Source organism: Schistocerca nitens, chromosome 6, assembly GCF_023898315.1.
Source record: "Schistocerca nitens isolate TAMUIC-IGC-003100 chromosome 6, iqSchNite1.1, whole genome shotgun sequence".
Classification (NCBI taxonomy): domain Eukaryota; kingdom Metazoa; phylum Arthropoda; class Insecta; order Orthoptera; family Acrididae; genus Schistocerca; species Schistocerca nitens.
Window position 1 is genome coordinate 504754323 of NC_064619.1, and position 72089 is coordinate 504826411.

Genomic DNA, 72089 nt, shown 5'->3' on the forward strand with positions numbered 1-72089 from the left:
TACCTTTCTATGCTTCCATTTAGTGGCTGTCAGTTACACAAAGTAATAATCTGTCTTGCTGTAGGTATTAACCTACCATCATACCCGTATATATTAATCATAGATATCTGTAATCTTTTCCCCCGAAGCTTCCATACGTACTTGTTTTGTGCTGAGAATCGTATCAGGGTTTACTGCCCTGATAGAACTCCTACCTGTCTGTAGTTTTATTATGTGGCGTGGTTTGAAAAAAAAAAGTCATGTAAATCGATGGATTGTACAATCTTCGAAATAATCGGATACCCATCGTAACCATAGTGCGGTGGAGTCGCCTGGCGACCAAGCATGTAACCACTTAACATGGTATCTAACGTGCATCGGCTCAGCCTCCCTGAGTTGTTGTCGACGAAACATCTTTACTGATGGACCATTTTCTGCCCCTGACTCCTTATTGAAGCTACGTACATTTTATTTAGCATGTTTTATACATTTGACAAACCAGTGGAACTGTATCATCGTAACTGGAGCATGTTCTCAGCATGTCGACGATACTGATGTGTAGTTGTATTTCTGACAGATAGGTAATTTATGTTATTCAGATATTATTGTTCCTTCTGTGTGACTGTTGTTGGATCCTGTACATTACTACACTAACATTAGTCTATCGCTGCATTATAGATCTGAGAAACTGAAGATGACAACTGTTTACTTTCTAAACTAGTCAGGAAATAAATTGTTTCACATCAAGCGATCATGGCTTCTAACGTTACAAATTACAACATTAGATCTCCCCAACATGTGTAAATTCGAGGATTCTCGATCACATTCATTAGAAGTGATGTTGAGGAAATGCTGATAATCGGTTTGTTCCCACCTGACACTTCCACACACGTTACGCTGTCTCTTAGTGACATTTACTTCATGATTGGAATCTCCGACAGGGTCAGCAGCAATCTGCGGCTGTTCGCTGACGATGCTGAGGTGCACCGGAAAGTGTCGGCGTTAAGTGACTGTAGGAGGATACAATCTGACTTAGACTAAATCTCTAATTGGTGTAATGAATAGCAGCCAGCTCTAAATGTAGAAATATGTCAGTAAATTCAGACCAGTAGGAAAAACAATTCCGTAATAAACGAATACAGCATTAGCGGTGTGCTGCATGACACCATCACGTCGATTGTATCCAGGCACCCTCCACCATCCACCGTACTGTGGCCTGAAGACTATGTTCGTAGAAGTGGATGTAGATGAAGGGATGTAAGTGGTTCACAGTGATAGTCACGTAGTCCACAGGTCCCATGGTGACTTCGATTCTCACGGAGGTCCAGGTGAACGTTTGCCGTCCCACCGGCAGTGTTTGTGGCGCGCTACATATTTCGCGCAGTCTTCGTCTGCATGACGGCCTGTCCAGATACAACCATCCATCTGTCTAACAAGAAACGTGAATCATCCTGCCAGGGGACACGCTTCCAGTGATCGTAGTTGGAATAAGAAGCGACCGTCTACCGCGAAGCCCCACGTTCAATAAAGTGATCTGGATGGCGTGCGTGGAGAATCGCTTTGTCTGCACCCGCAGTGTAATCTTTTGTAAGATCTTCCACATGCGCAGATACAACCATCCATCTTTTTGACAAGAAACGTGAATCATCATGCCAGAAGACACGCTTCCAGTGATGGTATTTTGAATAAGAAGGGATCGTTTACCTCGAAGCCCTATGTTCAATAATGTGATCTGAATGGTGCGCGTGGAGAATCGCTTTGTCTGCACCCGCAGTGTAATCTTTTGTAAGATCTACCACATGCACAACGGAGATTGGAAGTTTGTGTAAAGCGGGGCAGGCGGCGATCACAAGTTGTGAATGTGCTGTGGACGTCACAAGCCTACTCGTGGTTGCATCGATGGTCAACCACTTGCCATAAACCCTCGCAACGGTAGCAGGCGAACCGTTGACCAGCTCCGCGGTTTTCGATTTTACAGACGACAGTTTGCGCTTGTAAAAGTCGCCTTTTGTCAACGGATTTCCCCATTTGAGATCCGTACTGTCGCTACTACGGTTCCTCGTTAGTCTCTGGTTCATTTATATTCGAGGGGCATTCAGTAAGTAATGCAACTTTTTTTTCTGAAAGAAGGTTTATTTTATTTCGTTCTCCAGTGCACCATATTGTTACTTTCTGGCAGATTGAAACTATGTGCCAGACCGACATTCACACTCATGATCTTTGCCTTTCGCGAGCAAGCGTTCTACTGTCAGAGCTAGCCGAGCACGACTCACGACCCGTCCTCACAGCTTGCAGTTCTGCCAGTATCTTCCAACTTCACAGAAGCTTTCCTGCGAACCTTGCAGAACCAGCGCTCCTGGAAGAAAGGATATTGTGGAGACATGGCTTAGCCATAGCCTGCGGTATGTTTCCAAAATGAAATTTTCACTCTGCCCTGGAATGTGCGCTTGTATCGTATAGGAGTTGCCCGCTGAAGGCAAAGGTCCCGATTTCGAGTCTCGGTCCGACAGACAGTTTTAATCTGCCAGGAAGTTTCAGATAAGCGCACAATCCGCTGCAGAGTAAAAATTTCATTCACGCACCGTATTTTTGACCGCTATTTTGGCTTCAAAAGCCTATTTTTCAACATTGTCTCTGGTCAACGAAACGGCCTTACGCCACGTAACTGAAAGAAGCTACATGTCGCCTGGTACCACTCTACTGGTCGGCGTCGAAGCCAACCCCTTTCTTCATCAAGAACCTCCGCATCATCCACGCACGATTTTGTGCTGTACTTCCTTCATTGGGCAGTTAGAAGGCATGAGATCTGGGATGTAGAATGGATGAGAAAGAACAGTCTAATGAAGTTTTGTGAGCTCTTCTCCGGTACGCAGACCAGAGTGAGGCCTAGCGTTGTTACGGGAAAGAGAAGTTCGTTTGCACTATTGTGGCGACGAACACGCTGAAGTCTTTTCCTCAATTTCCGGACGGTAGCACAATACGCTTCAAAGTTAATCCTAGCACCATGAGAGAGGAAATCAAACAGAACAACCGCTTAACAGTCCCAAAAGACCATAGCCACGATTTTACTGAGGTGCGACTTTGAACTTTTACTTGGGAGGAGAGGTGGCTCGGTACCACTCTCCGGATTGCTTTTCTTGTTTCCGGTTAGAATTCATGAAACCATACGTCATCGCCTGTGACGATATTCGACAAAAGATTATAACGAACAGCTTCGTAACGCGCATTCAATTCCGCACATATGGTCCTTCGTTTCTTTTTATTGTCTCCTGTTACGCGGCGTGGGACCCAACTGCCACAGAGCTTTGACTATGTCAACTGGTGGACGAGTGTGTCAGTAACACCAAGGGAGAAGTCCAGTTGAGCAGCGACGGTATTGATTACGATCTGTCGATCACTTCGAATGAGAATGTCCGCCTGTTCCCGCATTGCACGAGTCACAGCTGTGTGCTGCGAGCGAACAGGTGGACATCGGACAGGATTGCGCGACCTTGTTGCGATGATGACAGAAGCATCGCCCAACCACTCTGCGAGCTTTTGCTCACTTCCAGGTTTCCGTAGACATTCTTCAAGTGCTTATGAATATTTGTGATGCTCTGCTTTTCCGCCAAAAGAAATTAATGACGGCTATCTGCTTGAAACGCACCCCCGTTACAGACGCCTTTTTGGAGGCTACGTATGGCTCCGTCACCGATCGGAACTTCGTGAAACTATAGGGGCTGGGGTGGGACTATTCCACGATGTCCCACTACAAATACATTTTTTCAACAAAAGTGGCTGAAGAAAAATATGTCTTGCATTAGTTTTTGAACGCCCCTGTGCCAGATACTCGCAACGCTACCAGGCTGCATTCACTCTCGCATATATTTCCACAGTATTGAGGAAAATTAGAAATTTGCAGTGGCAACCACACGTCCGGCACAGAGAAGGCTACGGATGTGGAAGACGTATTACATGCAAGGAGAGACGCTTATGCAATGCCAAGTAGCGAGTGTGCCGTCAGCGATTATGTGCGCTCCGTGGGAGGTTGTACTAACTCACGCGCTTAATGTAACAACTTCGCCGAGTGCACCAGGCAACTGCTGAATGCATTTGCGGGAGAGGAAGAATACGAGGGCCCTCAGGCGCACACACTCAACGGTGAACTAGACAGCGAAAGGCGGTATCTTTGTGAGTGGAATGAGATGAGACTATTCTGACGACGGTTACGGCAACCAGAGAGTAACATACAAAATTACGTCAGTGGAACTGGCGTAGTACAAATGGAAAAGAGGTCAGTACAATCTCCTGACTCTAGGGCTGATGCACCGCAACATACACTGTTGGTAGACGCGGTCCGTGTTTCCCGTGCGAGCACCAGTGTATGCAGCACAGGCTGGCTGTACGGTATCTGGACTGCCACATCGTCGCCCATAAACCCCTGATCTCACGACCGATGCAAGCACACATATTAGAAGAAATTTCAGACCAGCAAGAGCACAAACAAACACCACTCTCGTTCGCTGCTTTTGTAGAGACTTGTATCCTCGAGAATCATAGAACAGATACAAGCTGCACAACCAGGTCGAGTGGAAAAATATGTGTAGCAGAAGCGTTAATGACAGAAAGGGAACCACGCAAAATTTCTAGTTCTCATTACTGACAAAGAGGTGATGAGGGCTGGTTGTAATTCTCAAAAATTTCACACGGCAATATGTCCTATGATGACACACACTGTGACTGCAAAGTGGCTCGCTACAAATTCAATGGCTGCTTAGTTACTGGCAATGAAAATCCGTACATTTTTATTCGATGCTAACACACTTTTTATTTATCACGACAGCTACCCTTTCTAGAATGCGTACCTCTCGTATTCATTACCACTCTGAATAGTAATCTCATACTGGCAAAATAAAACATACTATTTACAAAATGTGTCGCACTTAAAGTATTTCTCCATTCGCTTTCATCCTCACTGGCTTTCCACTCCATTGTATCATTTTGTTCTCGCATCTCTGTTATCGAAAGGTAGCCAATCAGAGGCCAGAATGTACAACGATTCCTTATACGGCAATGCTATTGACAGCCAAAACGGGACGAGAAATTTATTTTCCAGTCGTTTCACGAGTTCAACAAAGCACCCAGTAGGTGATCACGATGCAGCGAGTGTCACCTTGTTGCACGACACAGCAGCTTCCGTTTACCGAAATATTTCGCTGGAATAACTGTCTCCCATTCCACGAACGTCATGGTTTAGAATATTAGAATCTCATTAAAACTGTATTACGGACCAATACTCGAAATCGGGACCTTGCCTTTTGTGAGAAAGTATTCTATCGACTGCGCTACCTGAGCACGACCCGTCCTCACAGCTTTACTTCCACCAGTACCTCACCTCATTGCTTTCAAACTTCACTTAAACTCTCTTGCGAAACTTGCATGACCAGCACTTCTGGAAGAAGGGATACTGAGGGGAGATGATTTAGTCGCAGTCTGGGGGATGTTTCCAGCATGAGACTTAGTCGCGAAAGGCGAAGGTCCTGCGTTCGAGTCTCCATCTAGCGCACAGTTTTCATTTGCCAGGTAGTATCATACCAGCGCATACTTCATTGCAGAGTGGAAGTTTCTTTCTGGATCACGGTTCTGATTCGACAGGTCTCAGCACAGGATCAATCAGTCAAAGGTATTACAAAATCTTAAACTTGGCTGAGAGTCAGCAACTGTGTGAATCTGAAGGGGTGGAAAAATCAGCCAACGAGTTGGAAAACAGAGGTACATTAGCTCTTGACCTACGTTTCGATATGTCTAAAAATATCTTCTTCAGAAGGAGTGGGCCTTGTTATATCACGTGGTGCTACATTAGATGTGATGTAACAAGTCCCACTTCTTCTGAATAAGATATTTTTTGAAATATCTAAAACTAGGTCAAAGGCTAATAAACCTTTGTTCTTCAACTGGTTGGCTGATTGTTTTCAACATTTTCAAAAATATTACACACGGAAACACCAATTTTGAGTAAATTCAATGAGAAATATTGCAGATGTAATAGCCGTTACAACTTAAGGCAAACATGGTGAAAAGTCTTATTTACGAAATGTTCGTACTTTTTTTTAAACTTACAGACTAACCGGATTGAAAACGTCTTTCCTAAAAATCAGGAGTGGTCTTTTGCAACCATCTTCGCTTTCACACGAAATGGTTCAAATGGCTCTGAGCACTATGGGACTTAACTACTGAGGTCACCAGTCCCCTAGAACTTAGAACTACTTAAACCTAACTAACCTAAGAACATAACACACATCCATGCCCAGGCACGATTCGAACCTGCGACCGTAGCGGTCAGACTGAAGCGCCTAGAACCGCATGGCCACACCGGCCGGCTTTCACACAAAATGATGAAGTCATGTCCCCCAAGATCGAAATTTCACACTGTGTGAATCATGCAGTGTATCTCACAATTACCCATATCTAAGTTTTACTTCGAAAGCCAGCCAACGGTATGTGGCAGATGTTAAGTTAACCAGCAATATTTCCTCCTCTTCTTATTAGAGACGCTGCAAGGATAATTATCAAGAGCACACTGCATATAAACGAAAACCTCTGCCTTTAGCGCAGTGGTCATTACAACAGACGTTGGTTTCAGGAAGTAATCTAGTTCTGCATCTACAGCTCTGCTCCGCAGGCTATCTGCGATGTGTGGCGGAGGGTACTTTGCGTACCATTGTCACTTCCCCTCTTTCTGTTCCAGTCGCGAACATTCCGCGTGAAGAAAAATGCCAGTACGCCTCCATGTGGGCTTCAATCGTCTAATTTTATCTTCACAACCTTTTTGCGACGTATATTTGGAGGAAGCAACGTATTTGTAGACTGTTCTACGAACGTAGATTTCGAAACTTTAATAGTAAACCACACCGTGATGCAGAATGCCTATCTTGCAGCTTCTGCTGCTGCCATTGTTTGATCATCTCTGTGACGCTTTCGTCCTTAGTAATTGAACATATAACGAAACGTGCTGCTCTTCTATGGATCTTCACTGTTTCCTGGATCAACTCATCTTGTATAGAGTCCACATTGACGAGCAATACTCCAGTATTGGTCGATTGAGGGTTATGTAAGCTACCTCCATTGATAATGGACTACATTTCCTGAGGATTCTCGCAACGAATCTCGGTCTGGCATCTATGATCCCTGCGATTAGTTCTGTATACTCATTCCACTTCATATCTCTCCACACGTGCACTCCTAGATATTTTATGGAAGTAATTGTTTCCAGTGATTGTTCTGCAATCGTGTAGTCATATAATAATGGGTATTCCTCTCTGTATACATGTAATTCGTGACATTTGTTTATACACAATCAGTTGCCATTAGCTGTACCAATAGTCGTTCCTTCAAAAGTCTTCCTGCATTTCCCTATAATTTTTTAGCGTTGTGACTTTTCTGTGTACAGCAGAATCATCCGCGATGACTCTCACGTATCTCCCTAATTGTCTACGCCCTAAGTCATTCCTACATTTGATGACTTCTCTCTGTTGAAAATTACATGCTGTGTTCTGTTTGCTAGAAACACAGTTGGTCTGATGTTCCGTACATTCGTATTGTATTCATTAGACGGCAGTGCGGAACTGTATCGAATGCCATACGGAAGTCAAGTAACATTTATTTGAGCGCCGATGTCGACCGCCTTCTGTGGCTCGAGGACAAACATAGCGAGATAGCTTTCACACGATCATTCTTGTCAGAACCAATGTTGATTCCTACAGAGTAGATTTTCTGTCTCCAGAAATATCATAATAAGCGAGCAAAGAAAAAATTCCGAAATTTTTCAACTGCCCGACATCAGAGATTTATGTCTATAGTTATATGAGCATGCACGTTGTCTCTTCTATGGAGAATCGTATTGGTATCACGACAGTGCCATTGGCCTTCGGTCTATTCAGGCATTTCAGTTGCATTTCTGTTCCATGGTTTCTTATTTTGATATTAACCATTTTCTCGATCGTGCAACGATTTAGAGGAGGCACTACAATACCATCTTCCTCTGTGAAACGGTTTTTGAAAAGAGCGTTTATTAACATTTCGTATTTTCCTGTGTCCTCCTTCATTTCGATGCCGTTATCGTCTTAGATTTCATAGACTGTCTGGATTGACGGCTTCGATTTTTATTGAATTAACATGATACCAGCACTTCTTGCACTCTTTTGTGAAGTCGGTAGACACAAAATTTTGTTTCGAATTTACTTTAAGCATGCTTCTTCTTTCGGTAGTTTCGGCTTCGTTAAATTTTTGTTTAACTGTGAAGTCCTGGTTACGTTTAAATTGACAGCGAAGCACTCTTTGCTTGCATGGCAGCTTTCTAATATAACTGTCGCTGAACCACCGAGGGGGAGCAGATCTTCTCCATCCCTCACAACTTTGCACAGCACATATCGGTCTGAAGAGTATTGCACAATCCTATTGAAGTTTGTCCATTGGTACTGTGACCTGTGCTCTAGGGGTACGGTCTTTGATTAGTAATCAAAATGTCCACGGTCCCGGGTTCGAAACCCGTCATCGTTTGAATAATCAGTATTGGCGGCCGAAGACTTTCGGCATAAGAAGTTATCCTCTTTCTGCCAACGGCCTTGTCATCGAGGGTGGAGGAGTGGACAGAGGTTCACTACAGTCTCTTCTCCTTGGGGTGGGAAACTGCTCCTATAGGCAGAAGAATCTGCAATGATCAACGGCAAGAGGATCCAGAAGGCAATGGAAACCACTTCATTCAAGACACTGAAAGTGAAGCCGTTTGTGGGCTGTACAAAAATAAGATTGACTGAGAACCTGGCAGGGTCGTACACAATGAAAGTTATCTTGGCAGGGTCGTACACAATGAAAGTTATCATGACAGGATAGTACACAATAAAAGATAACCTGGGATGCTACGCCACAATGAAAGTTAACACTTGGGGTGACTATATAAAAGTGATGATTTGATTGAGAATGTAACCAAAATTTAGTCTACTGACAACATTTCTTTTTCCCAAAAAAAAAAAAAAAAAAAAGACAGCCATAATTAAAGGGAAAAAGGGAAACAAATGCCGGTAGAATATCGTAAGCAACTAACGGGTGGTTTAAGACCACAATGGACAAGGATCCTGGGTGGCAAAAGTGAGTCAAGTTCTCTGGCTCTAAAAATCTGTATAACAGAATCTGTATTGTTCTGATGCTGAATAGACTTTAATCGATGATCTACAGAAGTCTTGATGGGGGCAGCTGAGGGCAAGTGGTGATAGTGATTTGTACGCCCAGACAGGGCCGAAGCAGCAGTACTTTACCTTGTTTGCTTCGTGCAGCGATGTAACCTGCAGCTGGCGAGTCCTGTGTGGCACCTGTGAATCGATCGCAGCCACGAAAGAAATGCAAAATCTCACGATCTAGCGATCAGGCAGACGGATCGCAATTTACTCTCCACTCGAGCCCTGAAATCATGGTACATTTCAGTGTGTGACACACCAGTTCGCTGGTCGTACCAAGGACCAATTTGGCTCACTTATACAACAGAGCGCACAAGTATGCCAAACGTCAAGACTGGTAAACCAAAAACGAGTAAGTGTGCCCTCAGCAAACGAGTAGTCCGAGACGTTTGAAGTCACACTGTCGGTACAGTAAGAATTTCACCACCAGCTCCCCAGTCTAGCTACCTGAAAGTGAAGTCAGTCTTAGGACAGGTCCCAAGTACCAACCACACAAGCCAAAGCTTCGACCAGCAGGTGCTTCCAGACCGAAGTCCAGAGCCCGAGTGCCTCGCACCTCCGCAGTTAAAAAAATTCCGTTTCTCCGCAAGGTGCACGAACGACACCACCTTCACCCCGCATTAAGCCACTCACAGGGCTTTAGAGTCGATAAATCTCCCTCCTGCACGACAGCACAAATTCATGTCCAACCAGCGCAAGAGTTAAGAACCCTGCATCTCTGGAAAAAAAAGAAACTGCCAGTTACTGGCCTTTTTAAGTTTTCGGGGAGGGAGAAGATGTTTTTCTCCGAAGTCGCCTCGCTTCCCGCAGCAACGAGTGAACAGATACAACCTTAAAGATCTTTATCTAATTCTAGCTATCTAACCTAGTTCTAGCTATGAGATGTCATAAAGATTCTATCTGTCAACGTTTCTCAGACGCCGGAGGTTCTTCTACGACCAAGGTGGCCGATGGAAGTGGGTCACAGCCGTATTTGCAGTATTGGCGAACACGAAAATTTATAAATTTTTATTAGGCATTGCAAAGCACACAATGCCCAGTCTAAGACTCCACTGCGTAGATGCGTCCCTTCAGTCGGTCGCCCCCAGCCCAGCCTTCGGCTGGCGACAATGCAGGTATAGCTCGGCATTGTCCTGCTGGAGACCTGTCTCGACTGTCTGTCTGCCCTGTACAGCCGTGGGCCTGTCCAGCAAGATTTACTGAGGGATGGGCTCGCCGCCACTTGCTTTCAACGTCCAACATGTCGTTTGTAGGAACTAAGGATCATAAGAATACCTCTTGCTTTTAGCGCCCTACCAGGCTCCATCAACACCTGCTCAGGCTTTTAACTTTCTAGAGTCTCGCCCAAGTTGCATACCTTGTAACAAAATCTTTATGAAAAATAAGTGATAGATTAACTTGTCCTGTCTTAATTCCCTCTACCTGCCATCGATATCTGCGTGGGTAGTGTCTCACTTTAATATTGGTTAGTGTGACACGAACCAGAGGAAATCGTTCAAAATAGTAGAAGAAACTCATCCTTATAACCGAAATATATGTGTGAGAAAAGCTAACTTTGCCATCAGGATTGCCCATGGGTGAAACACATCCTAGCTTGACCTCATTCCAGGGATAATTAACTCAAATGAAGTTGCAAGCCAGCAAGAGTACATAAGAAGTTTACTGTGAGCAGTATGAATTACGTTAGACCCAGGGGTCATTGCTACATCAGACTTCCGATAAAAATTTGATAGGCGGTTAAAAGGCCTTGTAGCAAAGAAATATACCCGTTCGCACCATATTCTGAGGTCCGAGATGTCTAATGTTCCTAATCATTTACAATGTCCTGGAGTATGACTTGATCTCTGCTCATTGATTTACCCATGCTGTATCACTCATTTGATCTCAGTCATCAGACACATACATTCTCAAATACTCAGTGAACAAGGAAATCACATGTGTAATCTGTTTGCCTTATTACCTAAGTTGTGTAGTTTGTGTATTATTTTCTACGACATGAAAAGAAGTACAGGCACATAATCAGAGCATTAATAAATCTGCAGAACAACATAAAAAACACAATCAAGACAGTTCAATTGATACATACAAAAACATAAAAAGGTGTTACATAATAACATTACAGAAAGGTATCCTATTGCTCCCTCCACAAGGGTCCCTAGGGAGACAAATTTCACAATTGAAAATATCATACTAATTGGAAACATGGTATTTGCGCACTCAAACAAACTGTGACTGGTAGGACTGAAGAACAACAATTTGCGCCTAAGTGAAATGGCCTCTCACTCAGCGCATGACGAGGCAGAAGTGGTGGCAGACGTCTCTGGCATTCCCAGTTGTCTCGCAGCATCTGGTGTCTGGGGAGCAACTGGCATCTTTGCAGATCACGGACTGCAGCTGGACCCTTGGCGTCATCCTGGTCAGGCAGAAGTTAGCCGTCAGTGACTGGTGTGACAGTATTTCAACCCGCCCCCTGGCCTAGAAATCCATTCAGCGTTAGCAGGACGTGGGGCAGCCCTGCTCTCCCAAGTAACCTCAGCATTGGAACGCGCCTGCCAGTGTAGGACATTGGATTAGCTCACCTTTTGTTGACGGGACACGTCCCTCTCGCCACCCCACTGAGTTGGTTAGGCCTGGCACAGGCGTCGATTGTGGTGCAATGTGACTCGCTTGTCCTCCAAATAGCAGTCTCGTGGGACGTTGGCCGTTGTTAGTCGAGCTGCGGTCATGTGTCAAACAGTTTTATCTTGTGACTTCGTTTTTATATATCTGGTGGAACAGAATGACCATGAGAGCAGTTCTTCTAACATCATTGGGGGAAGTTGTAACATAACAACTATTAACGTTGGTGTGTAGAACGTTATACGGAAAATCGGGTAATGTATAATATGTATGAGAGCCAAGAGGGTGCACTACCAGGAACGAAGTGCTCGAATTTTAAAGCGTGTGAGACAGAAATGTAGACTTTCCCCACTTCAATTCAGTCTGTACATCGAAGAAGCAAAGATGTAAATAAAATAAAGATTCAGGAATGGAATTAAAAAATTCTAGGTGAAAGGATATCAATGGTACGATTCGCTAATGACATTGCTATCCTGACTGAAAGTGAGGAAGAATTACATGATATTATGAATGTAATGAACAATCTAATGAGTGCAGAATATGGATTGAGAGTAAATCGAAGAATGACGAAAGTAATGAGAGGTAACAGAAATGAGAATAGGAAGAAAAATCAGAATCGATGGTAACGAAGTAGGCAGCAAAATAACTAATGACGGAGGGACCGAGTAGGACATCAAAAGCAGACAAGCATTGGCTTAAAGGGCACTCCTGGCCAAGAGAAATCTTCCAGTATCAAAAATAAGCGTTAATTTGAGGAAGAAATTTCTGAGAATCCCTGGAGAATCCTTAACGTTAATTTATGGTCCTATTGCAGTATTAGGTTCAGAGTTCAACTTCCCAGCTATAGACTGGGATGCAGACGGTTAGCATGGACGGGGAACTGCGTGAAACTGTTTTAAATGCCCTGTCCGAAAATCAACTATTATATTCGGTTCATAGCGAAGGCTGCACAAATCTCAGCTCCGTTGCATCGCTTGTGTCGAAAGAACGTCTTCTTTGTTTGGACAGATGAGTGCAAAAACGTTTTTCAGTAAATTAAAAATAGATTTCTCGGTGATCGATGCTTGGTTCACTTTGGTCCTCACAAACCAGTTGTGTTGCAAGTTGACGCTTCCTCTTACGGAATCGGTGCAGTGCTTTCACAAAGAATTGGTGATGAAGACATGCCTATTGCTTTCACATCAAAAGTCTTGTCCAAAACTCAGTGTAACTATTCACAAATAGAGGCATTGGCTATCGTGTCTGGTGCCACCAATTTCCACCACTATTTGTGTGGCAGAAAATTCTACTTACTAACGGACCAAAAACCAGTGCAGTACTTGTTTCGTCCGATGAAGCCGGTTACTGTACGAACTGCCCAAAAATTGCAGAGATGGGCTTTGTTGTTGTCTCAGTACCAGTACAAGATTGTTTACCGTCCGACAGCTCAACTAGGCAATGAAACGCACTTTCACGTCTTCCGACAAGCCCTGATACAGACTTTGACGCTTCTTCTGCGCCATGTTGTCACATCGATGCTCAGGATTATGAATAGGCCACGGGAGCTGATTAAGATTTGAACATTTTGTTAAAATACATTCGCACATCTTGGCCTCGCTCATTGCATAGCATCATGACCTCTGTTGTGCGCCGATACTTTGCACGTCGGCATAGCTTCGCTGTACGACAAGGTGTGATTCTTGTTCAAAATGACAGTAAACAGTCACATGTGGTGATCCCTGAAGCTTTGCAAAGAGACGTGTTGCAGTTGCTTGGCCAAGGACACTGTCAGATTGTTCGTAGGAAACAGTTAACACATCGACACTGTACTTGGCATGGTATGGACACCCACAGAGTCACGCTTGGGCGGAAAATCAGTGTGCTCCGTCACAAAAATTCTATGCTTGGCCTAAGTCGCAATCACCATGGCAACGTGTGCACATAGACTTTGCGGGACATTTTCGGAACATTCGTTTATGATTGTGGTTGACTCGTATAACAAGTTTCCTTTTGCTGGGACAATGAACTCGAAGCGTCACGTAGGACAGTTAAGGCGCTGTCTACTTTTTGCCTCGAAGGTTTGCCTGAAGTCATAGTGCTGGACAACGGCCCTCAGTTCAGGGTCAAATGAACTGGATACATAGAGTGAGCGGAACGGCATACAGCATCTAACTAGTGCATCATTCCATCCGCAGTCAAACGGCGAAGCGGAACGTTTTGTCTGAACCTTCAAGCAGCAGATGGCCAAACGTTGCACCGCACACACCAGGGATCAAGCAGTGCAACTGTTCCTCGCCTGCTGTCGTTCGCATTGACGATATGGACCATCGCCGGCGGAATTGCTTTACGGCCGCTGCCACCGGACACTGCTCCACCCTCCTCAGCACCCGGCGCCGAAGGAAAGCCGCAAATATCGCTTCGCATGGCATGATACTGTGTTTTCCAGTGTTTTTAGCGACAGCAGAGGGTGGGCGCGAGGTGAGATTCTTCGTCGACTTGCCGCATGCGTATACGTCATTTCACGCCCAGATGTAGTGCAACGCCGACATCACAATCATATTCGCCACTTTCATGTGCACGGTGTTCCTTCTGTATCTCTTCCCCAGATTCACGGATCCCGAGGATAACGTGGCCACAACAACCGCCAGAGGATGTCATCATGACACAGCAGGAAGACCCCATGGATCCTTCTCCTCCTCCGCCTCCTTTCGTCGTACCGATGGAGCTGGACTCGTCCACCCCCGCAGCAGGTGACGCCTTCTACATCCCAATGGGCCTCCAGAAGTGGATGCGTACCCTTCTGGACGTTCCCCGCGGAAAGCTTTCACCAGAGCGAAGGGCGGATGGCTTGGGAGTCTGACAAACCCTGCTGCCACAGCTTCCGGTCCCTCAGAGCGTCCACGCCCCTGCCTCCCCTCCCGTTCTCATGCCCCTCGTAGGACGACGGTCCATTGCTTTTGTACTCTCTATGTAGCACAGACTTGGGACTGTCTATACTGAAGAAGACTGATTATTTTGTATTTCGCTATATGCATGCGGCACATCTGTGTAATTGCCAAAGTTAAGGATTGTACCTTTTCTTATTGTAATAAAACTCATTAATGCGACTGGTTTGATTGTTTGTCTAGCGATCCGAGTAAGCAGGCTTTCTAGACACTACAATGTCCAAGTCACACGTTGTGCTTTTTCCTTGTAGCTGATACTTCGGTGTACTGCACACCTGACTTACTGAGGGGAATCCTACAATTCTCCACACCATAGCGTCGGTCTACAAATTTGGATCCGATACCTCGCAGAATCGTCTGAGCCTCTAATTTAGACCTTCCACGAGTTCTTGACTCGTTTAGAATTGTAGGCTCTCGAAAGGCATTTCTCAATGACTTTTGTTTAAAATTTTTGGGACAGTCAGACCCTGTGACAAATCGTACAGTTCCTCTGTGAATCACTTCCACTACTTGTTACCGGTTACAGATTTAAGAAGTATACCAATACCGTCCTAATACCTTACTGCCCGCTGTTTGACAGACTTTTAAAATTTCACACAAAGCAAACCCACTGAAAGAATCGTAGTCATTTCTAACTTGAGTACGTTGAAACACCCGCCATACCCGCAGGGCACAACAGGTACTTAGGATTGTGGAAAGGGCCCAATAAGGTGTCGGTCAGGTTCAATCAAAATTGTAATTTATTGTAATTTTATAACACCATTAAACCAAAACTGCACATAGCCGAACCTTCAGAACTACGAGTTTCCGAAAGGCAATTATTTCACATCTGAAGGCCTCCAAACAAGATATCTTAAAAATAAAATAAATATGCAGTTAAAATAACAAATAAAATAATTAAAATATACATGGTATCACAGCTAGGCTGGGAAGTTTCAAGGCTAAAGTAGATAGAACAAACATATGCAAGATGCAGTATAAGTAGCTGAGGGCCACAATTAAATTTGTAAATTTTAAAATCTATTACCATAATCAATTAAAGCAGAAGGCTGCGGTGTTTTTGCTTAAAGGGTAATTTCAATAATAAGGTTTTAAGCGGCTTAAGGCCCACAATTGATTTTTCAAAATTTAAAAGTACGTCAAGTCCAATAAAAACAAAAGTATTTTAAATCGTTGGCTATGATAGATTATAACAGGCAATTAAGCACCGGTGAGAAGGACTATAAAGAAAACGACACTCATAAGCCTCCAGGGAGGTCGGTCTGCCCTCGTTCACTTAGGTGAGACAGGTGGTGAGCCCAACTACACTTGATACGTCGCAACCCAATCAAGGGACAACCACGGAGCGACCGACAAAACGACTTTCTGGCCACCAATCGCTACATGAGAACTCAAACACAAAAGGTTACGAACGTGACTATCCGCAATGAAATATGTATTAGCTGTCAAAACTACACACCATTTAGGACAGCGACAACAGGTGAGGAAGGACGCTGCCTGAAATTACGATAGTGGCAAGGGCAGGTAGCCGGAACACTAACGGCCACAAGGCAGAAAATTCCGCTGGTGCACTCGAATTGTAGTCAACCAATTTAGTTAACAGCACATCTCAGCAGTAGAAACACTCGGTGTTGCTCACAGGAAAACCTCCAACAGCGAACCACCGAAACGAAGCACACAACATGAATGGAAGTGGCTTACGGTAGTTGAAACCAGTACTCAACTTTGACGTCCTGGGTCGGTGAACCACGAAGCTCGTAGCAATCGGACAGCTCCGCACACGTACCGACACTGCGCAGGGACCACCAGCAGACCCAGCCGACTGCACGGCGCGAAAATAACTTCCCTGGTCCGCAGCAACCGACAGACTACCTCAGCCGCCGACAACATCTAAAATAGTTGTCAGTGAAAGTAACGCCAACTACAACACAACCTGACAAACACTTGCACGAAGACCTGAACGATAACCAACAGTAACTAAGCACACACGGGGACAAATCGGGAGTCGATGCACACACATACACAGCCGACTCATAAACGATCCACCAAGACCGTGGCCCGGCTCAAGTGATGCGTGGTGGAAATGGTCGGGCGAGCCAAGCCGACGCAGATCTCACAGCTCCTACCCGACTGCAGTAATGCCGCATTGCAACTCCCGACTAGCAGGTCCGCGTTTCAACTGACTGACAGCCCGAACTCGCGACCCGAACTCTTTATCCGAACTCGCAACCCGGACTCCACTTAACGACAGACAACGACCGGGACGTACACTACTAGCCATTAAAATTGCTACACCAAGAAGAAATGCAGATGATAAACGGGTAATCATTGGACAAATACATTATACTAGAACTGACATGTGATTACATTTTCACGCAATTTGGGTACATAGATGCTGAGAAATCAGTACGCGTAACAACCTCCTCTGGTCATCATAAGGGCCTTGATACGCCTGGGCATTGAGTCAAACAGAGCTTGGATGGCGTGTACAGTTACAGCTGCCCACGCAGCTTCAACACGATACCACAATTCATCAAGAGTAGTGACTGGCGTATTGTGACGATCCAGTTGCTCGGCCACCATTGAGCAGACGTTTTCAATTGGTGAGAGATCTGGAGAAAGTGCTGGCCAGGGCAGCAGTCGACACATTTTCTGTATCCAGAAAGGTCCCTACAGGACATCCAACATGCGGTCGTGCATTATCATACTGAAATGTAGGGTTTCACAGGGATCGAATGAAGGGTAGAGCCGCGGGTCGTAACAGATCTGAAATGTAACGTCCACTGTTCAAAGTGCCGTTAATGCAAACAAGAGGTGACCGAGACGTGTAACCAATGGCGCCCCATACTATGACGCCGGGTGATACGCCAGTATGGCGATGACGAATACACGCTTCCAGTGTCGATGTCGCCAAACACTGATGTGACCATCATGATGCTGTAAACAGAACATGGATTCATCCGAAAAAATGACGTTTTGCTGATAGTCCATGCTGCTGCAAACGTCGTCGAACTGTTCGTGCAATTGGTTGTTGTTTTGCTAACGTCCCCATCTGTTGACTCAGGGATCGAGACGTGGCTGCACGATCCGTTACAGCCATGCGGATAAGAAGCCTGTCATCTCGACTGCTACTGATACGAGGCCGTTGGGATCCAGCACGGCGTTCCGTATTACTCTCCTGAACCCACCGATTCCATATTCTTCTAACAGTAATTGGATCTCGACCAACGCGAGCAGCAATGTCGCGATACGATTAACCGCAATCGCGATAGGCTGCAATCCGACCTTTATCAAAGTCTGAAACGTGATGGTACGCATTTCTCCACCTTACACGAGGCATCACAATAACGTTTCACCAGGCTATGCAGGTCAACTGCTGTGTGTGTGTATGAGAAATCGGTTGGAAACTTTCCTCATGTCAGCACGTTGTAGGTGTCGCCACAGGCGCCAACCTTGTGTGAATGCTCTTGAAAGCTAATCTTTTGCATAGAACAGCATGTTCTCCCTGTCGGTTAAATTTCGCGTCTGTAGGACGTCATCTTCGTGGTGTAGGAATTTTAATGGCCAGTAGTGTAATAGCAGTCGAGCAAAGATACTACAAGAGGGGATATATCGATACCCGCTGCTAGCGCCGGTCACGGTCAGGCAAAGCAGCATCTCACTGACAGCAGTAATTTAAATTAACGTAGTGAGGTGGAAGTTCGTTAAAAACAAGGTGTAAAACACATGATGGCGGGAACATGAGCCATACATGGCTCAAACGTAACTAGTATGGTTTCATTGTAACTGCTCTTAAAATATTCTACTTTTTTTTTACACAAAATTTTGGCGTGAATGACTAACAACGCGATTTCACTCCAATATAAACTGAAACGACAAAGAAGCTAGTATAGGCATGCGTCTTCAATTACAGAGATATGTAAACAGGCAGAGTACGACACTTTGGTCGAAAACGCCCATATAACTCTGCAAGTGTCTGGCGCAGTTGTTGGATCGGTTACTGCTGCTCAAGTAAAAAAAGTGAAAACCCACGTATTATGAATAATGAAGTGGATGCCTTCAAGACGCCGTTCAGTACTGAAGAAATAAAAAGAACGAGCAGCCAAATAAACGAGGATAAGGCTGCTGGCTTGGGTGATATCCGCACTGACCAAATAAAGCGTTTTGGCGCAGTAGCCCAAAAATGGATTGTACAGTAATGGCGGACGCACACGGGAGACTTTTTGTCACTAAACTCTTTCGCCTTTGTTACTTCGCAGTTGCTTCGGTTTATGAGCTCGCACACGATGAGCAACTACTTCCTGAAAGCAGACTCATTTTCACGGGTTCGTGCAGTGGACTTGATATGCGCACATGCTTTTTTCTTTGTTGAGATTACACTGGTTTGTGCTGTCATAATTCGCCACAGGAAAAATCAACGGGAAAGGAAGTATTCGATACACCCACTATGTCTGAAAGACTACATAAAGGGAAACCTCGTACTTTTAATAAATCGAGAGCAAAGGTGTTACCCAGAAAAATTCTTGAGTCAATTACGCCTGAGTGTAACATGGATAACTCTGGTTTCACTACTACTCGTCAGCGTTGTAAAACTTATTTGTTCTACTAGTAATGTTAAAAATACGTCAAGTAAAAAAACTTTTTTTTTTCTTTTTGCCCATAGAGAGTTGTCCCCAGATCATCCTAAAAGCATTTAAACACAGTTATCTTCTCAAATTAGCGTCATAATAATCTTTTAAAGTTTAATTTTAGCAATGCTGACCTCATTTCTACTTCATTTACGATAGATTCGCTGTCGATGCCGTCATCCCTCACAACAGCCATTTCCCTAACTTCAAAGTTTCCAGCTGCAGAGAACTGAGAGATGGTAATTAAAATGAAGTCCGTCTACACACGTTCTATTGAACTGTGGGACGAAGACCGTTTCGTGGCCTTCCGGGCGGGTGTCAGAGCTATTGAAAAGTTGCGTCGCTGCCGGCCGAAGTGGCCGTGCGGTTAAAGGCGCTGCAGTCTGGAACCGCAAGACCGCTACGGTCGCAGGTTCGAATCCTGCCTAGGGCATGGATGTTTGTGATGTCCTTAGGTTAGTTAGGTTTAACTAGTTCTAAGTTCTAGGGGACTAATGACCTCAGCAGTTGAGTCCCATAGTGCTCAGAGCCATTTGAACCAGTTGCGTCGCTGTTGCGTCGGTCCCTGTGCTCACCTGTTAAGGAAATAGTCTCTCGTGTACACTCTCCCTTTCTGAATAGTTGTATCACTACCACACACATTCCGAAAATCTGTAGAAACGCCAAGCTGGTCGTCTTGCTTAAACTATGGAAAGAACGTACAGATCAACAAAACTTCAAGCCTGTGTCTCTTCTGTGACATCTCTGCAAGGCACTTGAAAGAATGATTCCTGAAAAATTTTTTGGCATAGAAGTTGGACTCTCATACCACGAAGGGTAGGTTTTACGCCTGCTAAATCATTTTGTGGCCTAATACCTAGTCTCACTCAATAACTAGGGGATAGCTTCGAATGCAAGCGGATCACTTGAGTCGCTTTAATAGGTGTTGTCACCACACGTAAATGATATTGTCGATGCATATTTTAGTAAGGCGTCCCAATTTAGGTGAGGTTGTAGAATTAATCTTTTATTGTTTGATAATGGGTAGCCTCATATCAACACTTCTATAGAGCTGCGTGCTTGGAAAGCAATTTCGCGCAGGCCCTGGCAGCAGTGCAAAGTCGAGGGCCACAGCGGTCTTTGAAAGAGACGCAGGCTGAGGGAGATAGCGTTGAAGGTAGAGTAGTTTTTATGGCTCTGAAGAGAATAAGACGACGGGAGCGTTTACTGCCGAGGCCCGCCACCACGTCGAGAAGCTGGCAGAGTTGGCACCTGGCGGTGACCCGTGTTATTGCTAACAAGAGTCAGTGGTGAAGCGATAGCTGAAAGCTTATGACCGTACAGATAAAAGCTTACAAGCATAGCGGCCAGCCTTTCAAACACGAAGGAATGTGCAGGTGGCGCTAGCCGCAGATGTGAGCTGACGACCGTAGAAATTCTCACAGAAGACTGCCGCCAAAATGGAGAGAAGCAAATCTGATAGGATCAATTGGCACTCGTAGGAGGAGATATAATGGTCTAGAAGGCTTTAATACAGTGGATATGATTTGAAATCCGTTCACTAACAGATTCATGACTCATAGTGTGGGGACATACCGTCTGAAACGGGCACACTAACAGAGCGAGCTTTGCTATAAACTAGAGCACCGCGCGTCAAAGAACTGTCCGGCTTCTGTCGATAGTACGAGTCGTACACACATCGCTGGAGAGCATTTTGAGACATTGGTGGCAGAGGCCGTCAGTGAACAGTCTGATCATTAGATTGCATAAAGTGCTGATTTCGCCACTAGGAATGGAGTCATTCGTTTCTCTGTGTGCAGAGATAGGAATCTGTGCTTCTTTATGGAGACCGGAGCGTTACAACCCCACACTTGAGTCATATCTCTTCTCCTATATTATGAGCAAGCAAAAGCCTTGATTCGTGTCTGGCTTCGTCCTGAAGTAGTTTTCAGCCCTAGGAGATTGTGGATGCTATTTGACATTTAGTGTGTCGTTGGAATGTACAAGTACGCAACGCATTTCATCTGCCCGATTGCCTGCAGCACCGGTCAGATCGGCACTGCAAGAATTGCTCTTTCGAGCGATGAAATCGGTGATATAAACACCACTTCTCTGGAGGTAGGGAATCCTTAAAAGTGTTAAGTTCCGTTTGGTTGATCTCTGACCTCTTTAGTGTCATGCTAATGAGAATCAACCACTTAGTGTTTCTGTCGAATAAACGGGTGCGCCATTTCGGGTCAAATCATAGACATTTTGCCGATATAACATTTAGGGTAATGGATAGCAGCTAACGGTCAATATTTCTGTATCATTTCTTGTTCAATTTCAAGTTCTGATTTGTTCTTTTATAATAAATACCTTTACAGTGCCCAGTTGTTTTACTTTTCCTAGGATCTGATTCCATGTACCTGTGCTGATTGAGTTAGAATGTTATTACAACTTCGGACTTATTCACATATTATTCCCAGTTTTAGGCTGTCAGTGGCAGGGCTGGTTTAATTAAATTTTGGGAATGTTCATTCCACTGCAAAAACAACATTGACAACTATCAAGCACACACATGCTGTACGTAGTTGTACACCACATGTAGTGGTGGACTATGGTACTGTCAATCACCAAAGGTTGCTAGCAAAATTTTATAACATGACTAAGAAGCTACGAATGACAAAATTAGTGGAATGTATCGTCCAAACAGACGTTTTTATCTGATGCTATAGGGGAGAAGGCAAAAAATGGCCTACTCCCAGGCCATAGTATCTATATAAACGATTGGCCCTAAACGCTGAGTTGAGACAGTTCATACAGGGTGGTCTGAAACCGTCTGAAAATCTTATAAGGATGTTTCAGAATAGGCTGTGCAAGGAAATAATTTTTAAGAAAATTACTCGATACGTTGCGTGGTTTCAAAGTCAATTAGCATTTAAGTTAGTAAGTCCTTTGCGTGCGAAAATCAAGCAGCCCTTCATATAAAATTAGTGTCAGCCGTTCTCAAGGCGTAGATGATAGCGCACGAATCTGGGCAGGCTTTGGCACGGGTTCGATCCCATGACCAGTTCTGATATCGTTCTCTTGTCTGGTTTCAGGAAACCAGGCGAAGAAGACGTTTGGCGACACTGTCTATGGCGAGCTGCTCGAATCTGCGCACGCAGTGGTATGACTGGTTAAATTCAGTGCTAGTGAACTGTGAAACCGCGCAACGTATCGAATATTTTCTTTCTTAAAAATTACTTACTCCAGTCTCTATCTTGCTCTACATTTATACTCTCTACAGCCACGTCAAGTACCACGTAAGTTATTACCTGACGTCGTAAGAGATATCCTGTCATCTTGTTCCTTTTCCATATCACTGTTTTCCGTATATTTCTTTCCTCACCGATTCTTACTTCACCAGTCCACATAATTTCAACATTCTTTTGTAGCATCACATCTCAAATGCTTATGTACTTTTCTGTTTCCGATTTCTCATATCAATACCTAACTATCACACAATGCTGTGCTCCAGAAGTACATTGTCAGAAATTTCCTCCTCAAATTAAGACCTATGTCTGATACTACTAGACTTCTCTTAGCCAGGAATGCCCTTCTTCCTAGTGTTTCTTTACTTTTCATGTTCTCCTTGTTCCGTCCGTCATGCGTTATATTGATGCCTTGGTAGCAGAAAAGCTTAACTTCATCTACTTAGTGATCACCAATACTGATGGTCAGTTTTTCACTGTTCTCATTTCCACTGCTTCTCATTAACTTTATCTTTCTTCGATTTCCTCTCAAAACATATTCTGTACTACTTAGACTATTCATACCATTCAGTAGTTTCTATACTTCTTCTTCACTTTCATTCAGGATACCAGCGTACTCAGCGAATCATATCATCGATATCCTTTCACCCTGAATTTTATTCCCATTCTTGGACCTTCCTTTCTTCGATGTGTAGAAGTAGAGGCGAAAGGCAATATCTCTATATTACACCGTTTTTAACCCTAGTGCTTCGTTCATGTTCACTCATTCTTATTGTTCCTTCCTGTACATTTTGCTTATTACGCCTTTTTTCTATGGCTTACCCCTGTTTTTCTCAGACTTTCTAGCACCATTAAATATTGTCGAACACTTTTCCCAGGTCGATAGATCCTGTGAACGTATCTTCAAGTCAGTTTTGCCTCCGTTATCAACCCCAATGTCAGAAATGCCTCTCTGGTGTCTTCATCTGTCCTAGAGAAAATCTGATCGTCCTGTAACTGATCCTCAGTTTTCTCTTCTATTCTCTTCTATGCCTTATTATTGTCACCAATTTGGGTGCATGAGGTGTTAAGCTGGTCTCTGGAATTTTTCCGAAAGTATGATATTATATCACCAGTCTCATACATTCTATACACCAACGTGAATAATAATTTTGTTGCCATATCCCCAGTGATTTTAGAAATTCCGGTGGAATGTAATCCATCCCTCTTGCATTATATGATGTTAAGTCTCCCAAAGCTCTTTGCAGTTTTTATCCCTTATCTCTTTCCTGTGAAATCCTGTTTCTTCTTCTGTCATGTCACCAAATAAGTCATCCCCTCACAGAGGCCTACAGTGTCCTCTGTCCACCTATCTGGTCTTTCCTCTGCATTTTATCAGTGGAGTTCCCATTGAACTCCTAATGCTACCGATTTATTTTTAATTTCACAGAAGGTTACTTTGACTTTTCTAACAGTCCTTCCGACAATCATTTATCTTATTTTCGATTTTTTCACATTTTTTTACGAAGCTGTTTCACGTAAGTCTCTCTGTATTTCCTATGTATTTCGTTCATAAGCGACTAGTGTTCTGAATTCCAGCACTTTCCTGAAAATTTTTGGACTTCCTTCTTTCGTCGCCAAATTGAATAACATCGGGAGGAGGCTACAACTCTGTCTCACTCCCTTCCCAACAACTGCTTCTCTTTCTTGTCCCTCGACTCTTATAACTGCCATCTGGTTTCTGTACAAATTGTAAATAGCTTTTAGCTCCCTGTATTTTACCGCTGCCACCTTTAGAATTTGAAAGAGAGTATTCCAGTCAACATTGTCAAAAGCTTTCTCTAAGTCCACAAATGCTAGAAATGTAGGTTTGCCTTTCCTTAATCTAGCTTCTAAGATACGTCGTAGGGTCAGTATTGTCTCACGTGTTCCAACATTTCTGCGAAATCCAAACTGATCTTCGCCGAGGTCGGCTTCTACCAGTTTTTCCATTCGTCTGTAAAGAATTCGCGTTAGTATTTTTCAGCTGTGACTTATTAAACTGAAAGGTCGGTAATTTTAACATCTGTCAGCACCTGCTTTCTTTGGGATTGGAATTATTATATTCTTCTTGAAGTCTGAAGGTATTTCGCCTGTCACATACATCTTGCTCACCAGATGGTAGAGTTTTGTCAAGACTGGCTCTCCCAAGGCCGACAGTAGTTCCAATGGAATGTTGTCTACTCCAGGGACCTTGTTTCGACTCAGGTCTCTCAGTGCTCTGTCAAACTCTTGACGCAGTATCGTATCTCCCATTTCATCTTCATCTACGTCCTCTCCCATTTCCAAAATATTGTCCTCAAGTACATCGCCCTTGTATAGACCCTCTGTACTCTCCTTCCACCTTTTTGCTTTCCCTTCTTTGCTTGGAGCTGGGTTTCCATCTGAGCTCTTGATATTCATACAAGTGGCTCTCATTTCTCGAAAGGTCTCTTTAATTTTCCTGTAGGCAGTATCTATCTTACCCCTAGTGAGATAAACCTCTACATCCTTACATTTGTCCTCTAGCCATCCCTGCTTTAGCCATTTTGCACTTCCAGTCGATCTCATTTTTGAGACGTTTGTATTCCTTTTTCCCTGCTTCATTTACTGCGTTTTTATATTTTCAACTTTCATCAATTAAATTCAATATTTCTTCTGTTAGCCGGCCGCGGTGGTCTAGCGGTTCTAGGCGCGCAGTCCGGAACCGCGCGACTGCTACGGTCGCGGGTTCGAATCCTGCCTCGGGCATGGATGTGTGTGATGTCCTTAGGTTAGTTAGGTTTAAGTACTTCTAAGTTCTAGGGGACTGATGACCACAGATGTTAAGTCCCATAGTGCTCAGAACAATTTGAACCATTTTTTTCTTCTGTTACCCAAGGATTTATACTAGCCCTCGTCTTTTTACCTACTTGATCCTCTGCTGCCTTCATTACTTCATCCCTCACAGCTACCCATTCTTCTTCTACTCTATTTATTCCCCTCATACCTGTTTTTGTTGCCTTATGCTCTCCGTGAAACTCTGTACAACCTCTGGTTTAGACAGTTTATCCAGGTCCCATCTCCTTAAATTCCCACCTTCCTGCAGTTTCTTCAGTTTTAATCTACAGTTCATAACCAATAGATTGTGGTCAGAGTCCACATCTGCCCCTGGAGATGTCTTACAATTTAAAATCTGGTTCCTAAATCTCTGTCTTACCATTATATAATCTATCTGATACACTCTAGTATCTCCAGGATTCTTCCATGTATACAACATTCTTTTATGATTCTTGACCAAGTGTTAGCTATAATTAAGTTAAGCTCTGTGCAAAATTCTACCAGACGGCTTCCTCTTTCATTTCCCTCCCCCAATCCATATTCACCGACTATGTCTCCTTCTCTCCCTTTTCCTACTCTCGAATTCCAGTCACCTATGATTATTAAATTTTCGTCTCCCTTCACTACCTGAATAATTTCTTTTATCTCATCATACATTTCATCAATTCCTTTATCATCTGCAGATCTAGTTGGCATATAAACTTGTACTATTGTAGTAGGCGTGGGCATCGTGTCTATCTTGGCCACAATAATGCGTTCACTATGCTGTTGGTAGCAGCTTACCCGCACTCCTATTTTTTTATTCATTATTAAACCTCTTCCTGCATTACCCCTATTTGAATTTGTATTTATAACCCTTTATTCACCTGACCAAAAGTCCTGTTCCTCCTGCCACCGAACTTCACTAATTCCCACTATATCAAGCTTCAACCCATCCATTTCTCTTTTTAAATTTTCTAACCTACTTGCCCGATTAAGGGATCTGACATTCCACGCTCCGATCCGTAGAACGCCAGTTTTCTTTCTCCTGATAACGACGTCCTCCTGAATAGGGGGACTATTTTACCTCCGGAATATTTTACGCAAGAGGACTCCATCATCATTTAACCATACAGTAAAGCTGCATGCCCTCGGGAAAAAATACGGCTGTATTTCCCCTTGTTTTCAGCCGTTCGCAGTACCAGCACAGCAAGGCCGTTTTGGATAATGTTGCTAAGCCAGATCAGTGAATCATCCTGACTTTTGCCCCTGCAACTACTGAAAAGGCTGCTGCCCCTCTTCAGGAACTACACGTTTGTCTGGCCTCTGAACAGATACCCCTCCGTTGTGGTTGCACCTACGGTACGGCCATCTGTATCGCTGAGGCACGCAAACCTCCCCACCATCGGCAAGAACCATGGTTCATGAGGGTAGGTACGAAGTAATACGCAATGGAAATATTTATTGCGATAGGTCACCATAAGAAAGTTTATACTGTCTGCGGAGCTATGAACATAGTTTATTGTGTTATTATCCAAAGAGTTACAGCAAAAGATATAATATTTAAATGGAACAATAGTTGTTACTACCATGCACTGGAATCAGTAACACAAGCTGTGTATACAGCAACTTAAATTACATTCCTATAACTTTGAGTTTGGGAGCTACAACCCTTGAGGAGCAGATGTCACACACGCTGGGCATAGCGCAATGCGCCTTCTAAATGTGGTGCGGCCGAGATGTAACGATGCCGGTGGCATGGAGTGAGAAGCTTCCTCAATGCACTGTTAGACTGCCGACTGTCGCCTCACACGGCCTTATACTTGACAGTTCGAGCCACACAAACAAACGGGGCTCAATACACCACAGTTACTGACATCGGATGAAGATGGCATACGCGAACAAGCAGTACTTTGGCATGTTGCTAATGCTCGGCGAGTGCCGGCACGATGCCACTGAAGCAGCCATGGTGTACGTCATGAGATATCCTAGGCGAAGAGCTCCGGCAGCCTGAATGTTCTTACGTGCCGAACAACGACTTCGGGAAACAGCCAGCTTGGCCATTCGCCGCAGTAGCAGACGAAGAACTGCAAGAAGTGACGAGACGGAGGTGTTTGTTTTAGCTGCAGTACACCACGATCCTCATGTCAGCTTAAGATCCGTTGCTGCAGTCGCTGGTGGCAGTCTCACATCTGTGTGGCGTATAGTACAGGGCCACAGGTTTCACCCGTACCACCTGCCATTGACCTAGGAACTGCATGGGAACGATTTCCGTGCGAAAGTACCATTCTGTGAATGGGCCATGCGTAATTTCACGCTGGAGTCTTTACAAGGTGTTATCTTCTCTGACGAGTCCTCGTTCACAAATTGTAGTGCAGTGAATCGCCATAACGTGCACTACTGGGCTGCAGACAATCCTTGCTGGGTACGACCTGTCGACCGTTAACGTAGGTGGTCTATTAATGTATGATGTGGAATCCTTGGGGAAGAAATCATCGGTCCACACTATTTCCCAGGTACACTGACAGGTGAGTTATATCGCGCGTTTATAGTAGACCGTTTGGGTGGTCTCCTTGAACATGAGTGTCTAAACACGAGAGTCCATATGTGGATGCAGCACTTTGGTCTCCCAGCCCATTCTGCGCGTGCTGTTGTGGAAGAACTAAACAACAGGTTTGCAGGAAGGTGTTTTGGGCATCACGGTCCACATTCATGGCCCTCAAGGTCGCCGATTTAACACCATTACATTTCTTTTTGTGGGGATATCTAAAGGATCGTGCTTATATCACTTAGCTCAAATCCCCAGATGGTCTAAAACGGCGCATCGAGGACGCATGTTGCTCCGTGACACCGGCGATGTTATATCTCGTCCGCAGATCCTTCGGAAGGCGCATTTCATTGTGCATTCAGGAACCGGACACACATTTGAACATCTCATTTAAATCAATTTCCCACCTCCAGAACATCTATCACCCAACCACATAGCCAAGTATTATGTACAGCGTGTGGTATCTGCCCCTGAAACTTTGAACGGTTGTAGCTCCCAAACTAAAAGTGATACGAATGTAATTTAAATTGATGTATACACAGCAGGTGTTACTGATTCCAGTGCATGATAGAAACAACTATTGTCCCACTTAAAAATTGTATCTTTCTGCTATAAATCTTTGGATAATAACACAATAAACTATGTTCGTAGCTCCGCAGACAGTGCAACGTTTCTTATGGTGACCTACCGCAATATATATTTCCGTCGCCTATTACTTCGTAACTTACAGAGGCAAACACAATTAGACAAACACCCTGTATATTAAGTCAGAACATGTTTCGGAGCCCCGATTAAATTTTATACCAATACTGAAGTAATAATTTGCGCCTTGGCTTATTTTTTAATCTCATCTAAAAGTGATGTTGGGCCTTGCAGTGTCATCTAATCAGTTATTCAGTTCTCTGTTACAGAGCAAGGTAGTTCCGCCTTCTCTGTGGCTTAGCCTTTCGGCAGCGGATGGAATGTGTGCCATCGTTGCAACCCAGGCAGCATTAGTAATGGCGGTGCTGGTCTTTGCTTCCAGCACCTGGATCAATGAAGGGAGAACGGCCATCTGGAATGGTGTTGCTCCCAGCAAACAGCTGATGAGCTTTGGAAAAAAAAAGAAAAGAAATAAAAATAAAAAAGGAAAGCAAATTTACAATAAAAATTTGTGTCAGCCCTGAACATCCTCAGTCGTTAACAACCAGCTCCCCGCTCTCCCTTTGACCCCCCCCCCCCTCCGCCCCCTCCCCCCTCTCGGCACATTTTCAGCATCAATTCTGAGACTGGATTCGTGGTTTCCTATCAGTAAAGTCTCAATTCGTATTAACTGACGGGAAGACATAGAGTAAAACAAAAGTATTATCTAGCTTTCTCCTAGGAAGTGTTATAGACGCCAGCTGTTCAAGATCTGAGTAGCCCTCTCAGACTAATGGCAAATGATCGTGTCAGTTACTGAATCGTAAAATCTCCTGACGATAAAATTCAATTGCAGAATAGTTTAGAGAAAATTCTGAATGGTGCTAAAAGTGCTAGTTGACTTTAAATAATGAAATGTGAAGTAATCCACATGAGTACCAAAAGGAATCCGCTAAATTTCACTTACTCGATAAATTACACATATCTAAAGGCTTTAAACACGACTAAATGCTTAGGGATTAATCACACGAATAACTTAAATTAGTGCGAACACGTAGCTAATTATGTGGAGAAAGCGATGCAAAGACTGCGATTTATTGGCAGAACACTTAGAAAATTTAACAGACCTTTAAAAATGGTTCAAATGGCGCTGAGCACTATGCGACTTAACTTCTGAGGTCACCAGTCGCCTAGAACTTAGAACTAATAAAAGCTAACTAACCTAAGGACATCACACACATCCATGCCCGAGGCAGGATTCGAACCTGCGACCGTTGTGGTAGCTCGGTTCCAGACTGAAGCACCTAGAACCGCTCGGCCACAATGGCCGGCACAGATCTATAGGGATATTGCGTACACTAAGTTTGTCCGCCTTGTTTTGAATTGTTGCTGTGCGGTGGGGGATATGAATCAGATTCGTTTCACTCTGGATCCGTCAAAGAAGAGCAGCTCGGTTTGTATTATTGCGAAATAGGGGAGAGTGTGTAAAGGAAGCGGAATGGTAGAGAAGAGGCTTCAAAATGGTTCGATGAACCCTCTGTCAGGTAAATTGTGAACTGCACAGTAATCATGTAGATGCAGACCTAGATCAGGCTGAAAGAGTGCTGCATCAGCCCCCTTTCAAATAATATTTCTCGAGAATATCTAAATTTACTTCAGTTAATCTAGCAGGTGAATCTATTGCTGTTGCCGCCCACAAAATGAGACTGGGAGAAAGATTGTCTAAGAGACCATTCCACATTAATATCGCTTCACTATAGTTCTCATAATCCTCCTCTTCCATCCTTTAATCGTATTTCGCTTCCAGAATAAGCTCCATAATTGATGGGTAAATTGGTAACAGGGCTTTTACTTGTAACTAGCGAGTCAGTAAAGCTTATCTTATTCCTTCATTCTAGAAGCTGTGTAGTTTTCAGTCGAAAATTACATTTCATACCTGTCTCGTAGCCTGAGCAGGCTACAGCAGAAGAGCTTCCCGCTTAACCGGTTTAGAGCACACGCGGGAGACTTGGAAATTTTAACAATGTATCATATTCGAATATTTGTCCGGCAGGCATACTGTTTTTTGGTGGTTTCCTGGCACAAGACTGGATTTGATTAGTGTTGGAGCCGTCAGGGCGTTTCTGTGATTGGTCGTACCACCCTCATCTAGTAAATACACGCCAACCCGCGAGAACTGAGGTGGCTTTCTAAAAAGGTTACAAGAACTCAGAAAATCTGTGGACAACAGTCAGTAAGACGTTTCTTTTGCAAGCGCTACAACTATAAGTGGAAATCGGATAGGATCGGTTAATTTACTTCATAAGGCAATGTAAATGTTTAGTCAGTTATGTTAATTCAACCTCTAGGAGTGTTAACACTCCTTCTTAGCGCATTCAGGGTAAAATCTTGCAGAAATCTGCTGCCCATCCAAATGGAAGGCATTGGTGTGGTCCCTTCGATCAAATTTTCCCTCCACGGTTGGTCCTTTCGAAGCTGATCAGACTCAATACTAGGATCGAATTGTAAATCGTGTTTGACGACTTGTATTAATTTTATCTCTTTTTTTCACGAAATTTCTCTGAGGTTTCGGTTCGGTGGTGACATTACCGTGCCGGAGTTGTGTAGCCATTCTTCGAACGTCATGGATGACATCAAGCCATGAAAGACTGATTGCTTTGAGAACCAGTGGTGATCTTAATCTACACTTAGTTCTGAAATTTGTTTGCTTCACCCTTAACGCTATTGACCAATAGTTGTGCTTCCTTCTCTTGTATTCTTTCTTGTTTATTTGACGTGAAGGAGTATAACAATAATTTCATCTTGTTTTGATACTTGATGACTGAGTTGTGCAAAAGTGCCCCATGATATAATAATGTTAAATCCTATGGAAGGAAATTCAGTATTCGTTCGTAAACCAATTTTCCCACCCTCTCTGGCAGATTATTCGAAATGACAGTTTGACTAAATAACGTGTGTTGATGAAATCATTTTCCTGCACGTAGTGTGAAGTCATTATTTTAGAATTCTGCTGTGATTTCTGATATAATTTAACCAGCTACATTCACCAACGGACTCACGCGACACTGCACTGCAGTGGCAAATATAAAAGAAAAGAAAGACAGGTCATATACCCGAACAAAACAGAGTAGATAAAAACAGAGTATATAGTGTAATCCTTTAAGCCGACACGTGAAGCTGAGTTCTAATATCTATTTCGGTTTCATACATGAACAGGAGAAGCTGGATGTCACAGGATCAGTGAATCCTACAGAGTGATTTACAAGCGTACAAAACTATTCATCTTACGCCAGCTAAATCCTGTAATTCCAGCTACGTGACACGCTTCGTCGTTCCAGCATTTTATTATTAGTAGCAGCTAAACATACGTTCATATGACCTGATGATTTATAAACAGCTTTCGATCAAGTAAACTGTTCCAAGATGTCCTAAATCCACAAGAAAGTAGGTGTGAGATACAGGGAAAGGCAAGTAACATACAGTATGTAAACGAGCCTAGAAGGGGAAACAAAAATGGAAGTGTAAGAACGATTTATTCGTATTGATATGAGTAAAACATAGGGAAATAGTCTTTCAACCGTACCACTTACTCTGTACATCTAAGAAGTAATGATGGAAGAATGTCAACGATAAGATTCGCTACTCTCAGTGAGGAAACGTTTCCGGATCTGTCGGATGAAATGAACAGCCTAACGTTCACACACTAGGCACTGAGAAGAAATAGACGAAAGTAATGAGGAGTAGCAAAAATGGGATTATCGTCAAACTTGTGAAATATTGGGGATAACAAAAGTAAGAGAAGCGTAGGAATTATTCTACTTCAGAAGTTACATACCGCATGATGAACAAAGCAAGAAGCACATAAAAAGCAGACTAGTAGTAGAACCAAAGAGGTCATTCGTGATGAAATGAAAGCTACTAGGGTCAAACATCAGCTTTGATTAAGAAGTTTCTGAGAATTGACTTTGAAGTTCAGCGTTAAACTAAAGTGAATCATGGAGCGTGGGAGAACTGGAAAAGAAAAGAAGCGTTTTAAATCTGGCGCTACAGAAAGATGTGGAACATTAGATGGACTGATGCGATAACAAATGAGGAGGTATTCTGCGGAATAGGTAGGAGAGAAACTTGCGGAGACCACTTAAAAGGAGATGGGACAGAATGGTAGACCTTGTATTACGACATCAAGGAATAATTTCCATGGTAATAGAGGGAACTGTAGAGCGTAAAATTTCTAGATACAGGCAGAGATTGTAATGTATTCAACAAATAATTGTGGACGTTTGGCGCAACTGCTAGTTTCAGATGAAGAAGGAGACCAATTTGTGGATGACCGCATAAATCCCATGAGTTGACGCCATTTATCAAGATTCTCCATTTTTCGCTGTTTTCCTACCATTTTATCTCAAAGACAGCATTTCTGTGAACGAAGTAGCGCACTGCGTTATGAAGCAGTTCTGAGCGATAGGTTTCTTTCATTTCAGATTATTTCCTTCAACTTCCTTTAATGTTACAATTGCCAACATGTGAAAGCCTGTCTTGCTTTAGATTTTGACTTCTGGGTTCATTTACCTTGACTGCTTTTAATGCCTTGAAACATTCCACATTATGCAAAAACAACCTGGCTAACTCTGTTTTGTACTAGCTGAGTACTCGGCGTTGCTCAGGAAAGTGGATATTCCATATCCTCCTTCCATCCTTTCTCTGTTCTCCATCTCCGTCTCTCTCTCTCTCTCTTCCTCCTTCTCGATAATCTCTCTGTCCGCCTTCTCTATTCCTCACTCTCTCTCCATCTGCTCCTGCCTCTCGTTACGTCTATCTGCTACACCACGCCCCATCTCTCTGTTCATCTCCACCTACCGCTCTAAGTACATCTCCTCCTGCCCTCTACCTCTTTGTCACCCTCCCCCCTCCCCAAAATCTCCTTCTGTCTCCATCCATCACCTCCTTAGCCTCTCTCCGTCGATCGCCTTTTCCCTTCCTCTGTCCTTTCCTCCTACCCACCTCTCTCTTCTCCTGTTCTACCCCTCTCTGTCTATTTCATCCTCTTCCCTCTCTATGTCAGTTTCCAAAGCCATCAAATTTTATCTGCCTCCTCCTCTCTCTGGATCCATCTCCTCGTCCAACCACTCTCTCTGTCCATTTTCTCCACCTTCCCTGTCCATCCCCCCTCCCCTCCCCTCTCTATCTCTCTGAAAATCACCACCTTGCGGCGTTTACAGCACATATCCGCCCACGTTTATTACATTTTTGTTGATTTATTTTAACGCACAGTACAGGAACATCTTTTTACGGGATGCTACGAAATAGCTAGGGTCACTTAACGTGTAAACGGCCGGGCGACCAAGTGTAGATCGTACTGGAACAGAGAGAGGCAGTGGGGATTCAGTACAACGCCGGGCGCCAAGAAGAGAATATATTATTATTTAATATTTACTAGCGTGTGAAGTACAACACCGCATAAATACGGAATTAATTTTCAAAGTTACCACGGAAAGCATATCTGTCCGATCACGTGGTTTATAAGATCGTGTGCTATTCTCGAGAACTAATGATTAATGACTTAGAATCTTTTTATGAATATTAACGAGAGACTAGCTCTAGAAATCATTTCACTAATTTGCGATTGGACAGATGTAGTTGGCATCGTGTCACTTCACGACTCTCATAATATTTAGCATTTAACCTCATCGATTGGCCATGTTGTTATGCGCTGTTTATTGCACATGCGTTAAAACTTGAGGCCTGCGGAGAAGAAACCGACTGGGGCAACGTCTACGAGACGCGAGGTAAGCAAGTTCACTACAGTTCAGTTCCGAGAAATGTGAGGCGGACGCACTGGACTTTCATAAAAAATCTGACGTAATATCACTGCGCGGCCCCGTGTACGTATTGTGGCTCACGACATTTCAAACATGCATTCCCCTGTCTGCTCTGATACTGTTACATCCTCCACCACAGTTATGTCTATCTACTCCTTCCCCCTCTCTGTCTGACCATTTCTTCCTTTCCCCCGTTCTCGCACCACGTTATGAACCGCACCTTAATAGGAGGCTACTGGTTGTTACACCTACATATTCGTTTCGAGGTGGTAATATAAGCATCATGATTGGTTGAAATCAGTCTAGGACTTAGAGTAGTTTTTTATCCGTTACTGGCCTGCACACGCACTTGTCACACATACCTTAAATGCATTTAAAATATTTCACACGTATTTGTATATAAATTTCACCTGTATCTCTAGTGGATTTCGCCCAGCAGTTTCGTTTTCGCCACCTCATTGTTTGTGAGGTCATATCTTCTGAACTATACCTCGTACAATGATATCAATGTTAGGGAAATTCAGTGACGCATGTGGATGCAGTGTGCGAAATGTATTATGATTAGAGTTCGTAGGAAAGAAGTAATAAATTTGAAGGTCTTGCATGATGTGGAAATTTTTCAGGCATCTCAGTTTTTATTACGTCATCTCTCCTGAACTGTGTGTCGTACAATGACATAACTCCATAGAAACAGTCAGTGTTTTATGTGAATAATGTCTGCAAAGTAGGTCACGAATACAGTAAGTAGTAAAGAAGTAAAAAATTAAAACGTCGTGTTTGATGCGGAAATTTTACAGCATCAACAGCTAGAAAAAGTTTCACACATTTATGAAATTATGTGTAAAGTTTGTTGCAAGTCACTAAGTTCTCTCACTCGCAGATATAGGATGAATGAAGTGTGGGTACTCGCAAGTCGTAGGTTACACTTATTTTCACCTTCACCCCCGGCAGGTGACTGACACCCTTACAGCTATTCTTTTCATACAGAAAGTGATACGTGTACGAGGTCAGGATGAAATCGGTCCAGTGGTTTAGGAGGATGGTTCAATTGGCTCTGAGCACTATGGGACTTAACATCTGAGGTCATTAGTCCCCTACAACATAGAACTACTTAAACCTAACTCACCTAAGGACATCACACACATCCATGCCCGAGTCATGATTCGAACCTGCGGCCGCAGCAGCAGCGCAGCTCCAGACTGAAGCGCCTAAAACCACTCGGCCACAGCGGCTGGCGTTAGGAGGAGATATGGTATGCACATACATACATTTTTATAATGTCAAGGGATGCTTGGAGTGAATGAAGTTCGTAATTTAGGATTTAACAGCTTACAGAGGATTAAAAAATATTTACGTAATAATTCAAGCTATATGAATGTTGAATATGTACGCATATACTGTGTAGGAAATAAATAAAAAATCTCCTATCTTAGACACAAGTGTCTTTCAACCAGGTGACTTGGCATGATCAGAAATTTACCAATGACGATAAAAATTAGCCTTATATTCATATTAACGACAGTAATTCTATGTAAAGACTTGAAAAACAACTTTCAGACCCTGGTGGCTGAGTAGAAAGTGATATTGACTCCCATGTATTCTAATGAAGAAGTGAACTCGAGAAAAGTATTCGTATCGTCCACGTGAAAAACAACAACAAAATATTTTGCGTGAATAAGTATTATGTTCCAACCTAACCTACAATTGCACAGAAGCTGCTTAGGCAAGTAAGCAATCATCTTAATATAATCGACCACGATATCACTTCCTGTGCCCACTTCGGTCATCACAAGAGAAAACGTCTGTACTAAACACGTCGCACGTCCTTACAGCAGGTGGCAGTAAAGTGATATGTCAGTTTTCCTTTTGCCCACGAGCCACGCTGGCCTTGCTAACTTGCTCTCCTTGCGATTGGCAATACGAGTGTAGACGAACTGAATAAGGCATGCCTTTGCAATTCAAAACTAAAAAATAAATCTACTCTAACAAACAGAAGAGCGACTACATATTTTCTTTGAGATGTACAAGTGATTATTGATACACGTGTGAAAACAGAGTGAACTGTGTCTACGGCAGACGGTTCTCAAGTTCGCAACGAGCATCTGGACAGACGACTTTTTCCCACTGTAACGTCCCCTTAGAAAAATTTATGAATTACTGTGCTGAAAACCTCTTTCAAAATCCTACTTTGGCCAAACCATTTTCATATAACTTCTCAATGCATTTTTCCCTATTCTTCATAGTTAGTTTCTTATATAGTCTACCCCCTCTTAAGCTAACTTAAATGTACTGAGCTCAGATATATATACTAAGGGACGAGGCAATGCAGCAACACACAACAAATTAACACAAACAGCAATGACACAAAAAGCAAATTGGCAAAGGAAGCAGCAGTATATCTAAATTAGCAAAGCAAATGCAACATTACCACTAATATGCGCCAATGTGCAGCAAAAACAAAATAAATCAGTAGTGAAACTGGCTTAACAGAGTAATACAAAGTGAAATTCAGTAGCACTATGCCTGGCAAACAGCAGCAGCAAATGCTATAACTTATACCGAAATATGACATAGCTCAAGCAGAAAAAAATATTACAGTAAAGATCGGAAATGTCTAATAACTATGTCACATCTTAACACTAGAGTGATGCATCACCTTGACTTGCTCTACTAAACAAGTTACCCAGTCACTGACAAAAATTATGTATGCAATCGCTTTGAAGGGAAATGCCTATTAGTGTTCCCTTTTTTTGAGAAAGTAGATCATAAAATTATTGTTTACTGGATCTGTAGGCATAAAATATCTATATTAGTACATATATTACCATTAACCATGGACTTTGCCGTAGGTGGGGAGGCTTTCGTGCCTCAACGATACAGATAACCGTACCTAGGTGCAACCACAACGGAGGAGTATCTGTTCAGAGGCCAGACAAAGATGTGGTTCCTGAAGAGAGAAAGCAGCCTTTTCAGTAGTTGCAGGGGCAACAGTCCGGATGATTGATCTGGCCTTGTAACATTAACCAAAACGGCCTTGCTGTTGTGTTACTGCGAACGGCTGAAAGCAAGGGGAAACTACAGTGGTAATTTTTACCGAGGGCATGCAGCTTTACTGTATGGTTAAATGATGATGGCGTCCTCTTGGGTAAAATATTCCGGAGGTAAAATAGTCCCCCATTCGGATCTCCGGGCGGGGACTACTCAAGAGGACTTCGTTATCAGGAGAAAGAAAACTGGCATTCTACGGATCAGAGCGTGGAATGTCAGATCCCTTAATCGGGCAGGTAGGTTAGTAAATTTAAAAAGGGAAATGGATAAGTTAAAGTTAGATATAGTGGAAATTTGTGAAGTTCGGTGGCAGGAGGAACAAGACTTTTGGTCAGGTGAATACAGGGTTATTAATACAAAATCAAATAGGGGTAATGCAGGAGTAGGTCTAATAATGAATAAAGAAATAGGATTGCGGGTAAGCTACAGCAAACAGCATAGTGAAAGTATTATAGTGGCCACGATACACACGAAGCCCATGCCTACTACATTAGTACAAGTTTATATCCCAACTAGCTCTGCAGATTACGAATAAATAGAAGAAATGTATGATGAGATAAAAGAAATTATTCAGGTAGTGAAGGGAGACGAAAATTTAATAGTCATGGGTGACTGGAATTCGAGAGTAGGAAAAGGGAGAGAAGGAAACATAGTAGGTGAATATGGATTGGGGGAGGGAAATGAAAGAGAAAGCCGTCTGGTAGAATTTTGCACAGAGCATAACTTAATCAAAGCTAACACCTGGTTCAAGAATCGTAAAAGAAGGTTGTAGACATGAAAGAATCCTGGAGATACTAAAGGTATCAGATAGATTATATAATGGTAAGACAAAGATTTAGGAACCAGGTTTTAAATTGTAAAACATATCCAGGGGTAGATGTGGACTCTGACCACAATTTTGGTCATGAACCGTAGATTAAAACTAAAGAAACTGCAAAAAGTTGGGAATTTAAGGAGATGGGACGTGGATAAACTGACAGAACCAGAGGTGGTAGAGACTTTCAGGGAGAGCATCAGGGAACGATTGACAGGAATGGGGGAAAGAAATACAATAGAAGACGAATGGGTCGCTCTGAGGGATGAAGTAGTGAAGGCAGCAGAGGATCAGGTAGGTAAAAAGACGTGGGCTAGTATAAATCCTTGGGTAACAGAAGAAATATTGAATTTAATTGATGAGAGGAGAAAATATAAAAATGCAGTAAATGAAGCAGGCAAAAAGGAATACAAACGTCTCAAAAATGGGATCGACAGGAAGTGCAAAAATGGCTAAGCAGGCATGGCTAGAGGACAAATGCAAGGATGTAGAGGCTTATCTCACTAGGGGTAAGATAATACTGCCTACAGGAAAATTAAAGAGACCTTTGGAAAAAAGAGAGCGACTTGTATGAATATCAAGAGCTCAGATGGAAACCCAGTTCTAAGCAAAGAGGGGAAAGCAGAAAGGTGGAAGGAGTATATAGAGGGCCTATACAAGGACGATGTTCTTGAGGACAATTTTATGGAAATGGAAGAGGACGTAGATGAAGATGAAATTGGAGATACGATACTGCGTGAAGAGTTTGACAGAGCACTGAAACAAGGCCCCAGGAGTAGACAACATTCCATTAGAACTACTGACGGCCTTGGGAGAGCCAGTCCTGACAAAACTCTACCATCTGGCGAGCAAGATGTATGAGAGAGGCGAAATTCCCTCAGATAATAATTCCAATCCCAAAGAAAGCAGGTGTTGACTGATGTGAATTTTACCGAACTATCAGTTTAATAAATCACAGATGCAAAATACTAACGCGAATTATTTACAGACGAATGGAATAACTGGTAGAAGCCGACCTCGGGGAAGATCAATATGGATTCCATAGAAATGTTGGAACACGTGAGGCAATACTGACCTTATGACTTATCTTAGAAGGAAGATTAAGGAAAGGCAAACCTACGTTTCTAGAATTTGTAGACTTAGAGAAAGCTTTTGACATTGTTGACTGGCATACTCTGTTTCAAATTCTGAAGGTGACAAGGGGTAAAATACAGGGAGCGAAAGGCTATTTACAATTTGTACAGAAACCAGATAGCAGTCATAAGAGTCGAGGGGCATGAATGGGAAGCAGTGGTTGGGAAGTGAGTGAGACAGGGTTGTAGCCTCTCCCCGATGTTATTCAATCTGTATACGGAGCAAGCAGTAAAGGAAACAAAAGAAAAATTTGGAGTAGGTATTAAAATCCAGGGAGAAGAAATAAAAACTTTGAGGTTCGCCGATGACATTGTAATTCTGTCAGAGGCAGCAAAGGACTTGGAAGAGTAGCTGAACGGAATGGACAGTGTCTTGAAAGGAGGGTATAAGATGAACATCAACAAAAGCAAAACGAGGATAATGGAATTTAGTCGAATTAAGTCGGGTGATTCTGAGGGAATTAGATTAGGAAATGAGACACTTAAAGTAGTAAAGGAGTTTTGCTATTTGGGGAGCAAAATAACTGATGATGGTCGAAGTAGAGAGGATATAAAATGTAGACTGGCAATGGCAAGGAAAGCGTTTCTGAAGAAGAGAAATTTGTTAACATCGAGTATAGATTTAAGTCTCAGGAAGTCGTTTCTGAAAGTATTTGTATGAAGCGTAGCCATGTATGGAAGTGAAACATGGACAGTAAATAGTTTGGACAAGAAGAGAATAGAAGCTTTTGAAATGTGGTGCTACAGAAGAATGTTGAAAATTAGGTGGGTAGATCACGTAACTTATGAGGAGGTATTGAATAGGATTGGGGAGAAGAGAATTTTGTGGCACAAGTTGACTAGAAGAAAGGATCCGTTGGTAGGACATGTAATGAGGCATCAAGGGATCACAAATTTAGCATTGGAGGGCAGTGTGGAGGGTAAAAATCAGTTCAGCAGATTCAGAAGGATGTAGGTTGCAGATGGTACTAGGAGATGAAGGAGCTTGCACAGGTTTGATTAGCATGGAGAGCTGCATCATACCAGACTGAAGACCACAACAACAACATTAAATTTTATTTTAACCAATGCTGCAATGCAACTAGAAACTAGATATTAAGAAAATGAGGAAATATATACAAATCAATGTGTGATTCACAAGTGGTGGTTCACGGACTTGCTATATTGTCCACAAGACTCTTCAATGGTGATTGTGCACCTGCACAGTCGCAGCAGATGGCTGCTGGCCATCTCTACAAGAACTGCAGTGGGTGTGCACCTCTGGTGGCCAACCAATACCATAATCTCTAGTAGGACTACAGTGGGTCTGCTCTGTGATGACCCACCTACCAATATTCTTCAAAACTTTGACTGACTCTGCTGTGGGTTTGTTCTGTTGTGGGCCATTACCTGTCTGTATGTCAAGAGTCAGCACTGTCTTTCCGTTGGAAGGACAACACTACTTCTCCAAGACTGCATGGAAATCCACTACTTCCGTGTGTATTTTCTTTTACTGCTCAGACTTTGAGAAAAACACTGCAATTTTACTGCGATGAATGACCAGGACTGTCTTTATGGACTGTGAGAAAATTTTAGCTTTTGACCAACATTGTATCGATAAGAGTGTGCATTTGATATCTTTGTTATTGTAATTATGAAATTTTTTTTCAAATCTGTATTGGCCACTGCCCAAAACAATTTGTAAAATTTTTTTGGGGAGCATGGGGGCTATGTAAGTAGGCTGTTTAGGTTTCTTATATTGGTAACGCCACTGCCAAGTAGCGCTCTGTATGAAAATCACTGGCTGTCCTGTGTGCAGTCTGTGGCTGGGTGGCATAGTTGGAATTTGCTATTGTGGTATTGGGCAGTTGGCTTTTAACAGCGCATAGTGTTGCGCAGTTGGAGGTGAGCCACTAGCAGTGGTGGATGTGGGGAGAGAGATGGCGGAGTTTTGAGAGCGGATGATCTGGACGTGTGTCCATTAGAAAGAGTAAAATTGTATTATTGGATATCATGAACTGATACATATATATGATGTCTTTTGAACATTATTAAGAATTGTGCAGATGACGGGTAGCCTGGCAGGGTCGCCATATTTAACGTCCCCTTAGAAAAATTTATGAATTACTGTGCTGATAAACCTCTTTAAAAATCCTTTTTGGCCAAACCATTTTCATATAACTTCTCAATGCATTCTTTCCCTAGTCTTCATAGTTAGTTTCTTATACCACTACCTGATTTTTATGCCCCAAATACACAAAACTATGGTAAAAACAAAGCATATTTCGGGGGTTGCCGTATTCAGCATTAACTTGGGATACATGAAACACCCATAAGGGGACCGCGTCTGCTCGTTATCACTGGTGTCGTGCAAATGCACAGTATATGAGTAGCTTGGCCAGAAATAAAAAGTGGTAGCTAGACATGGCATTTTTGGCTCGGGTCGGGCAAGACATGGGCTATTTACACTGATGCGTCAAAGTACCTGGTATAGGCATGCGTATTCAAACACTGAGACATGGAAAAAGGCAGAATAAGGTGCTGCGGTCAGCAACCCCTTTATGAGACAACAAGTCTGGCACAGTTGTTAGCTCGGTTACTGCTGCTACAATGGCAGTTGTCAAGTTTTAAGTGAGTTTGAACGTGGTTTTATAATCGTCGCACGAGCGATGTCGCATTGCATCTCCGAGTTAGCGATGAAGTGAGGCGACCGTTTCACGAGTGTACTGTGAATACCAGCACTGCGGTAAAACATCAAAACTCCGATATTGTTGCGGCTGGAAAAATCCTGTAAGAACGGGACCAACGTCGACTGAAGAGAATCGTTCAAAGTGACAGAAGTGCAAACTTTCTGCAAATTGATGCAGACTTTAATGCTGTGTCATCAACAAGTGTCAGCGTGCAAACCATTCAACGATACATTATCCATATGGGCTTCGGGGCCAAAGTGCCGCTCCTGTACTCTTGATGACTGCATCACACAAAGCTTTACGCCTCGCCTCTGACCGTCGACACCGACATTGCACTGTTGATGACTGGATACATACTGCCTCGTCGGAAGTGTCTCATTTCAGATTGTATCGAGCGGATGGACATGTATGCGTATGGAGACAACCTCATGAATCCATGGACGCTGCATGTCAGCAGGAGACTGTTCAAGCTGGTGGAGGCTGTGTAATAGTGTGGGGCGTGTAAAATTGGAGTGATATGGGATTCCTTATACGTCTAGATACGACTCTGACATGTGACATATACGTAAGCATCCTGTCTGATCAGCTGCATCCATTCATGTCCATTGTGCATTCCGACGGATTTGGGCAATTCCAGCAACACAATGGGACACTCCACAGGTCCAGAATTGCTACCAGCACTATTTCATTCGCGGGGGCTCTGCACGATATTAGGCAGACGTACTTGTTTCTTTGGCTCTTCAGTGTATGTTAGCGTAGTTTCCAGGCAGACGTTGACGCAGCGGAAAGAGTAAAGAACCGAATCCGACGGTCATGGGGTTGATTCTCTTTCTGAACACTTATATTTTCGATTTGTGCGTTACTTACACTGCAAATAAATAGAAATAATGATTTTTTATGTAAATCTCTTAAGGATTCTAAAACAAACTTTACTAACATTCTAAATCTTTACTCTTCATTTCTGCATACTTATTTCTCGATATAGTCGCCTGGGGGCGAACACTTTTCTCCCAACTATAGATTCGTTGGTTCACATCAACACTGTAGAAGGTTTGACTTTGACGGAACCACAATCTCATCATGGCTTGCATCACTTCATCACTATCAAAGCGAAGCTCTCGTAGCTGGATTGGAAACAGACGAAAATTAGATGGGGCCCAGTTAGACCTATATGTTCGATGATCGAAGGCAGTGAACCCAAGGCGTCGACTTAGGGAAGATTTCGCAGCGTCCTTGTGTGGTTTGAAATTGTTGTGATGAAGTTAGGGTGCTCCTCGTGTGGACGAACTCTCTGAAATCGAAACTCGATTACAGCACATTGGTTATCACTCAGCAACATAGGTACGTTACTCAACATCGTGTTACGTACTACAATTTGGAGTTCTCTAGCGGCAGCTGACTACAAATATGTATATGTGTAGAATAAAGATGTTGAATGTTAATAACATCGATTTTATTTAAAATGATTTAAGAGTTTTCACATAAAAATGTCAGAGACAGTACTTTTCTACCGGCGGAGGTTCGAGTCCTCCCTCAGGCATGGTTGTGTGTGTTTGTCCTTAGGTTAATTTAGGTTAAGTAGTATGTAAGCTTAGGGACTGATGACCTTAACAGTTAAGTCCCATAAGATTTCACACACATTTGAACATTTGAACAGTACTTTTCATCACGGCCTCGTATTTTCTAATATTATCGTAAAAGGCCTGAAAAGGAAATGCTGAGAGTACAGAGACTACCCATTAGAGCAAAACCCTGTCTGTCCCATTCCATCGGTCATCCCTCTTCTCGTAGTCCTTCTTAGTAACAAGAAACGTAGTCGAACAACCTTTCGATTTTTATTGGCTAGATAACATCTCCAGCTTCAGAAGACAGGTAATGACACCCCCCCGAAAGAAACGATGAGGTTTTCATTGCCTCTGTACCTACTCGTTACCTTTTTACATTTCTCTTTCTTAACTTGATCTTCCTCATTTCCCAGAATTCTTAGCCGATGTAGTCTCCTTACATTTCCTTTTGTCAGACGTCACTGTACTTGGGCGTTTCCGTAAGAGCGTGCTAGATTTAACGTGACATAGAGGATGCTCCGCTGAATAATTTGAGGTAAAGAACATGGGATCATAGAAACCAGATTAAGGAGGTAACAGGAATAAAAACACATTATTATGTACTTCTTTAGTTACATTAGTTTCAGGAAACTGCGAATACTATCAATGGCACAATGAAAGTACCAGTTGTACTCTAGCTTGCAAAATGTGCTGAAACTGATCGATATCAAACCCAATGCAAGCATGACATCGTCGAACATGATTCTGACAAACATCTCTCTGGTGTTTCGAATCACATCACAGGAAACTACAATTCTGGCCACTATTTCAATCTCTGTATCCACTGGGATCTCATACATATGTGACTCTAGATATCCCATTAGGAAATAATCAAGGAGATTCAGATCAGGTGACCCCACAGGCCGTGGAATAGGACCTGAGAAGGATGCGCGCATCCACACTGAAGTGAGGCGGTGCACCGTCATGTTGTATCCACAGCCTCTCACGAACAACCAATACTACGTTCTCCAACAACTCAGATAGAACTCTTTGCACGAAACCCAAATGTAGGTGGCCATCCAGACGGCCAGTAAATAAGGAATGTACCTATAAGTAAGCAGTAAGCTTGTACGCATGTTAGTTGTAAATGAACTGGAAAACAGTAATGCTAGGCAAAGCAGTAGACAGGTTTACCTTCGTATCTCCTGAAGGTGGCTTGCCTGACCCCAGGTTGCCTACCTCAAATTTTTCAGTGGCGTATCCTCTATATCCTATTAAATTTTTGCTCGCTCTTACGGAAATTCCCTGTATGTTGTACACCTATAAGTTATTGTTTATCTGTTGCTATCATTATTGTTATTAATGTCACAATTAATGTCACTATTATTATTATTTCTTTCCTTTCTCAGACCTTAGGTCTGGTTCGAAATGAAAGTGACGCGGACCTTGATCAAGCGTGACTTCCTTTTAACTGTACGGTATATGTTACATTGCGTTTAGGAACTTTCGGGTAATTGAACATGTATCAATAATTACGGATTTCTGTAGTTGTATATATATGTTTGGATGTAGGTGTATTGCATTGATGTACTCGTGGATATTGTGTGGTATGACTCCTGTAGTTGATAGTATAATTGGTACGATGTCAACTTTATCCTGATGCCACATGTCTTTGACTTCCTCAGCCAGTTGGATGTATTTTTCAATTTTCTCTCCTGTTTTCTTTTGTATATTTGTTATATTGGGTATGGATATTTCGATTAGTTGTGTTAATTTCTTCTTTTTATTGGTGAGTATGATGTCAGGTTTGTTATGTGGCGTTGTTTTATCTGTTATAATGGTCCTGTTCCAGTATAATTTGTATTCATCATTCTCCAATACATTTTGTGGTGCATACTTGTATGTAGGAACTTGTTGTTTTAAAAGTTTATGTTGTAAGGCAAGCTGTTGATGTATTATTTTTGCGACATTGTCATGTCTTCTGGGGTATTCTGTATTTGCTAGTATTGTACATCCGCTTGTGATGTGATCTACTGTTTCTATTTGTTGTTTACAAAGTCTGCATTTATCTGTTGTGGTATTGGGATCTTTAATAATATGCTTGCTGTAATACCTGGTGTTTATTGTTTGATCCTGTATTGCAATCATGAATCCTTCTGTCTCACTGTATATATTGCCTTTTCTTAGCCATGTGTTGGATGCGTCTTGATCGATGTGTGGCTGTGTTAGATGATATGGGTGCTTGCCATGAAGTGTTTTCTTTTTCCGATTTACTTTCTTCGTATCTGTTGATGTTGTGTGATCTAAAGGGTTGTAGAAGTGGTTATGAAATTGCAGTGGTGTAGCCGATGTATTTATATGAGTGATTGCCTTGTGTATTTTGCTAGTTTCTGCTCGTTCTAGAAAGAATTTTCTCAAATTGTCTACCTGTCCATAATGTAGGTTTTTTATGTCGATAAATCCCCTTCCTCCTTCCTTTCTGCTTAATGTGAATCTTTCTGTTGCTGAATGTATGTGATGTATTCTATATTTGTGGCATTGTGATCGTGTAAGTGTATTGAGTGCTTCTAGGTCTGTGTTACTCCATTTCACTACTCCAAATGAGTAGGTCAATATTGGTATGTGTTTTCAGTATTTTTGTTAGTCTTTGTCTATATTTTTCTTTTAGTTCTTCTTTAATATTTGTATTATCTATTCCTATTTTTTGTCTGTATCCTAGATATTTATAGGCATCCGTTTATTCCATCGCTTCTATGCAGTCGCTGTGGTTATTCAATATGTAAGCTTCTTGTTTAGTGTGTTTTCCCTTGACTATGCTATTTTTCTTACATTTGTCTGTTCCAAAAGCCATACTTATATCATTGCTGAATACTTCTGTTATCTTTAGTAATTGGTTGAGTTGTTTATTTGCTGCTGCCAGTAGTTTTAGATCATCCATGTATAGCTAATGTGTGATTTTGTGTGGGTATGTTCCAGTAATATTGTATCCATAATTTGTATTATTTAGCATGTTGGATAGTGGGTTCAGAGCAAGGCAGAACCAGAAAGGACTTAATGAGTCTCCTTGGTATATTCCACACTTAATCTGTATTGGCTGTGATGTGATATTATTTGAATTTGTTTGGATATTAAGTGTGGTTTTCCAATTTTTCATTACTATGTTTAGGAACTGTATCAATTTAGGATCTACTTTGTATATTTCCAATATTTGTAGTAACCATGAGTGGGGTACACTATCAAAAGCTTTTTGGTAATCAATGTATGCGTAGTGTAGCGACCTTTGTTTCGTTTTAGCTTGATATGTCACCTCTGCATCTATTATCAGTTGCTCTTTACATCCTGTGCTCCTTTGCAACAGCCTTTTTGTTCTTCATTTATAATTTTGTTCTGTGTTGTATGTGTCATTAATTTCTGGTTAATGACTGAAGTTAATATTTTGTATATTGTTGGTAGGCATGTTATGGGGCGATATTTAGCTGGGTTCGCTGTGTCTGCTTGATCTTTAGGTTTCAGATAATTTATTCCATGTGTAAGTGTATCAGGGAATGTGTAGTGGTCTGCAATGTAACTGTTAAATAATTTAGTTAGATGTGAATGTGTTGAGGTGAACTTCTTTCATCAGAAATTTGCTATTTTATCATTTCCAGGGGCTTTCCAATTGTGAGTAGAATTAATTGCTTGGGTGACTTCATGTTGCAAAATTATCACTTCAGGCATTTGTGGTATCATCTTGTATGTATCTGTTTCTGCTTGCATCCACCGTGCATGCCTGTTATGTTGTACCGGGTTTGACCATATGTTGCACCAGAAGTGTTCCATGTCTGTTATGTTTGGTGGATTGTTCATTTTAATGTGTGTGTTATCTATTGTCTGGTAAAATTTCTTTTGGTTTGTGTTGAATGTTTGGTTTTGTTTCCTTCTATTTTCACATTTTTTGTATCTTCTGAGTCGTTTGGCTAATGCTTGTAATTTCTGCTTCTTTTCGTTTAATTGCTCTGTCGCTTCTTGTTGTGAGATTTTACCTAACCTTTTTCGTTTTTTCCCGAGATTTCATTTCTTATAAATTGTGATAGCTGTCCGATGTCTTTTCTCAGTTTTTCTATTTTGATCTGTAGCCTGTGTTGCCATGCTGGTTTTGTGGGTTTCTTCTGTGTGTTGGTTGGTTCTGATCTCTGCCTAGCGTGTATATTTAGTGTAGTGAGTGCTCCTATATAAACCAGTAGTTGTAACTCTTCCATAGTTGTGTTTTCATTTATTTTGTTGTGAATGATTGTGTTAATAGTTTTTTTGTTGTTTCGACTTGTGGGTTATTTGGTGGTCTATGCAAGAAAGGTCTAATGTCTGTATTTGTGTCTTTGTATTCTATATATGTTAGCTGAAATTTTTCTTCTATATCTAACATCTGTGTCACTACGTGTTCTATTTGTGCTTGTTCTGGTGGCTGTCTTAAGATTTCGTTTTCCTCTGATTGTTTAATTGGTGCGTGTTGTTCTTTGTTTGTTTGCTCTGGGATGTTTGAGTCCATTACTATATTTTCTTCTTCTTCTGATTGCACATTATTTTGTTCCAGTATTTGTTGTACTTGTTGTTTGATGTTTTCTAATTCTGACTGGGGTATCCTGTTATTTTTGATTATTACACGGATCTGATCAGCTAGTCGTTGTTCTGTTAAAAATTTTAATTCTGGGTATCTGGTAATAAATGTTGTGTATACTTGTGATCTGTATCCAGTTGTGTTGGTTCCTAGGTTTGTTGCTTGGTAATAACAGAACATGAGGTGTCGATTAACTTCATCTGACCATCTCATCCTCTGTCTTTGTTTTCCTTCTAGGGTGGTTGCAGGAAGCATATCCTGCAAAACACATCTGTTTGGATTTAAATCATTTTCCATTTGGCTAGCAGTGTCGTTACCATTGTGGGCGGGCATAGGGTTCAAGCGTAGTCCCCGACCATGACGGCGCTTGTCCGAGGCTTCTTTAGTTCTGCTCTGAACCAACTAATCACACTAAAAGGGGGGTTAGCCCTAATAGTGGTTTGTTCTTTTCGTCGCCTCTTACGACTGGCAGAACATACCGGAGGCCTATTCTTTTACCGGGCCTCCACGGGGATTATTATTATTATTTCCTTACTTTCTCAGATGTTAAGTCTGGTTGAGAATGGAAAGTGACGCGGACCTTGATCAAGCGTCACTTCCTATTAACTGTACGGTATGTGTTATATTGCATTTAGGAACTTTCGGGTAATTGAACATGTATCAATAATTACGGATTTCTGTAGTTGTATATATATGTTTGGATGTAGGTGTATTGCATTGATGTACTCGTGGATATTGTGTGGTATGACTCCTGTAGTTGATAGTATAATTGGTATGATGTCAACTTTATCCTGATGCCACATGTCTTTGACTTCCTCAGCCAGTTGGATGTATTTTTCAATTTTCTCTCCTGTTTTCTTTTGTATATTTGTTGTATTGGGTATGGATATTTCGATTAGTTGTGTTAATTTCTTCTTTTTATTGGTGAGTATGATGTCAGGTTTGTTATGTGGCGTTGTTTTATCTGTTATAATGGTTCTGTTCCAGTATAATTTGTATTCATCATTCTCCAGTACATTTTGTGGTGCATACTTGTATGTAGGAACTTGTTGTTTTAAAAGTTTATGTTGTCAGGCAAGCTGTTGATGTATTATTTTTGCGACATTGTCATGTCTTCTGGGGTATTCTGTATTTGCTAGTATTGTACATCCGCTTGTGATGTGATCTACTGTTTCTATTTGTTGTTTACAAAGTCTGCATTTATCTGTTGTGGTATTGGGATCTTTAATAATATGTTTGCTGTAATACCTGGTGTTTATTGTTTGATCCTGTATTGCAATCATGAATCCCTCTGTCTCACTGAATATATTGCCTTTTCTTAGCCATGTGTTGGATGCGTATTGATCGATGTGTGGCTGTGTTAGATGATACGGGTGCTTGCCATGAAGTGTTTTCTTTTTCCAATTTACTTTCTTCGTATCTGTTGATGTTATGTGGTCTAAAGGGTTGTAGAGGTGGTTATGAAATTGTAGTGGTGTAGCCGATGTATTTATATGAGTGATTGCTTTGTGTATTTTGCTAGTTTCTGCTCGTTCTATAAAGAATTTTCTTAAATTGTCTACCTGTCCATAATGTAGGTTTTTTATATCGATAAATCCCCTTCCTCCTTCCTTTCTGCTTAATGTGAATCTTTCTGTTGCAGAATGTATGTGATGTATTCTATATTTATGGCATTGTGATCGTGTAAGTGTATTGAGTGCTTCTAGGTCTGTGTTACTCCATTTCACTACTCCAAATGAGTAGGTCAATATTGGTATGGCATAAGTATTTATAGCGTTGGTCTTGTTTCTTGCTGTCAGTTCTGTTTTCAGTATTTTTGTTAGTCTTTGTCTATATTTTTCTTTTAGTTCTTCTTTAACATTTGTATTATCTATTCCTATTTTTTGTCTGTATCCTAGATATTTATAGGCATCCGTTTTTTCCATCGCTTCTATGCAGTCGCTTTGGTTATCCAATATGTAATCTTCTTGTTTAGTGTGTTTTCCCTTGACTATGCTATTTTTCTTACATTTGTCTGTTCCAAAAGCCATACTTATATCATTGCTGAATACTTCTGTTATCTTTAGTAATTGGTTGAGTTGTTGATTTGTTGCTGCCAGTAGTTTTAGATCATCCATGTATAGCAAATGTGTGATTTTGTGTGGGTATGTTCCAGTAATATTGTATCCATAATTTGTATTATTTAGCAAGTTGGATAGTGGGTTCAGAGCAAGGCAGAGCCAGAAAGGACTTAATGAGTCTCCTTGGTATATTCCACCCTTAATCTGTATTGGCTGTGATGTGATATTATTTGAATTTGTTTGGATATTAAGTGTGGTTTTCCAATTTTTCATTACTATGTTTAGGAACTGTATCAATTTAGGATCTACTTTGTATATTTCCAATATTTGTAGTAACCATGAGTGGGGTACACTATCAAAAGCTTTTTGGTAATCAATGTATGCATAGTGTAGCGACCTTTGTTTAGTTTTAGCTTGTTATGTCACCTCTGCATCTATTATCAGTTGCTCTTTACATCCTCGTGCTCCTTTGCAACAGCCTTTTTGTTCTTCATTTATAATTTTGTTCTGTGTTGTATGTGTCATTAATTTCTGTTTAATGATTGAAGTTAATATTTTGTATATTGTTGGTAGGCATGTTATGGGGCGATATTTAGCTGGGTTCGCTGTGTCTGCTTGATCTTTAGGTTTCAGATAAGTTATTCCATGTGTAAGTGTATCAGGGTATGTGTATGGGTCTGCAATGTAACTGTTAAATAATTTAGTTAGATGTGAATGTGTTGAGGTGAACTTCTTTAACCAGAAATTTGCTATTTTATCATTTCCAGGGGCTTTCCAATTGTGAGTAGAATTAATTGCTTGGGTGACTTCATGTTGCAAAATTATCCCTTCAGGCATTTGTGGTATCATCTTGTATGTGTCTGTTTCTGTTTGTATCCACCGTGCATGCCTGTTATGTTGTACCGGGTTTGACCATATGTTGCTCCAGAAGTGTTCCATGTCTGTTATGTTTGGTGGATTGTTTATTTTAATGTGTGTGTTATCTATTGTCTGGTAAAATTTCTTTTGGTTTGTGTTGAATGTTTGGTTTTGTTTCCTTCTATTTTCACATTTTTTGTATCTTCTGAGTCGTTTGGCTAATGCTTGTAATTTCTGCTTCTTTTCGTCTAATTGCTCTGTCGCTTCTTGTTGTGAGATTTTACCTAACCTTTTTCGTTTTTTTTCCGAGATTTCATTTCTTATAAATTGTGATAGCTGTCCGATGTCTTTTCTCAGTTTTTCTATTTTGATCTGTAGCCTGTGTTGCCATGCTGGTTTTGTGGGTTTCTTCTGTGTGTTGGTTGGTTCTGATCTCTGTCTAGTGTGTATATTTAGTGTAGTGAGTGCTCCTATATAAACCAGTAGTTGTAACTCTTCCATAGTTGTGTTTTCATTTATTTTGTTGTGTATGATTGTGTTGATAGTTTTTATTGTTGTTTCGACTTGTGGGTTATTTGGTGGTCTATGCAAGAATGGTCTAATGTCTGTATTTGTGTCTTTGTATTCTATACATGTTAGCTGAAATTTTTCTTCTATATCTAGCATCTGTGTCACTTCGTGTTCTATTTGTGCTTGTTCTGGTGGCTGTCTTAAGATTTCGTTTTCCTCTGATTGTTTAATTGGTGCGTGTTGTTCTTTGTTTGTTTGCTCTGGGATGTTTGAGTCCATTACTGTATTTTCTTCTTCTTCTGATTGCACATTATTTTGTTCCAGTATTTGTTGTACTTGTTGTTTGATGTTTTCTAATTCTGACTGGGGTATCCTGTTATTTTTGATTATTACACGGATCTGATCATCTAGTCGTTGTTCTGTTAAAAATTTTAATTCTGGGTATCTGGTAATAAATGTTGTGTATACTTGTGATCTGTATCCAGTTGTGTTGGTTCCTAGGTTTGTTGCTTGGTAATAACAGAACATGAGGTGTCGATTAACTTCATCTGACCATCTCATCCTCTGTCTTTGTTTTCCTTCTAGGGTGGTTGCAGGAAGCATATCCTGCAAAACACCTCTATTTGGATTTAAATCATTTTCCAGTTGGCTAGCAGTGTCGTTACCATTGTGGGCGGGCATAGGGTTGAAGCGTCGTCCCCGACCATGACGGCGCTTGTCCGAGGCTTCTTTAGTTCTGTCCTGAACCAACTAATCACACTAATGGGGGGTTAGCCCTATTAGTGGTTTGTTCTTTTCGTCGCCTTTTACGACTGGCAGAACATACCGGAGGCCTATTCTCTTCCCGGGCCTCCACGGGTATTATTATTATTATTATTATTATTATTATCACTATTAATGGCTGCAGCTGTAGTAGTACGATTAATGCTAGTATTAGCTTTGTTAGTTCATAGTCAGTATTATTTACTCACCCCGCCACTTCAGACACTCACATCATTTTAATACTAGATGTCGTCTTAAAATTGTAATTTTCTTAGCTAACAATGATGTAATGGCTACTATATTTGCGAAAATCTGGTGTGATGTACGGAAGGTCCTGATCTGGTTAAATAAATCAGTAAAATAAATAAAATTAGATTTCCAGGAAGGGACTGAGTGCGTACACAAGAACTTTCTGTATAAAATTAAATACCTCTGTTCTTTTGCGGTTGATGACTCATATGTGCTGGTGCGATATTAATCGTATGAACTAAGAAGCGTTGTTTTTCTCGGCGTCTTGTACGTGTAATAAACGACGTCAGAAACGCCACGTTGTTTTCAACTTTCTATGGAAAAACAAACGTGGTTTACGTTCATGAAAGTTTCTCTCTCATTGGGCAGTGTGGGAAAAAATCACGCCTAACGAAGTCCTTCATGATTGAATTACAAGCTTAAACTTATTTTCAATACCAAATTTTAATTTGCCTTTTATTTTCCTGGCTTTTTAATACGTTGACAATTATTTCGAGTTAAAAGCAGTGTAAGTAATGAAAAAATTGAAAAGAAAAAGTTTGTGACGCAGGGAGTCGACCCCACGACCATCAGATTACTGTCCTATTCTCACTTCGCTGTAGCAACCCATGCTTGAAGGTTACGCTAGCAAACATTTCTCATGCCGTGCCCGATTCAAGTTAAACATGCTACAGTGACGGGAAAAAATTTCAACACCAAAAAATAATTAATGTAGTGTAGTGAAATTTCGTGAATCATTTGTCTGGGTAACATATTTCAGTGATTAACATATCAAGATCACAGGTTAACATAAGCGCGAGATAGGGAATTGCAAGTGCCTAATGCTGGTACATTAAGAACCACTGTAGCCGCAAGAATGTTGAATGCAAGCATGCAAATGAGCATACATTGTGTTATGCAGGTGTCGGGTGCCAGTTCGTGGGACGGAGTTTCATGCCTGTTGCACTCGGTCGGTGTCTGTAGAGACGGTTAATGCTAGATGTGGATAACGCTGAAGTTGTCCGATGATGTACCACACGTGCTCGAATGGAGACAGATGTGGTGATCAAGCAGGCCAGGACAACATGTGGACACTCTAGAGCATGTGAGGTTATAAGAGTGGTATGTTTGCGAGCGTTATCCTATTGGAAAACACCTCTTGCATGCTGTTCCTGATTGGCAACACAACAGGTAGAATTACCAGAATGACGTAAGAATTTGCAGTCAGGGTGCGGGGGTAAACCAGGAGAGTGCTCCTGTTGTCATACGAAATCGTACCCACGTCCGTAACTCTATTATGTAGATACGTTGACTATAAGCCCTCAACTGACCTCCTTCTAACCAACACTCTGCCCTCCAACAAGCTCTCACTTACCACCACTGAAGTCGCAAACGGTACTGGATTGGGATCGGTATGGAGTAAACGATTTGTAACAGTTATTTTTATCACTGAGATGCCAACTGCTGCTGAAATTGCTGCTACACATAAGGAAAGATGCGCCAGAGTCTTACGTCGAACATGACGGTCTTCCCTCTCGTTAGTACCACATGGCCGTCCAGAGTCCGGTCTTCTTGCGACCATACATTTGTGTGACCCCACTGCCAGATGTCACGTAAGTTAAGTCTCACTGCAATACCGCAGAAGGAGCATTCGCCTTCTCGCAGCCCTGTTACGTGACCTCGTTCAAGCTCAGAGAGGTGTACATAAGGGTGTGTTTGTCACCTTAAAGGCATTCTTGACTAACATCAGCTCATCCCGTCCAATCTCAAAGGTCAGTAACGCTCACTACTGTTATAGCGTGTATTCAAAGCAAACTTGATTTGCATCCTCATAGTAGCGCTATTAGTTCCACTCCTACGCGACTGGTGCGATGTAGACACGTGCTTACAAGCTTTCGTTTCTGTCGCACAGCTTTTTCGTGGTGATGAGGTCTTTTCCGTCAGTCTATTTATTCTAAACGCTTTGTCACCTGGCGCTCCCGCTCCTATCACTTTCCGTTCTGGTCAAGGTCTGCGTAAAAAATAAATTCGGACGAAATCACTGATGACGGATAGCTTCTGTCCTCTTGTCATAGCACATTCAACATCAATAAAAAAAATGGGAGAATATGTCCGTCCTTTGGCACCGAGTTTCGGCAGCAGGTCAACCGCGGAACGCTGAGCATCTGGATGCAAGATGCGGTCCGTCAGGTGTCCAGCGCCACCCAGGGGTGCGGCGCATAAAATATTCAGCGCGCTTCCATTCATTCGGTTAATAAGCCGGCAGGGATTGCGCCGGAACAGTCCGGCTGCGCGCTGGGTCCACGGCGCAGTGTTTATTCTGAGCGAAGGAGACGAGGGGAGCTGCGAGCGCGTGGGGGCGCGTTGATGCGAATGGATTTTTTAAAATTATTCACCCTGTTAGCTTAAACAGTATAGCGCGCCCCAGCTACCAGAAGCGACGCATAGGCATATTAGAGCATCAATTTTTAAAGGACTGGGGATATGGTGCCCTCGGCAAGCAAGAAGAGGGCGCAATGAGGGGAAGAAAAAAGTTCACTAAAAACTAATGCTCTTAAGAAGAGGCAGTTGTGTATGGAATCTTGCTGTCACTCGTATAGCTCCAGTTCACAACATAGAAACGTTCTAAAAAGATACTGTTAGCAATGTGCGTACACCTCACAGCAGATCGTGTATCTTATGGCAGATCCAGTGACCTGATGATCCGTAGGAAGGCAAGCTGAGAACAACCCTGAAGATAGATGTAACATACATTGAGGTAACAAAAATCATAGGATGTCGACAGGCGCATATACAGACGGCGGCAGCATCGCGTACACAAGGTATTAAGTACAGTGCACTGGTGGGGCTGTCATGCGCACTCAGGCGATTATGGTCCGACGACAAGAATTAACAGACGTTGAACGCGTAATGGTAACAGCAGCTAGACGCATGGGACATTGCATTGCGTAATTCGCTAGGGAAATCAATATTCCGAAATCTACAGATTTCGGTTATTATCTCTCACCACCGGTAAACCCAGTGGCCGACGGCCTTCACTTAATTGCCGAGAGCAGTGGCATTTGCGTAGAGTTGTCAGTGCTAAAAGACAAATAACCGCAGAAACCAATGTGCGACGTACGACGAATGTGTTCGTTAGAGCAGTGCGGCGAAATTTGGCGTCAGTGGCCTATGGGAGCAGACGATGGACTCGAGCGCCTTTGCTAATAGCACATCACCTGCCGCGGCTCGTGCTATATCGGTTGCACCGTAAACGAGTGGAAAACCATAGCCCTGATAAATGAGTCGCGATTTCAGCTGGTACGAGCTGACAGTAGTGTTCGAATGTGGCGCAGACTGCAATGAAACGGGGGGGGGGGGGACCCAAGTTGACAACGATGAAATGTGGAAGGTGTTGGTGGCCCCAGAATGGTGTGGGTTGTGTTAACATGGAATGGACCAGATCCTCTTGTCCACCTGAACCAATTATTGACTGGCAAAGGGTTATATGCTCTGTTACTTGGAGACAATTTGTAGCCATTCAACGACTTCATGTTTCCAAACAAAGATGGAATTTTAATCGATGACAATGGGCCATATCATTTGGCCACAGTCGTTCGCAAGAGCGTTTGAAGAACATTAAGGACAATTCGAACGAATGGATTAACCACACTGAACGCCCGACATGAAACCCATCGAACATACATGGGACGTAATCGAGACATCAGTTCACGCACAAAATCCTGCCCTGGCAACACTTTTGCAACTATGGACAGCTGCAGAGGTAACACGGCTCAGTTTTTCTGCATGGGACTTCCAATGACTTAAGTCCCTGCCTTGTCGAATTGCTGCACTATGCCGTGCGAAAGGACGTTCGGCACGATATTAGGAGGTATCCCATGACTTTCGTCCCCTCAGTGTAGTACATCAACAATTACAACAATGGTGCGAAGGGGTTAAATTGTCTGTTGAGCAGGACAAGGCCAAGTACAGGTTGTGAAAATGGAACCTTCCAAAGGACCCAATCAGTACACTGAGCAACATGTCAGTAAAAAGAAATTCCTTCACCAGATAACTAGGCTTATTCCTGCAAGCGACAGAGCTATAGTCCACACATTGGATTGAGGTGAAAGAGAGACAGGAACATCAGGAACAAAAGCATTAGTGTAGCCAGGTACGACTTTAACTTAACAATGCAAACAATAATAAGCCATCACAAACGCATCCTAACTGTGAACATGGGACACTGTGACTGTACTTGGGTGCACAAGCGTCTGCTCATAATGGCAGCATGAGTAGTTAACGGCGTGCAACGCGGAGAGCTTCTTCACTTGACGGGAACTTTTGGTTCTGTGTCAGTTGGGATGTTGCAGGTAAATTACTGGACCATGTCCACTCGACTTCTAGATACGAAAAAAAGTGACAGTTTACTGCCGAAAATAATAAGACTGTCTTGAAATGTTGAATGTAACAGGCATAAGGTCCACAAACAAGCAATAAATTCCTAATCTGATCCTCCACCAGTGGCAGAAATGATGATATGATGCCCATGGGACATCGATGATCTTCCCCAAAATAAAAAACAGCGACAGAATGAACTACCGAAATTCCTCAAGTGGCCCGACACAGTTTTTGACTGCTGACTGACCTTACGCCACCTACTAGAATTGAACTGGTCGGAAATAAACCTCTTTGTTTCAGAGGTGAACAGGACACGTCAGACTGTACTATGTCCACTGTATGCTAATTTTGCTGATACAAATCGGCAGCAACTGAAGAGTCGATGTCGACTAAGATATTTTCTCGAGGTTGTTGATGGGTACAGGGCGGGTAGTGGTGCGGAGAGCTGGGAAGTGGTAACAGAGCGTGGTTACACTCCCAAACTCTTCACACTATAACACGCCCCGTCCACATCTACAACTTCGAGCAAAGATCTTAGAGGCCTTAAACTAGGGGGACATCACACGACAGATCGAGACAGTGGCACCAGGAATTCGAAAGGCGGCGATAGAAACCCTGCCACGGCACAAATACGGTCCTAGGATATAAATTTATAATAAATATACAATTAATTTTACAACGTTTATTCTGCATACTATACTTCGAAACTGACTATCGTGTGGGTAGCCCTAACTGCTTGAGTTTACGTGGGTGTTGCCTGGATCATGAACGCTGACTTTGCATCATGCTAGAGCCAGACAACAGATGTGCAGATGCTTTATTTATAGTGACTAGCTCTGTGTAACCCTGCACAACTTGACATATGCATTTCTGGGAGGTGGTAGCTTTTTTGTTGTGCGCTTATGAGCGGACAGTGTACTACCATTGCGTACTACTTATTTTTGTTTAAGAACTGGGGATGGAAGCTCGTTTTTCCAAAACACAACTCCTTTAATATTTCTGTTTGTACTTTTTAGTCCATTTTAAAGACGCGATACATTAAAAATAATGTATTGAAATAATTATTTTCTGCTTTTTACAATTGGGACATGTGGTAGGTTTTAGGTTTTTTCAGTTTCTCTTCACCTGAGTCAATCAGTACAGTGCTTTCTCTTACATACATCTTGCGAAGAGACCATGTAAGTAAAAATTGGAGGGAGTCAAGCTCACACAGATGTTTAGCTGTAATGGTTCTTACTGCGAAACATTCGCGATTGGAGTAACAAAGGGAAAATAGCGGTGGTACACAAAGTACCCTCCGCCACTCACCAAACAACAAAGGTAGTTAATATCGCACTATCATCCACATACGGACTGTATCGAGTTTCAAGTCTCTAGGTCATCGGGAAGTTAGTTTAAAATCAATTGCAATATTTGTACCAAATAGGCAGAAAAGCAAAGTACCCTCCGCCACACATTACACGAGAAAGCGATTTAATACTGGATTGTCATCCTGTTTCAATGCATGTCGAAAGTTTCAAGTTCTTGGCTCATCGAGAAGTTTGAAATCAACTGCAAAATTTGTGCAAGAAACAAGAAAACGATGTGTATTGTTGTGGTCTTCAGTCCAGAGACTGGTTTGATGCAGCTCTCCGTGCTACTCTATCCTGTGCAAACTTCTTCATCTCCAAGTACCTACTGCAACCTACATCCTTCTGAATCTGTTCACTGTATTTATCTCTTGGTCTCCCTCTACGATTTTTACCCTCCACGCTGCCCTTCAATATTAAATTGGTGATCCCTTGATGCCTCAAAATATGCCCTACCAACTGATCCCTTCTTCCAGTCAAGTTGTGCCACAAATTTCTCTTCTCTCCAATTCTATTCAATACCTCCTCAGTTATGTGATCTACCCATCTAATTTTCAGCATTCTTCTGTTGCACAACATTTCTAAAGCTTCTATTCTCTTCTTTTCTAAACTATTTATTGTCCACGTTTCACTTCCAGACATGGCTGCACTACATACTAATACTTTCAGAAACGACTTCCTGATTTAAATCTACACTCGATGTTAACAAATTTCTCTTCTTCAGAAACGCTTTCCTTGCCATTACCAGTCTACATTTTGTATCCTCTCTACTTCGACCATCATCAGTTATTTTGCTCCCCAAATAGCAAAACTCATTTACTACTTTAAACGTCTCATTTCCTAATCTAATTCCCGCAGCATCATTTCGACGACATTCCATTACCCTCGTTTTGCTTTTGTTGATGGTCATCTTATATCCTCCTTTCAAGACACTGTCCATTCCGTTCAGCTGCTCTTTCAGGTCCAGCGACGTAAGAGAAACATATTAAAATAGAGTGTAATACACTTTAAAACCTCGCTTAAGAGAGGGGAAAATAGATACTAAACAATCTGAAACCAAGAAGGTGGATTTAGCAAAGCTCCATGCAACTCTCTTAAGCCTTTTTAGGTCTCTCTGCAACGAAATGTTGATGTCTTGGTCAAGAATACACATTTCCAACTGTTTTATTCAAGGACGTCTCATTCCTTCGCCATATCTAATATACGACTTTGAGAAGACCATAAAAGAACTGAACCTCGATTTAGAAGATGAACGATGACTTAGCAAAGGGTATACAATTTTTACTATCAAAAAATCCTAATACAGCAAGGACTATTTGATAATGTGAAAGCGCTAGAGGTAATGTCTTAGCTAAGCTGTCAAGAACCACTGAATCTGTACAAAAGTATGACAATTAAGGGACTTCCATGAATTTTTGGTTTTAAATTAGATGAAAAACGCAATATCGATCAGTGGTGAAACAACTCTCACCTAACCTGGAACTACAAATAAGATAAAGTGCATCTTGTGCCGAAGTCTTACAGTCAAGAGATACTGCTGTTTTAACTCCATTTAAGGATCTGTGTAATCTGGCAGTGGCTGTGTTCTCTACCTCATACTAACGCAAAAGTGGAAAGGGAGGTGAACGCTATGAATACAATTAAAACCAAATTGCGGAATCGTATGGGGATTGATATTTTAGATGTAGACTATAAGGTAGAGATTGAAAAAGGTGAACGAATGTTGCTATGATTATGAACTTTCGGAAGATTTGGTGAAACTAATATGTACTAATGCTACATACAACTTAAAAAGTAAGCAGCCTTCAACTGGTAAATAGTAGAAGAATATGATAATATGGGAAAGTGTTTTGATTACAAGTAGGTGGGTGTTCATTGACAAGCATTGTTATTGCAAAACACTCTAACCGTTTTTTTTTTATACCTCCTTTTTCAAATATGACGCTTTTACGACCACATATAGATTCACTTTTAATGTTAATAGGTGTCAGCGAGATGGCAACACTGAACACACTTTGCAAAACAGAGCTACTGACGGATAGTAGCAATTAATGTAACCTAAATTTCTAATTGCTTCCTAAAACGGAAATTGACGAGTAGTGGTAGTAATAAATATCACCAAAATTTCAGATATAAGTCATATTCAAGTTTATTTATTTATATATTTTTTTAATATTTCATTTCACCTCTGAAGGAGATGGTGGGCTCTAGGAGAGCATAGTGCTTTCCAGCCAGTTGTGACACCATTTATTTACGACGGTTGGTTAGTTATTTAATTTTGCAGGGTTTTTAATTGCATGTTGATGAGAGATGAGAGGAAGATGTTGTTCTTAGAGTTTCAGTAGTTCAAACCCCGGTATTTGCCTTACGGCTGAGGGAAAAAGTCTCTCTGGAATTTGTTGCTGAGGGAAAAATCTCTCTGGGATTTGTTGCTTGTTGTTAGACTTCATACTATATCAGTAGTCTTGAGAAGGTTATATTGTGATCTTGAAATTTTTTTGCCGTAGAAAATTTCCATCTGTACTGTAGAAGATTAAAATCTTGTATATGTAGTCGATGTAGAGAACATTTTCTTCTTCTATAGGACTTGATGGAAGTAAATTTGCTCAATACTTTCTTCTTTCTATATCAAGCTGCTACACATACCAAATCCTAAAGTTGTCCTCGGTCCGTTGACAATTTCATTTATTTATCGTTTTCCGGAGGATTGGGAGGAAACGCATATTTGAAACTTCGATAATTAAACGTTGTAGGATCGAGCTGCTGGAGAGATTTTGTAAGTCCATTGTCACGCAGTCTGTTGTTCCGAATCTGACGGTTTGTTCTTTTATTTTGTGCAGTATATTCTTGGGTTTAAGTGTTTCATGGAGGGAGTTTGATAGGAAGACATAGCGTAGTCTCTCACTATTCGAAGCATCCTCTGGTTATCAAATAGAATTGTTTTCGTTGGGATGGGTGACATAATCCATGCTTGATATCCATATTCGAGAACGGGTTAGACAAATATTTTGTAGGTAGGACGTGAAACTGTTTGCTTCACTCCACGTGTTAGATATCTCATGACATGTGGCTTTCAGCTTCTTTAATCATTTCAGTCGTGTTTTTCCGCCAGTTTAAGAATTTGTCCAGACAGATTCCCAGATATTTGACGCTTGGGTATGCAGTAATTTATTGTACCCAAAGCCGAATGTTAAGTCTGTGAGGGTCCTGTTGTCGGATATTAGTAATATTTCCATGTCTGAGTAAGATAAGTTGACGCTTGTTGGAGTAGATCGCATTCTCCTCTACATTTTACCACCTGAGTCTTCGGATGTCAGTCGTGTATATTGTATATAACAATGAGGAGATGACGGCACCGTGAAGGGCCCACACTTTGATGTGAAGTAGGATGACTTTTGAGCTCCAACTCGCACTTGTACTTTTCGTTTCCAATGAAGTTAGCTATTAATTGTACTATTTCAGGTGGAAAATTATATTTTAGCACTTTGTGAAGAAGTCCCGCGTGCCACACCTTATCAAAGGTGTGTTCTGTGTCCAGAAAGAGCGCAGCAGTCGCATCCGTTAAGTTGTAATCTTCTGCCACATTGCTAGTTAGTCCCACTTCGAAAATTTCTTAGACTAGTTTGTTCCTGTGGTATAGTACTGTTGTCTTCCACAAACTATTGTAGCATGTTATTAATTATTGCTTCACTTGTGTTCCCAGTACTGGAATCAATGTGATAGCTCAGATTGAGTTAGGGTTGTTTTTGGGATTGGCAGGTTTCAATAATGGTTCAAATGGCTCTGAGCACTATGAGACTTAACATCTGTGGTCATCAGTCCCCTAGAACTTAGAACTACTTAAACCTAACTAACCTAAAGACATCACACACATCCATGCCCGAGGCAGGATTCGAACCTGCGACCGTAACGGTCACGCGGTTCCAGACTGAAGCGCCTAGAACCGCACGGTCACACCGGCCGGCTTTGTAGGTTTCAGAATCATTCTAATAAGCACCTATTTCCATTGGAATGGTACAGTTTTTTGTGTGTGGGCTACATTAAGTAAAGATTGTAGTATCAAGTTCCTATGGTAGAAATAGTTTGAGTTGAAATCGTCCAACGCTCTCATTTCCAGGAGCTGTACTTTTTCCGCTTAGTGTGGCAGAAGCTATCTCATATCTGTTATTTTCTTCAATAGTGTATTACCGGTTGGTACGATATTTTTATATAAAAGTGAATGAAGTTCTCTAGTAATAATTTCATGACTGTCGTTAAATGTGGAATCTTGCGGATGATCGTCCATTTTTCGGGTAAATCATGGAATATTTCAGCCTTTTTCCTTTCGTCTTTCGTGATGTGGTCATCGATTTGTGAAGCCAGTTCTTCGTTGACGATTTGCCAATGATTATGTTGAACTTATTCCAAAAGAGAGTGGTGGTACATGTATCAAGTCCTTTGCCGAAGCATTTGGTTGCGGAAATTCCAAGAATGTAACGTTTTGTTCTCGAACCAATTTTTGTAGAAGGTCTTTTTTTGCCATATAAACCATTTTAGTTCACAAAGCATATAGTAGTTGCAGTGTCTTTCCTGGACGTTAACTGAAACAACTACAAAATTTGTAAGTGCAGCAATAGGTTAGACCTGGGTAGATGAGTCTGGAGGGTTGCTGATGTAGATCTCTATGTTGTTCCAGGTGTGCGTAATTTCCATGTCTCACTTGCGAAACTTTCTGGAAACCGTTTTTATCGTTTTAATAACCACGGATCTACGTTCCGAAAGAATGCTGAGAAGTGCAGTGGTGACAGCATGCAGAAAATTTTCTGTTTTTGAGCACTCCTTCACGGGGTAAGTTGGTTCATCAAAGCACTTCATCTTCTTTGTTCTGTCGGCGGAGATGGATTACTTCGGCCTTTCTAAGGAGTTCTGATCGGTAGCGAGGTGAGAAGCATTGCAATTGCTGCATTTAGGTGTTTCCTTTATAGAATTTAGGTTGCAGTTGAAAATGGGATGAATTCCGCAACATTTCCAACGTTAGAGTTCGTTGCGACGGTTTTCGGAAATGTACTGAAAACTGATGCATCTTTTGCATTGTGTGGGTTGCGGAGGTAGTGGGTTGGCTGTTTCAAACTTATGTAGTATGCAATGAATCCTAAAGTGGTATGTAAGAAGTTTGTGGTTTCCTTGTGATAAGAGTTGGCACGTTTTTTTTTTGTTGGGTCGTTTTGTGAGTCACGAGTAGATGCGTGTTGCTTTTTTGTATTGGTATCCCTGCATCCTTAGCTCCCCTTCCACTTACACACTGGTGACGTCGTGATCGACGTTGGTAATGAGGATACGTAGGAGGGGTGTATGTGGTTTCCAATGAGGCTGTGGTTTAGTGCGTGAGTTTATTGTCGAGATTATTGCTTCCGATCTGTAAGTGGTACCAGCTCTCTTCCTCTTTTTGGGTTTGGTTTCAAAGTCAGTTTCAGAGCTGGTGAGATTGACACTGTTCTTTCTGAAATCCATGTCACTCACATGTTATGTGAGGTTGGATTGCTTTAGTGCATTATGAAAGACTTAGTGGTTTCCTTGGGTTCCAGATTGTCAATGATAACAATTCTAGGTTGAATGTTCACATCAAACTTTACTGGGTTCTCACTGGGTTATGCGGATGCAGTGGTGTTTATGAAGATGTCAGAAAGAACAGATACCTTCTTCGTATAGTTAAGGCTAACCGGCCATTGCCGAATTCTTACGGGACTCGGTAACATTGTCTGCCGCGAGTAGTGAGTGTAATGGGCAGGGACACTACGAATGTAGTGTGTGTACATTAAGTTGGCAATTTGGGTCTCACGGGGAGCGTGCAAGGGATACATCCTTGCAGTCGCGCTGTCCTCTGTGGCCTCGGTGGCTCAGATGGATAGAGCGTCTGCCATGTAAGCAGGAGATACCGCGCTCGAGTCCCGAATGGGGCACACATTTTCAACTGTCCCCGTTGATGTATATCAACGCCTGTCGACAGCTTAGGGTCTTGATTTAATTATTATTTTATGCTAAGAGAGCTGCATAGTCACCGACGGTATGTCTTCTTTCGGACATGTCCGGAAGAACAGATACTATCTTCATATAGTTAAGGCTAACCGATTTTTGATCTTCTTCTTCTGTGCTGGATACACAAGCATTGCCCGAACTCTTGCGGGACTCGGTAGGATTGTCTGCCGCGAGTAATGACTGTAATGAGCAGGGACACTACGAATGTAGTGTGTGGACGTTAAGTTGGGAATGTGGGTCTCACGGGAAGCGTGCAAGGGATAAATCCCTGCAGTCGCACTGTCCTCTCTGCCTTCGGTGGCTCAGACGGATAACTGAGTTAACGGATCATCGATGAACGTGAACAAGCGTCATAAGACGTCCGCCACGAACAAATAGAATGAAAACTAACGAACAAAATGAGAATAAAAAAAAGATGGATAGAGCGTCAGCCATGTAAGCAGGAAATCCTGGGTTCGTGTCCCGGTCGGAGCACACATTTTCAACTGCCCCCGTTGATGTATATCAACGCCCGTCGACAGCTTATGGCCTAGATTTAATTATCATTTCATAGTGGTGTTCCGTCTCAAGTTACCTCTCGAGCTTACCTCTTGAAAATCTTCGTCGTCAAGTATCTTAAAAGATTTCGTTACATAGGAGAATCTTTGGTTTTCCCATGAATATCTGACTGTGTCTCGGATTGAGATTATTGGGGATCGGTTGAAGACTGTTGACAGTCAGCCTGTGAAAGTGTGTCAGATTTCTTGTTTTTTGGCAGTTTCATCGCTTGGCGTGTAGAACCATGATTCATCTTGGAGGAGATGCGATGATTCAGTAGCTGAAAAACTTATTCGCATTCTCTTGTTCGGGCCCTAATTTCCGCGCTTAGCCTCTGCACACACCGGCAGACCATCCTCGGACAGGGCACTGGCGTGCAGTGTCCGCTAAATGGGTAGTTTGGCTTTCCAGACTACTAAGCTGGCTCTAATTCGCAATAACAGTGAGCACATCAATTTTTGTTCTTTCTTAGTGACGTGAGACAGCAGGGACGTGAAGTAAACGAGAGAAGCGATGCTGGCTTCTAATTCGTTCTAACAAACAACACAGTTCTTGTCGTAAGTGAACAGTGACAGCGGAATAGTGCACTGTACAATATTAACGTACTGTACTCCGCACAACGATGATAGTTGTGGATCTATTTTGGCTAAATTTATATATTTGTTTACTCAAGTCTCGGCTGAAAGATAATCTCTTGCTTCCACAGAGTGAGATCAAATGTTTAGGTTAGTTATATTTTCAGTGCCTTTTGTTAACCACTGGAGTTGCTTTGAATGCAAAACTAGTGAAGCCATAATATAATTACTCTGAATACTGCTTGTATGAATTTTTTATAAAAGTGAAATGCAATGAACGCAAATGCAATAAAGTGAAAAGCATATTCCGGGAAGCTGAAAACAGCAGTATAGATGAACGTAAAACCAAGCTTTCTCAATTATATCCTCTGTTTATAAAACTACCATTGATGGCATTTTGTCAACATAAGAGAAAGAGTTTTATTACTGGTACTGCGGAAGATGGGCGTCCAAAGAAATATGTCTGTCTAATAACATGCGTAGGTACGCTCATCGCATTACCATTTCGTAACTAATGTGTTCAAATAAGGGATAAATTATTGTGAAAGACCTAAAAACTGAAAACTGATTTTCATGCTCGAAGTGAGGCATGAGAAGTAATCTTCACAGTTTGTGTTCAAGTAGCAGTCCGATTACAGTGAAAACACGTCTTCCACACCCAGCTTTCAGCGTATAACAATTTCTCTCATGCACCACCTCGCAAAAGACCTATAATACAGGTCAAATGTGGCCGAGCTCCCAGAGCATGAGTACCTTCCATGAGTGCAAACCAAGCTGCTCAGTATGGTCCGAGGCATCACAACAACACAGTATAAGGATAAGCATATGCCCGTACGCAAATGTGTATATAAAGGACACATTTGCTCTTAGGCTATACTATTCTATCAAAGGTTTTTCGTTGAAGTAGCACTCTGTTGCGTAATCGTAAAGGCAGCAAAAACTTATACATGGTCATCTCTCTTCATTACATCGTCGCAGCACACGTGCCGGTATGAGTGACAAAACCAGCAGTCCTGAGACAATTCGACTCAGTTGACTCATGAAGTGCATGCGACTCTCAGGTCACAAGAAATTGTTCACTGCGTTGATTTGAGTCAGTAGTCTATGAATCAGTAGTAGAAAATATGATTAGTTAATCATTGTGTATTGCGTGGTAGTGAGATGTCTGGGAAGTGATGTTCACCTGAGTGTACGAGTCTGTAATGTGACCGCTAGCTGGAACATCAGGCGCCTTTATTTCGTGAGTTCTATGTCTGGATGTTTGTGCGCTGTGCATCAAGTATGGGGTAGATGATACATACCTCCAAGTGTTAAAAAGTTTATTAAAGCGTCGTATGACAAATCACTTATTTCTTGGGTCAATAGGGATCAGTTATTAAAATATTTCCAGCAGTGCCAAGATTATGCAATGAGCCCAGCTAGGATCAACGGCGAAAGGTCATGGTTTATGTATCAGGAAACGAGCGGTTCAATCACTCTAGAAGGAAGACATTGAAGCAATACAGAGTCGGGGTGCTACATTTGTTACCTGTACGTTCGACCAGCACTTAAATATTGCAGTGATGCTTCAGGAGCTCAAATGGAAATCTCCGGAGGGAAGACGAAGTTCTCTTCGAAGAACATTATTGAGAAAATTTAGAGAGCCGGAATTTGAAGTTGACTGCCGAATGATACCACAGCCGCCAACATATTGCCCGTAAGGACCATGAAAATGAGATACGAGAAATTAGGGCTCATATGGAGGAATAGAGACACTCGTTTCTCCCTGTCTCCATTTGCGACTGGAACAGAAAAGGGAATGACTAGTGGTGGTACAATGTACTATTCGCTGTGCAATGTATGGTTGCTTGCGGTTATCTGTGTTGATGTTGATGTACATTCTGAGGTGTGGGGTTGATCTGTTATTCTGTTATTCTGCGCAACGGATTAATCTGAGATGTACCCTTTAGCCTGTGGCTCCTGCAACATGAAATTTCCACCCCCACACTACTACAGAAGTCAGACAGACGCTCCTAACGTTCTAACGAGAAATGCCTGAGGAACTTTCAGCAATAAATATCTTCTGGAGTCGTCCGCTGTAAGGAAATGACTCAAAAATTCACAAAATTTCTTACGTAACTAGTGGGATACTTGGGTATTGGAGTAGTGCTAGTTAGTGTAAGAAAAACATGAAACTAACGAATGTTATTATTTATTTTGCAAAAATTCTGAGAAATCACAATGGCACATTTAGTTATAAATTGAACAAGTTATATCTTGGTTCCTTTCGGAATGTGAAGTTACCTCTCAAGGATAGGCTTCGCTAATGAAATTTCTATACAAAGTTTAAGATGGTTGTTGACTTGGCAGAATGGCTGAGAGGCATGCCTACTCAACTTGAATAATTATCCTTTAGAATGTTGCTAGGTACGGTCGAGGGTGTCGCGTGTGAAATGCAGTGAAGTGTACTGTTGTGGAGGAAATATGGGGCTCGCAATAGCTGTAGCCCACAATACCGTAAGCTGCGATGACTGCTGTCTGCGCCGCTCGCTGCTGACAAATAAGATAACTCTCGTTCAATCTGGATTGACCATCACCAATCAAACTCTCCCTATGCCTTGATGAAGTCAAGGATTCCTATTCGCCCCTGGTCTAACTATTGGCGTGGTACACCGGTCAGATAACCAGTCCACCACGATGCCACTCAAATTCACTCGCAGGCGTTTAACTATAACTCTGTCCGTTCACACCGCACAATAAGTGTGTCAGTCTGTCCGTTCACACCTCACAATAAGTGTGTTGGCCAACACAGTGAACAACGCTTAATCGCAGGGACTCAATATAGAGTAGCACTTCGATTCACTCTCGACAGAGGTGCTCTCCCAGTGAAGTACTGAGGAGAGACTTGTTCCTCGCTCCAAGAGCGACAACGGAACGGGCCTCTCCATGCCAGATGTGGAGGGGTGTATCTTTCGGTCTCTTCCATTATTCCTTCATCTCAAGGCGTCAGAAATATCGTCTGCCAATCAGCATTGCTCTTCTAAAACGGAAGAATGACGTTTCGTTTAAGGCGACCAATCTCGAAACCTGTAGCATTCGCGTTTGGCGTTTGCTATCTACCTGTGAAAATCTCTGAAACTGTGTGCTATGTGTAAAGAATGCATAGGATGGCCACTCCCACACAATGTAGCGGAATTTGCTTTTAAGCCGAACACGGGGTTGTTCCCCCCTTTCACTCGGGCCCATGCTGTCCGCTACATGGGCGGTCACCGCCTGACATAGGCTGGGTCGTCCTCTGAAGGGACCGGCGTCCCGTTGTGTGGTTTCTCTCCCGAACTAAAAGCTTCTGTGACCGTCATGTCTGGAACGTATGTGTGTACGCCAGCCTCAAGTATTTCAACAACGGTGCGCTTACTTGTTAATTGCATATCGTTTACATGAATTCATACAACATTGACTTTATATTATCGAGTTTGGGTTCGAATGAAGCGTCTTGATATGCGGAATATGATTGTGAGGGCGGAATATGTAAGCAATGAAGGTCGGGAGACCACAATGTCTCACAACATGTAGACGTAGGCTTTCAAAATTAGAACAATAGCATGTTAGTAAAAATCTATGTAGGTCAATACTATTTACAGAGAGAGTACGGGACAGAAAGAATGAGCGATTGGTCACAGATTGAGAGTGGGTCAGAGACAGAATGGAAGAGTAAGAGAGAGTGAGTGAAAGGCTGTGTATGTGTGTGTGAGAGAGAAAGAGAGGGATAGTGAGTGAGAGACAGCGATATTGATGGTTTGTGTGTGTGTGTGTGTGTGTGTGTGTGTGTGTGTGTGTGTGTGTGTGTGTTTCGAAGGGGGACAGTAGAGCACTCCATGGCCTTGACTAGAGGACTGTGTCAGTTTGCATTTGCGTATGTCTTTTTTTGGATCGCTCAGCCGGTTCGTAACTATGATCACTCTATTTTTGCTCAGTGTTGCTATGGGGAGCGTTAGAACTGCAAGTGCTTCACTCTAGCAGAAAGCTTGTAACAGTCCTGAAGCTGTACGTGGTTTCGCATAAAGTGGCATACTTCTGCGAAGATGAAACTTTAGAGCTGTAGGCTCTAGAAAGAGTAATTTGTTTTGTCGTTAGTTGTAACTTCATATACAGCAACTTTTCTCCTGAAACGAGTTTATCCTCCTGATCAAATGAAAAGCAACAATAAAAAAGATAGAAAGCTTGGATTATGGCTGTGAAGAGGAATACATTTGATAGTAAGCAATGGAATCCTGCAAATCATTTCGCGTTTGTAGACACATCGGAATACTTAAATATGCAAAGTAAACAATGTAATTCACATAGCGTAATGTTCTTGCGCACAAAATGCTGCCCACCATAGTGCCCCAGAACGCTCGGAAAATGGAAACTATGATTTGTTTTCTAAACCTAGCGTTGTTTTAATTGCCTAATCTGAGAACTGACCTAGGTTTGTAAGCTGGTGTCGCCTGAGCTATCAGTAGAAATATGCGAACATTGCCTGTGAAACATCACTTTGTTAAATGACTTAATTATATTTACTTATGTCTGATTCAGCAATGCACGTGCAGCTGTCATAGCATTTAAGTGCTAGTTCAGTGGTTAAAGAGTTAATATGCATTGTGTAGTTACTGCCAGTCGAGCCTGCAAACCACATTTATAAGAAGTGTTCAGTAATTTTTTGCTGCTGCTGCTGTCAAAATTAACATACTTAACTGTTCACGGCAACTATTTCGAATCAGTTTCTAACTCTGCCACTAAGAGTCCATAAAATGTCTTTAAAGTATTCACATAAACTACGAGACGTCTCCAGAAATTATTATGAGATAGTGCACATGCCACTTATTAACGTTATACATATGACGTATTCATGTTACAAAATTACATTAACATATTTAAGCAACTTACTTTGATTTTAACCGCATAAGGTTGATAATTAACACCAGTTCCTATTTAACATTACCGGACACTTTTTCCCCCAGTATTTCCTTAATTTCAAAAATATGGTTACTGTTTTGAAGGTCACCGTCTTTCTTTATAATGGAAGACCTGAAATACGACAAGTATCATTTTACATTGTGGAATCTAACATAAACTAGGTTTGTGATATCGGACGCCATACCCAAGACATTCTCTGACACTAACCTCTCGATTTCTTGTACATAGAGTTTTCCCCTCGTGCTGTTAGAAGTGTCCGCTGTCACAAATGCTGCATTCGCTCGCTGTATCTTTGTCACTACGTATTGTAAGACCACGTTTTGTGTTAAGCCGATATTATGAACGGTAATACGATGTGCACTCTCTGCTATGCACAGCCGAAGGTAGCAGTAAATATTCCAGTCATGGTAGTACCCTTGCATAAACACGTCCTGCCATAACAGAACGAAACGGTTTTTACTTCAGAGTCGCAGCCGGTTGAGGTAATATGTGTTTTCCCATGACATTCTGCACAAACCACATCTGTGGAAAAGATGCCGTTCGATAAATGGCAATTATGCTATTGTTATAAATGCAATCTAACAGAGTGAATATGTCACTAATTTGAAATGAATGCACCCTGTAGAAACGAACTGTACTGTGAAAAGTAATTCCGCATTTCCTTGTCACTTCTTCAGTATGTTTTAGTTCTGTTTGAATACTTTTTATATTTTTCTGTAGTAACACACACTAATGATTACGTCGGTTATGTCTTACAGCACGAAGCATTGAGAAGAAAAACAGTTTAAAGGTGTCATATTAAGCTCGATTGGTTGAAATCTCATATTATGTAGCCTGTCTTACTTTTAGTAATAGGGGACAACGAGAAAAGCAGAGAAGAGTAATAACTAAGGTCCGGAAACCAATGATTTGCCATATGCAACATACGCACAAGAGCTGTGATTGAAATGTTATAACACTTTTAATGCCAATAATTACGTTTATTTGGAAACACTGAAAGTGAGGTGCCAATTATGGCATTATAAACTGCCCTCGTTTGATTTTATCCTCATTCCGGTTTCCTAAGTACTCGTAAATATGGTTTCAAACAAGTGTATCTGTCGTGGCTTGCCAGTACCATGGCTTTCGAGGTCCTTCGAAATGAACCCGATGGATTTTCTTTTCCACTGGAACAGTTGAAGGTTTTGATGTAGTCTGTTGAAATCCGGGTACCGATTGTGGATGTTTGTCAATGAATTCGGAACGCACTTGGATTTTTCAAGTTGTGCGGGCCGAAGTCTGCCTTCACATGAACGGCAGCCAAGGGAGATACTTGTTGTAATGTGTTTGTCCTCAAGTGCACATCTGTTGTAAGGTGTTAATGTAGTCAGACGTAATACGTGGTACAGGAGAAACCATTAGTTTCCTGACCCATGTTTATTAGGATAATTTCCTTGTTTCATTGCCCTCTGCTCGGCCGCTGTGTTCGTACCCATAAGAAGTCAAACATCGTGTACCAATATTTGCTGTTACTCTACTTTTATATGCGATAGGTGTTAAGTGGCATAGTAGGTACTCTTGATCTAACAAGTTTTGTACTGTAGTCTTCTTTCGAAACCAATTCATTTGCCAAGATGGATATGTTACTATATTTACTGTATTACTAGTTGCGGCAATATGCATTGCCATTCCCGTATCCATCTTACCAGGTAGTGGTAGTTACCTCAAACAATGCTTA